This window comes from Passer domesticus, chromosome 1 (assembly GCF_036417665.1).
Source record: "Passer domesticus isolate bPasDom1 chromosome 1, bPasDom1.hap1, whole genome shotgun sequence".
NCBI lineage: Eukaryota > Metazoa > Chordata > Aves > Passeriformes > Passeridae > Passer > Passer domesticus.
In genome coordinates this window covers 136440208-136502943 of record NC_087474.1, presented here as the reverse complement: position 1 = coordinate 136502943, position 62736 = coordinate 136440208, and the positions used below count along the sequence as shown (strand labels likewise).

The 62736-nt window shown below is 39.0% G+C and overlaps 2 protein-coding genes across 5 annotated transcripts; both read left to right on the top strand.

Moving 5' to 3' along the window:
- The first annotated feature begins 3308 nt into the window (after positions 1 to 3308).
- PIP4P2 (phosphatidylinositol-4,5-bisphosphate 4-phosphatase 2) lies at positions 3309 to 39623 on the top strand. 3 transcript variants are annotated; one of them, XM_064391256.1, is made up of 7 exons: positions 3309 to 3453; positions 22390 to 22538; positions 24431 to 24537; positions 26240 to 26363; positions 30916 to 30968; positions 36823 to 36913; positions 38024 to 39623. In XM_064391256.1, the coding sequence occupies exons 1-7, from the start codon at positions 3429 to 3431 to the stop codon at positions 38165 to 38167; spliced, it is 693 nt and encodes a 230-aa protein (XP_064247326.1). In that variant the 5' UTR covers positions 3309 to 3428; the 3' UTR covers positions 38168 to 39623. The 3 variants fall into 3 exon arrangements, with proteins under 3 accessions (XP_064247326.1, XP_064247317.1, XP_064247308.1); XM_064391247.1 differs by lacking the exon at positions 3309 to 3453 and adding an exon at positions 16479 to 16698 and having other exon boundaries at positions 22393 to 22538; XM_064391238.1 differs by lacking the exon at positions 3309 to 3453 and adding an exon at positions 16481 to 16698.
- A 12063-nt stretch (positions 39624 to 51686) lies between these two features.
- On the top strand, positions 51687 to 61798 carry C1H8orf88 (chromosome 1 C8orf88 homolog). 2 transcript variants are annotated; one of them, XM_064391266.1, is made up of 6 exons: positions 51687 to 51794; positions 53871 to 53976; positions 54797 to 54873; positions 56238 to 56322; positions 59739 to 59845; positions 61519 to 61798. In XM_064391266.1, the coding sequence occupies exons 2-6, from the start codon at positions 53889 to 53891 to the stop codon at positions 61555 to 61557; spliced, it is 396 nt and encodes a 131-aa protein (XP_064247336.1). In that variant the 5' UTR covers positions 51687 to 51794; positions 53871 to 53888; the 3' UTR covers positions 61558 to 61798. The 2 variants fall into 2 exon arrangements, with proteins under 2 accessions (XP_064247336.1, XP_064247345.1); XM_064391275.1 differs by lacking the exon at positions 51687 to 51794 and adding an exon at positions 51905 to 51924.
- The last annotated feature ends 938 nt before the right edge of the window (positions 61799 to 62736 follow it).

Here is a 62736-nt window from a genome sequence, read left to right as displayed (position 1 = left end):
CAAGCTTGGGGGACATGCAGGTGTGCTTGAAAGAACTGCTCTGGCCAGGTGAAAGGGAAAAAGTAATTAATAGCAAAGCAGAACTGGCGCTGCAGACAAGGAAACAGGAACCCCTGGCCAGTGAATGGCCCGAATTGGAGTGACAATACCACAGAGGACAGGCCTGCATGTCAGACAGGAGTTCAAAACCTCGTTGAAGCAATATGATCACGGGAATGAAAGGTTTACTGGACTAAAATAATGGAATGCAGACAGAGAATGGACAACAGTCCTAGAGATTTTTGGGGCTGCCTCCAACAGGTTTTGCTAGAATATGGGGCAATGGCTTCATAAAACTTCAATGGTACACTTGCAATTAGTGTCTTTGTCGGTCAGGCAGCACCAGACAGCCAAAAGTAATTTAAGGAGCGTATGCCAGAGTGGCAGGGAGTAATACTACAGAAAATTCATGTGTTGCAGTATTCATGTGTGATGGGAGAAAGAAAAAACAGAGGGCAAAGCAAGTAGAGGAGAAAACGGAAATTGGAGAAAGTGGAAAATCTGATGGCTGTTGCCATGACAGGAAATCTCCAGGGCAGAAAATGGAAGAGAGGAAGACCAAATACAATTAGTGGACCTAACGCAGAAAGAGACAGAAAAGGAATGTGGAAATGGAGTGTTACTATTGTGGAAGTTTAGGACATAGGCAAAGAGAATGGCCTTTCCAACTAAGTGGGGGAGTAATTATGCAAGGATAGATTGTCATGATGACTACAGACCAGCAATTCTGCTGAATTTGAGGGAGCCATACAATTAGAAATATACAATTTGTGGAGAACACCCAGATCAACAGGGACACATGGTATGTGGGATTGGGTGTCGTTGTTGAATTTCTGGTAGACACAGGAGTCGCATAATCCCTCTTAAACTTTGCCCCAAGAGAGTCAATAACAGACAAAGTATGTATACATGGAAACACTGGGCAGGGAAAAATTTAAGTAAACCTGTATTAGCAATGATAGGACATAAGGGTGTGCTGGGAAGATTTGTATTTGAAGAAGATTCCTCAGTATGCTTGTTAGGGAGAGACCTTCTACAGGCTTTAGATGCAGAATTGCATGTGTCACCAAGAGGAATGGATTCAATAATGGCACTGGGTGTGATTACTGAGAGCTTCAAAAATGAGCAGCAGATACTAGAAATATTGACAGCTGTATTATCAGAGTTCTGGGTAAACCAGAATAGGTTAGATGGAGACCCTGAGTATTTGTGCAGGATTTGTGGGTGATTAATCAAGATGCAGTGACCCCTCACCCAGTGGTGCCAGGCCCCTTGATTATACTTTCACAAATACCACTTAAAGATGGCTATTTTATCATAAATAATTTAACAGCTGGCTTTTTCAGCATCCCAGTAGATGAAGGAAGTCAACCTTTGTTTGCCCTCAAACTGTACTGTTGACACAGGACATTCAGCACGTGCCATCTGAAATACAGGTATATGATATATAGCTTGGAGATTAAGTTTTAATTAAGGCAGTCTCTAGAAAATCTAAGCACCAAAATGAGAAGGCCATATACTTTCCTACTCTCCTTATTTTGCTGTTTCAAGTTTTGCTGTTTCAAGTTTTGCTGTTTAAGTTTTAGGTAGGGAAAACTGGATACACAGTTCTTACATCAAACAAAGAGTGGGCGATCAATCAGTTGATAAGTAAAAGACTTCTGAGAATCCTTGGTGATTTTGTATTTGTAATCATTTGAGTATTTGTACACAAGAATCTATGAGTTTGTATTCTGCCCTATGATAATCTTGGTAACCTTAATTTTGTTGTGTTTGTTACTTGCAATAATCCTGTATGTAAAGGCAGTGGTTAAATGCCTCGAGGATTTTTTTCTTTTTCCTTTCAGTACCTTAGCAGGAGGACTGTTCATACACCCAGTTCAGATTGCTTGGTGTGTGATGTGCTCAGTGTGCCCTGGATGGCCGGAACCACAAGCAAGGAGCCATGAAGGAGCACTGGCCTTTTGCCTGACAAAGGGCACGTGGACCTGCAGCACCAGCCAGACAGGGATGGTCAGTCACACAGAGACTTTGCAGGACCCAGTGAACAACAAGAAGACCCCAGACTAAAATTGGATCAAGAGGTGCTTGAAGCTCAGATGCACAGACTGTGAGGGTATAAAAACCCAGTGATCTTTTTACTGGGGATTCTTCCCCAGAGGCTCCCGGAGCCCCCAGAGACTCTCTAAGTTGCTGCATCACATTTAAATTACTTAAAAGGTACAGGACATCTGGGACTCGGCTATGGGGAACCTGGGGTCAAACTGATGAAGGGAACTTAGGTCTGAGTGTGGGGTGTGTAGGGAATCAAACCCGTTACATCACTGGATTTACTTGCTGCAAAGGGGCTTCTGTCCCAGCATTAAAATTTGGAGTGGTGCAAGTGGGACTCCCAGATTGCCATCAGAATGGTCAGATGGGAGAGTTTCTTTAACATATAACCTTCTACATTTCTAGAGGTTGTTTTTCAGAATGTTAGAAATTACAGCAAAGTAAAAATAAAAAAAATTACTCATTTTACTATACAATACACTATAATTAGATGTTCAGACATATGACACACTCTGTCTGTTGTTCAAGCAGGCTGAGCTCTCCTGTGTTTTAGGACACTACAGCCTGAAATCTTTCAGAAGAAAAAGGTAGCTGAGGTTCCTTCCCTGCAGCAGAACTATCCCCAGTCAAAGGTTAGTCACTACAGGGATCCAGTGAAGTTTCTGCAGTGAGCACTGGTTTTAGTCCAGGCTTCTCCCATATCTTTAGGAGTAACCCAAAAGAATATAGAATAAATACCAACCAAATAAATACCTCAAGTCACCAAATGGATAGTCCTGAGTTGATTAAAGCTAGCCTCATTTGAGCAACATTTAATATAACTGAACTCAAATTGACACAAGAGTGGAGATTTTAGTGCACACTAAGTATGAGGGAGTATATGTTTGACACCAGCAGCACCATAAATGCTGGGCAGGTCACGCTGCACAGCCAGCTGATGGTGAGTTTCCTCTGCTGCCATGAAATAAATGGAATAAATGAAAGCTATTAAGAACAGCGCTTCCATCATTAGCAGCAGGCCACAGGCTCAATGCCCCAGTTCTGGCCTGCTGTGCTTGTTATCAGCCCATGGTGACAGTCTGTCCTGGGAATTGAAGCTTTGTGCCAAGACAGCTGTTATGAACTGGAGTTTAATGTGGGATAACAGCAAAGACCTTGAAAATACTGAAAACAGAGGACCCAGCATAATAAACTAACTGATACCAAATTACTGCTTGAAGAAAACCATATCACAAGTCATGGAGACGACTGCTTTGAGCCTATCAAAGGGAAGCAGCAGCTGAGCTAGAGAGGATCAACCAAGCAGCAGCAGGAGGCATTTGCTGAGACCCAAGAAAATGACACTCTCTGGTATCGCCAAGTGTGAGTATAGCCTAGGGGGTGGAGACCAAAGGCAGCTGGCTGATCAGAAATCCTCTTATGAAAGGAAAAAGCACCTGAATTTGGGTGCCATTATGGGACCTGCAGTCACGATGTCTCTGTGGGACTGTCAGGGCAGCATGTGTGCCACCTTCTCTCCCTGCCTGTGCCTGCTGGGACTCCAGGGGCCTTCCCTGTTCCTGCCTTCTCCTTGCCTGCTTTCACCAGCATCCCTCATTCCTCAGGGGCCTCTTGATCTGCCAGCTCATCAGCATTTTCCCTTCCATATATTCTGGTTTTCCTCTCTGATAGTCTTACAGCACCTAGCTTGAGCCTTCCTGCATGGAAGCTCAGCTTATCTGGTTCCTGAGTAGAAAGGGTGGTTTAACAGATAAAGTCATAATGAAACATAATGGTTACAAGTTGAAAGGAGGAAGAAAAAAAAACAACTGGAATCTGAGGTAACCAACTGTGAAGCACTTTATCTAGGATCTGATAGGTTTGCTGTCACACAGGTCTTTAAATCAAGACTGAAGTATTTCCTATGGATATGTGTTAACTCAGATCTAAGTTACAGACTTCATGCAAGCAGCATTTACTGACTTTCTGAATTCAAAGCAGTCTGAGTGGATGGCCATAATGGCCCCTTTTGATATTAAAATGTATAACTTCATTAATCCATTCTGTAGGAATTTGAGCCTCCCATTGAAATCAATGATAGTTTAAGAGGCTCTGTACTAAGTACAGTCTGTCTTGCACACTGACAAAATTGAAACTTTCAGAATTAAGAGGTTATTTTGCAATGTGACTGAATATTGCCAAGTTAGTCACTGAAGTCAATAGCTTCATACCTGTGACATCAGTTGATTTGGATAGTGAATTAATGAACTGCTGTGTTCGCTTTCTTTCATATTTGTTTTCTGGGGAGGAAAGTACACATGGATATTTAAAGTACTGCACTTTGACATCCTTTCTAGTATCATTCTCCCAGTGGTGTCACAGTATTTAGTAACATCTGAACTTCAGGAAGCTTGGTTGTTCATTCATAAGTAAGCTGGGGTAAGTGCTTCTGTTACTCTCCAAAATTCTTGATTTTATTTCTTCAACTGCAAAGCCAATAAGCTGTTTAGCAGACAGTTTTCATGACAGCAATAAAGACTGCCCAGATCTTACTCAGCTAAATTATATAAAACATTGGTCAAGCAAAGAAGCTGTCTTACTGCTTTTACATCAGTGTGTATCTCTTTCTCCCCTATTATCTACAAGGTGTTTCTTGCAGAGTGTTAAAATGAATTATAGGCTGGTTGCAGCTATACATGAAACTGTTGAAATGGCTCTGTTGTTTTGCTAAGGTTTTGTTGAGAGTTTTCTGATTTATGTGCTATATAATCAGTGAATCTGGTCACCTGAGCCCAGATACTGAAGGAAAAGTAGTTAAACTCTCCTTTTCTTTATGCCCTAAAATTGGCTGGCAGTAAGGTTTGCAATTAGTGTACATAAATGAAGGACTATACATGACCTTGCAATGAAGCCTCCATAGAACATAAAGCTCAATATGGCAAGTGCTGTTAGGTTCCTAAAATCCCCCAGCATGGTATATGTAGTACAGACTTCCTGAAAGTTCACTTAATCAGTAAATGAACTAGCTGAGATTTGCTTATTGTTTGTTTATGTTTGCTGGAAACAGTGCTATCAGAGTTTTGCAGCAGGACATCTTCAGCTGAGATCCTTCATCTTTTAAACCTTTCTAATGATTTTTCAACACGAATCTGATAAGAGTCAGGACTTAATGTATATAAAATCACTTAAAATGTGTAATGAGTCATTTATCAGTTAAACAAAATAGTGGGGCTTATTTCCGGATTTGTTAATTTTGAGCTTACAAAGACCAATGTATTTATCTTTTCTATTTGTAAAATCAGAAGTTGTAAAAAAATCTTAGGTTTCTGTTAATGCAAATAGATTCAGGGCCCCTCAGTCACAGTTGTCTTACTAATGCTGGGAAAAATCGTGGCTGTTTTCTGGAGATGTCCTTGGTTTCTGTGAAGATTGCTTTTGAGAAATGTGTCTGTTAGTGCTAGCACCTTTTTGCCAACCTCAGCAGATGTATCGTGAAATTTGAAGTGTTTTGCTTTTTTAAATTTTAGCAAGGTAGAATGGTGACATTTCATAAAAACCCATGAGTCTAGATTTTTGAGCAGTTTTCTTGGCTGTATGACTGAGACGTGATCTTTGCTTGACAAGAGGTGACTTAAATGCATTCTAGATGCCCAGAAACAATAAGCAAAGAGAAAAAGCTCAGCCACAGCTCTTCACACTGCTTTTCAGGAGGAAAAAATATTTGAAATTGGACATTTGGGATTTTCAGTATGTAAGTACAGTTCCTTAATGCATTCAGCAGACACTGTCAGTTGAGTTTCACAGGGTTAGCACTGGATGTCATCACATTTTGCTGGTGTAGTCCTGGAAAGAATCTTGGCCATTAATCCAGGCTCTGCTAAACCCCTTGAAGCTGCTGTCATTTTCACTATGCTCTTATTTTCACCATGCTCTTTACTTACTTTCTACACTGTGGAATTGCCAACTATAGCTCATCTTGTTGTAAAACAAGGAAAGAGAGTGTCACATGTTAAGCAGACTTTTTTTGCCAGATAATCTTCCCATATCTCATGATAATGAAAGAAAAGACAAGAAGAACCCTAGGTACTCCTTAAACTGCTAAAATGAGTAATGGGTCAGTTACTGTGATCTCTGAGACTCTCAAAGTAGCATTCAATAGTAAGCATTCCAGCTAAAATTTCATTTTACTTGTCCATAGACTTCAACACAAATGTATGACTAAGCATTTGCACTGTGATTTGTGCACTATAAATTCTTATATCAATAAAATACAGTTATACCTTTGTATAATTTTTCAGCATACAGAAGTATCTCCATAATTTCTAGCATACATAATCACTGTCACAGCTCAACCACAAGTATTTGTCTGTGTCAGATAACCTTCTGGCCAGGGATGAAGTACCAGCCTAGGCCTATCCTCTAATCCCAACCCTGGACTGTCAGTACTCTCCATAGGGCTGGGTAGTGAAGCCTACCTCCAGTGCTCCCATCTCTGGGTACCCTGGGGCAGGGGAAGAAAGGAATCTGCCTGAGTGCCCTAAGGATGAGGAAAAGACAAGCAGAAGATTCAAAAAAGGAGTCTGGTGACCTGGCACAGGGAAAGGAAAAAGAAAACCGACTGAGAGTTCTGAAAGGAACTGTAGAGGTGATTGTTGGTGAGAGACATCATGGCTTGGACAAGAGGAAGGAATGTCTGGACCCAACAGAGAAAATTGTAGAGGTAATTGGAGCAAGCATGTTTGACAAAGGGTGAGAAATTTGAGGGTGGCAAAATACTGAAACAAGTTGCCCAGAGAGGTGGTAGATGGCCCATCCTTGGGAACATTCAAGGTCAGGTTGGACAAGGCCATGAGTAACCTGTTCTAGTGGACTGTGTCCCTGCTTATTGCAGGGGGCTGGACTACATGACCCTTAAGGGTCCTTTCCAACCCAAACTATTCTATGATCCTATGATTCTAAAACTGGAGGATGAACAATGGAACTAGTAGTCAGAGGAGGAGGCAAAGAATCATTGATCCCTATCATAGATAGGTGGAGTTAGGAGATATCTCTGGCAAGAAGCAAGGCTGCAAGATAAAACTGGGGTAAGCTGAGTGAGAAACCAGAGAGGAGGACAAAGCAAGAGGTAAACCAGGGTAAGGACCTGGAGTTGTAAATTTGAGTACCAGGGCAATGAAATGGTTAAAAGTGATTTACAAAACAGGTGGACAAACTTCAAAATTCTTCTGTGCAATCCCAAAGTGAGTGGGCCCCACAAATATTCTGATTGATAGAAACATTGCTGCATACACTCCAAAGAAATTTATCACACTAGCTCCAACTTATACAAACAAAGAGTAGATTAAGTAGTTGAGTTTGACAACAGACTTTCCTCCCATGGAGTGATTTACAAATTAATTATGAAGAAGGATGAGATGGAGTATGACAACAATGGATTTGAAATGAAAAAACTGAATTATTTGAAAAGGTGCAGAACGTGTAACAGATACAGCCCTTGGTAAATGAAGAAAGAATTAGCTGATTATTGTACAGCTAATACACATTAATATACATTATACATATTAACTACAGGGCTGTATGTACAAAAGCACTACTTCTAACATTTCAAACCAGCGTTGGTACTTAACATCAGCCATCATTCCATCCCTCTCTCAAAGTGCTTCATGCCTTTTTATCTCCAGATTGATAGAATCTATTAATAAGCAACCAGCCAGGGTTTTCTATATCTTTGCAGTGTATCATCTAGAAGAAAAGAGAAAATCCAACAGTTTCTTCAAATCCAAAGCAACAAAACCCCAAAGCTGATGTGTATTTCCCTTCACCTTATTAAGCAGTTCACAAAAATAATTTTCCATACTGACCAGCAAGTAATGCTTACAGAAACAAATGGTGTTATTCCTTCTGAGTAAAGGGGTTGTTTGGTTTTGCTTTTTTTTTTTTTTTTTTTTTTTTGAGGAGGAAAGAAAGCTGCTTTTAGAGCTTGACTATGTGGAAGAACTGAATTTTCCATTTCCTTGGAAATCCTAAACCAGTGCTTTTGTGCTCCCAACTATTCAATTTCCAGTATATATTCCTCAAAAATATGTTGGACAATTATATTAATTCTTGCTTTGTCATTTGTTACAGTAATGTGCCCAGAGATTTAGATTGCTGTTAAATGACAAGGGCATATCAAAGAACATAGATTTGATACATTTATTACAGAAGAGCTATTGGGGTTTTTTGGGATCTATTATGGGGACCATCCTAGGGATCACTTTTTGTGATCGTACTAGGGACCTCAAATGGCGCAGCAGGTCATCTGGGAGGGGTTGTGGAAGGAAGGCAGAGCTGGAATTGTAACAGCTGCCTGCAGGAAATAAGGGAAGTGGAATCTATCCAAATGTGCTATGTGCACATTGAATTATGAGCACGGTGAAAGGTCTTCCAGCTCTACAAGGAGAGAGCAAAATATTATAACCTAAGTGAGTAACCTGATAGCAAGATCAGAAAAAAATAATTTGTCATTGGCTCACAAAGCTGGTGCACATCAAAATAGAATTTGCAGAGATACAGTGGTGCAACTAAGTCTCATTTCTTTTCCCCAGATAAAAAGATCACAGGAATAATATTTCAAGCATTATGTGCAAACAGTGTGCAGAACCCATATCTATTTGCTCTTCATTAGGAGATCTACTTATAAAGATACTGCAATGGCACAAAATATACTAATTTCCTTGCACATTTTTCAACTCCATGGGTCTTGAAACTTGTTTGTAGTACTGGTAAAGGCATTTTTTCTATTAATTTGCTACATTAATTTCACTATTTTGCACTATTTCTCCTCGTTACAGGACCTGCATGTTTTCCTGACAGTCTTAAGACTGATCAGTTGATAAAGATAAGAAAATCGTGGCTCTGTTTTAACCTTTCCCAGAAGGATATTGGGCTTTGTATCAAAAAGCTGCACTACTCTTCTGATGAAGCTCACAATAACTACTGGTATGATTCCCACATCTTTTCCATCAGCGGGAGAATAATATTTGTTTCTGCTTTTCCTTTTACAATCTATGTACTAATAAAATCTAGTTAAAGGCAAGATACGGGCAAAAAAAAAAAAAAGTTCTGTTATTTCTATTCTTATAGCAGAAAATTCAGCTTTCCAGTAGGTGAATACCCTCCAGGCCTCTAATTTGTCTGGTTTCTCATTGCTACAATGTTTTGTGGTTAATTACAAATTCTTCATTATTGGTGGCTGTGATTAAACTAGCTGTTGCCACCCTCACATTCCATGCTGAGAGGCACACAATAACACTCCATACCTGTAAAACTAAATTATTTCTTTATGAAAAGCATCTGCAGGTACAGTCAATATTTAGATGCAAACATGCAAACAGTTTAATTTCTGGGTATTTAGAGTAAACTCATTGTGCCTCAAACTCTTTTCTTTCCCATCTGGTTATGTGGAGCTTTTCTAACTCACAGCAGCCTTGCAGAAGCCCAAGCCATAGTGGAGATGAGCTCAAGGAACTTTAAGAATTTCATTCAGACTTCTGACATCTGCACATTCTTTCTAAAGCAACATATTTCTTGGCAGCTCCCAGTCGAAAAGCTTACCTTGGAGACAGGCCATCACCAGCATTTTCACTGCTCTGGTCTGATCTCAAATGTTTACTTCCAAAGTGCTGGTGATTCAAAGATCATCAGTTCAGGATGGCTGCTCTTGATCACATTTAATACAATAATAGAATCTCAGGATATGCTGAGTTAGAAGAGACCCACAAGAACCACTCTTGAAGTCCAGCTCCTGGGCCTGAACAGGACAACATCAAGAGTCACACCATGTGCTTGAGAGCAGTGTCTGAATGCTCCTTGAACTCCATCAGGCTTGGTGCTATAGCCTCTTCCATGGGGAGCCTGTTCCAGTGACCAACCACCCTCTGGGTGAAGAACTTTTTCCTAATACGTAACCTAAATGTTCCATGAGACATGTTGATGCTGTTCCCTTGGGTCCTGGTCACCAGAGAGAAGAGATCAGTGTCTGCCCTCCTCCTCCCCTCACAAGGAAGGTGCAGACTGCAATGAGCTCTCCCCTCAGTCTCCTCTTCTCCAGGATGAACAGACCTAGGGACCTGAGCAGCTCCTCATGCAGCTTCCCCTCTTGGCCCCTCACCATCTTTGTGTCCCTCCTCCAAACACTCTATGTACCATGTTAACAAATGCAGCTATGTTTAAAAAGGAGCACTGTGCCACTTATCCACACCATCCATATCTGTGTGGAACAGTCTTTGCATTTACAGCATTTACAGTGTTGTCATAAATCTACTAAGCATTATCATCAAGGATGCTACTTAGCTGAAATAGAGATTGGTGCTTGCATAAAATAACTAGAGTGACAGGCCTTGTTATTCTTTCTTATTGTCCTGGAAAAATCATGAACTGTGTGTTTATAACTTCATCCATTCCTGAAATGGAGCAACACCTTAATGAACGTGTTGCATGAAATGAGTTCCAGTTGAAACTGAAGAAGGCTGCTCATTGAGACTGGAATGGCAAAGGGAATTCAAGTCAGATGCTTAATTATCCTAACTGGAGTTTGACCAAGATTCTGCTGTTCTTGTGATATGTGTCATGGGATAGCTCGTGATCAAAAGCTGCTGTAACCTTCACTTGAATTTGGAGCTTCCTTCTTTATACTTAGTGTCCACCAGGTGCCAGGAGGGTACAGCAGCTCTGTTCTTCCTCAAAGCAAAAGGTGCTGTCTAGTGAAGCATCACAAGTTACTTCAGATCTTTACCTGCTTTTCTTCAATGTATCTTATCCAGGTATGGATATTATCTGGATTATCTGAGCCAGATATTGCTTGGTTTCATGACCAAGACTCAGAAGTGTTTCTGGCTAAAAAGTAACTCCACTGGAAACTGGAAGAAAAAAAAAAAGAGCTCAAATAATATTTTCCTTTTTCTCTTCAAACTGCCCCTCAGAACTAAAAATCAGAGATCAAATTAAAAATGTATATGATGCCAACATTTAGAATTGGCTAACAAACTTAAAACTACCCAATTATCTTGGTAATATTAATCCATTCAATAATACAAAATAAAGTAAAAAAAAGAGAATTAAAAGTTTCTTCAAATACCATTTGACTGACATTAGTAAACAAATGGAATGATTTTACAGAAGAAAGAGATCTACATATTTAGATATGATACAGATATTCAATAATAGTTACTGGGTAGCAATCTCTGACAAATAACAAAGGCAAGAATTTTGCATATATGTAATGTGATTAAGAGGAGATTAATATATTAAATAAAGATTTTTGAAAGCAGCTGTGTCTTCAAGATGACCAAGAAAGTGCTTAACGGCTGTGGTAACACATAGAGATGGCGCTGGAATGTAAAGGAATTTAAAACCCATAAACAATTTTCCTGCCAATAAGGATTATATTTTCCAGTGTGAACTGCTTCTTAATTGAGATTGAAATTTCCTTCATTATTCTAAAAATAAGGTTAACTGGAAATAGCACCAGTACTGTAAAAGAAATGACAGATGTGCAATCAGGAAAAGATGATAACATGAATAAGCTTTACAAGAACTGCAATTCCAGTTACAAATAACAGAAGACGCCTCCCTTTGTGTAAATGAAGACTTCTTTACCATTATAATTTCTGTCTGTCATAATCTACTGTGGTAAAATTAATGCAGACCAGGAAATTGCAGCTTTGTAACAGCAGCAGCCCTACATACATTTGCATGAGTACCCTGTAGTGACAGGAATAGAATATATGGCACAAAAAGTTACTAAAAATAGACTTGTCTAGTCACTGGCCAAATGCTCCCCATTGCTTTTGGGAACAGAGGGTGTCGACAGGAGAGGCTGTCAGTGCAGGCAGCATGACCCTTCCCACAGCTCTGGTGTGCTGGTCTCCTGTCCCCGTAGCCCTGCAGTGGGAAGGAGTGGGCTGGAGGAACAACCACTTTCTGCAACATTAGGTGCTGTCAGCCTCCTAAGCCATCACTGAATAACATAATGTTCCTTGTCTGCGTTTCACCAGTGGGAGGGTGACTTATCACACAGCTGCAACGGGATGAGCAATGTTGATGGGACTAAAGGTAAAATTCTTCTGCAGATACGAGGTGCATATTTAATTCCTGTGCTCTGTAGACCTACTGTCTAATTTCTGCAGAGAAAAAAGCCCTTTCCCAAGTAAAAATATATATGGAATTGTATGATATTCCCATTTCATGGTGCTTGTACACTCTTGCATGTGAATAAATTACAGACACATAAAAGAAAAAAAAAAAAGAAAATAAAGTTAAACTGTTCCAGGGAGTATCACATGGTTGTGCATATCAATGCCATGTCCTGATCCTATCTGGAGCTGGAAGCCTTTGCTAAGTTGTGGCATGGTACAAAGAACTGAGAAGTATTTTGAAAAGCCTTGCCTATCTTTCAAAATATGCTCTGAAATAATATTCTGGAAGCTGTATCGTAGTTATTATATTAGTTTACGTTGCATTACCTTACCTGAAACCACATATTCAAATCTATAGTTACTTTTTTTATAATTGGGACAGGATTATTATATCCTGCATCTCATGTTATACACAGAAATGTAATTACATTTCTCAGACTATCCATAGTATGAAATTTTATCTTGTCATAGACTTGATCCTGCAGCACAGGATAGCTTTGCAAATGAAAGTCTTGAAACAACTTTGTGTGCATTGTATATGCTGCTCCTCTGCACCTCTCTGTATTACATTTTATAAAATAGTATTACGGGTTTTTTTTAATTGTGATATTATTGTATTTAAATAATAATTAAATACAATAATATTACAGTTTAAAAAAATAAAAATAAGCCAGGTCTTGTGTTAGCTTACTGTGCCTCTCCCAATGTAATAAATCTGGGAAAATGTAAAAATAAGCTCTTTTCATGCTATTTTTATTCCATATACTTGCCATGAGGAAGAAACGTGGTTTAGCAAACAGTCCCTTGACCATACTGCAATTCTTACACTGTGAGTGAAAAGTTATGGGAATTTGCATAACCTGTTTGATTTCTGAATTTTTATTTTTATCTTTTTTTTTCTTTTAAGCAATCAGTGTATTTCTCTGTCTTTGAACAGCTCCTATCACAGTGGGTTTAGTTTTGCAGACTCTAAGCTTTATTATGAAACTAAAAATAACAGACAGATAAAAAATTATTATTGGAGGTTATTTGTTCTTAAATATAACACATAAAATTACAATGGTACCTGAAAAAGTCTGCACAATACAAACAGACTCCATGAGATATATTTTCATAATTACTACTTAGTAAAGAGGCAAGATTAACAGAGTTTTAGTTGTTTATAATATTGATACACAAATACTTTTGCACTTGAAAATGAGCTTTGACATTTTCACTGGTTGGTCTCATGCAAAAGTTAAGATTCTTTTATCTAGGGAAAATTTTTAAAAAATCAATTAGAATAATAATTTTAGAATTAAGAAAAATGAAACTTGAGCATTACCAAGCTTCTCAAAATGTCTCTCTAAGCAGGGGACATTAATAAGAACAGAGGAAGAAAATATGTTGTACCCTTTTAATTTTATCTTTCTGCTAAATGTGAGCCTTGTCAGTATCCAGTGGGCTGCCTTGCTCAGCCCTCATTTATTGGGTGCAGAAGTTTATATGAAACAACAGGACTGGGGCAGGACAAAGAGGTACATGTGTGATTCCGTTCTGTGACACCTTGAGGAACCTTCTGTAGGGCTGTTTTCAGAGGTACAGTTGGTTCATTTGGTCATTTGGTTCACAGCTGGTCATGTGCAAAGCTGCATAGTGGCGTGTTTGCAGTAGGAGGCATTTCCCATGGACGCACGTGCTTGGATATGTAGCCTTCAATGCTGGGAGCCCACAAGATGCCTTGGCAGCACTACCAGGTACCACAGTGAGGGCTGAGGCATGTGCAGGCTGTGCTGTGACTCGCCAGTCGAAGAAGCTCAGGGGCAAGTAGTGCAGAAAAGCACCTGTGCTTGTGCCACGACACTGAACTCGAGCCATTATGTATCTTCTGGGTAGCTCAGGCACAAGCAGGGCTGCTCAGAGCAGAGCATCCCACCCACCAGAGAAGGCAGGATTTTCATAGAAGGAAAACTGCACAGCATTTAATTAAACATGTCTCATATGGCAGTTGTGTCCAGTGGAAGAACAGCAGGAAGAAAACAGCAAGTTCTGATGCTTGAATTCTGATGCTTGAATTTTTCCTTTAGAGCCTGACTAGCATCCAAGGAAGGCTTGTTACCAGCTAAGTGCATCCCCTAGTTTCCTGGTACACATTTAGGTACCATCTAGCTTCCCATGGATACAGCAGAAAATGCTAGCAGGTCTACACATCAGGCTGCAACATTTGTGTTGGAAAGTCCTGTAAACCTTTGACTATCTTTAAACACATGGACATGAAATAGTGAACAGCAGAGGCAGGTGATGGAACTATTACCTAATTCCTGCTATTAAGACTATAGCAGCTCAGGTGACTAGGGTTTAAAGAACTCTGAAGAGTCAAGTCAAGGAGCTGTAGGAATGCTTATTTTTTTTTCTCCCAGATGGGTTCTTATTTAGACGACAGTCATATTTCCAAGAATAGGTCAGCATGCTGGGATGCTTAATAACAATAAATCTCAGCTGCATGTGCAGGCTTGAGCAGTCCAACTGAGTTGTGACATAGCTTTCCCTGCAGGTCCCTGGGAGGGAATTTGAAGTTTACAAGTCAGAAAAGCAGTTCAGAGGAGGAGGTCCCACACAGACAATTTGCTGTAATTGCTGCAGGACGGACCAGACACTGGTGGAACTCAGTGCAGCCTAATTAGCAGCTTTAACAGTGTATGACATCTTTTCTGTCTTCTCCCATACAAGAAAAATAGTAAAGAAATCTGGTTGCAACTGCCAGTTCCTGCAATAGGGCTCCAAAAGAAAGCCTTTGGCTCTGTTCTGTTGAAAACTGGAGATACAATCTTACTGGTGATTTTTATGACCTACATTTGACTTGCCAAGGTTGGTCTCATGCTACCTGATCAAGAAAGGTACAAAACACCTTGAGCCTTAGAAATCCCCCTCCCTATCCCCGACCTCCCCAAAAAAAAAACCCCAAAAAAACCCCAAACAAAAAAACCCTGTTAAGTATTGATTTGATCATGAGAGTTATTTTGAAGCTGACTGACCATTGACAGCTCAATCTAATTTATACTAGAAAATGCATCTCACAGGTTAGTTTCCACATTTTTTGACAGAAAAGCAGTTTACTATAGCATTACTGCATTTCATGCTTGATGAAGACAGCTGGAATAACACAACCAGCTGCTTTGCACCACATTATCCCTTACATCAGAGCTCAGTTATATTCAGAGTTTATCTCTGCAGGATAATAATGTTCAAAACCACAATTTTGCACCAAATGATTATTTAATTAATCCCATACTACAGTTATTAAAGTAATGATTGAAATATTTGAAAAATAAACCATATCAGCCCTCATTTAATTTAATGTTTTATTTCTCATAGACTCTCATATACATTAATCTGTTTTTGTACAACAGTTTGATTTTCTAGATTCAATTATGAAAAAAAGCTCCTGCATAAAATTTTCTACATGACACAAGAAATCCTGTTTTATTTTATAAACTGTATTATTAGAGAAGGAATATGGCCAGCTTGTGAACTCTCAGGCCATGATCTCACCTTTACTCAAACACATCGGTTTCGGGGAGTGCTTTGGTTCTGGTTGATCGCATCGCTCGGGTGCCGGCGCCGCCTGGCAGCCGTGGCAATCTGACCGATGGACACGACACAAGGGGACAAACATCAGTTTTATCTCAGTACGGCCTGAAAAATTAATCAGGGAAAGCTATTTTCCCTCTTTGCCAGAGACTTCCAGATGGTGCCCGAGTGGCAGAAGGAAATTTAGTCCTTCCGTCCTGAGAGCGCAGTGGCACCAGGGGACAGACTTCCCCGCTGGGCAGCAGATTTGATAACACGTTTTATCGACTTATCTCCTCACGTTTAGAGCCCCCTTGAAGGTTCCCACCGCTGTCACCTCGGAGAGTGCCGCCTCAGCCCGCCCGCATCCCCAGAGCCCCGCAAAAGGCGACTGGGTCCAGCTATAAATCGACTACAGCGCTTCCCTGGTACTGATGTCAACATCCAAACACAGAGCTTAAAACAACCTTAACAAAACAATAAACAAAACCAGAAAAAAACCCACACATCTCAACAAATGCACTCTTTTTTCGGGAAAAATTTATTTGCGACAGCAGGTTGTTCGGTTTCTCCTCCAGACACCGCCCCCGGCCTCCCCGCGCATTACCCCGTGCCGGGGGCCGGCCGGCCCAGCGCCCGCCCCGCCGTCCCTCCTCCCCGCCCCGCCGTCCCTCCTCCCCGCCCCGCTCTCATTCATTCCCAGCCCCTTCCTCTGCGCTCCTTCCCCGGCGCCGCCGGCCCGGCCGCCTCCCCGCCCCGCGCCCGGCAGCGGGCAGGGCCCTCCGCGCCGCAGCCATGGCCGCCGAGGGGGTGGACGAGCGCTCCCCGCTGCTCTCCGCGCCCGGCTCCGGCAATGTCACCCCGACCGCGCCGCCCTATCTGCCGGACAGCAGTCCCCGAGGTAAGGCGCTGTGCCGGGCGGGGGGCGGCCCTGGCGCTGTGGCTGTGGCAGGCGGGGGACGCGGCGCTGCGGCGGTGCGGGGCTCCCCCCGCCCTGGCCGGGGCGGCGGGGCCGGGCCGGGGGCCGCAGGCGGGGGAGCCCCCGCCCCGCCCTGGCCGGTGGGGAACAACAGGTAACGCCGCTCCGTGCCCGGCACAGGCCGTGCTCCCCGCCGCGCTCCGGCCTGAGCGGCTCAGGAGGAAAAATAAAAGAAATTAAAATAATTGTTTGCAGGGGCAGAACAAGCCCGAACCGGTCTGCTTATTATAACTCGCTCGCATGCCGCAGCTTGCGTGGTAATTGTTGGACTTGGGTTTCCCCATTAATTAGGAGCAGGATTAAGTGGAAGATCCGGAGCTGAGAGCGGCTGGGCTGGCGGCGGGAGGGGCGCAGCGCGGCCGGGCGCGCAGGTCGCCATGGCCGGGCCCCACGGCGGCCTCAGCCCGGCGCGCCCAGGTGCGGCCCGGCCGCCGCATCCCCGTGCCGGAGGGACTCGGTGCAGTGTGGTGCTTGGGGCCCAGAACCACCGGGGTGCCCTTGCAAACACGTTTCAAGGCCATAGCTGGTCATGGCTTTATTTTTAAAGCAAGTCCGATACTGCGGTTACAAATCTGTAGTCGTGGCATAATTATATGGTATTATCTCTCTTGCACAGACTTGGGAAAAATCGTCTTGTTGATCAATACTGACTAATTAGTAGGTGGAAAAAATTACTTAGAAAATATAAATCCGGATGTTATCAAAGTACATTAGTAGGTTGTTTTTTCCTTTTTTTTTTTTTTTCAGTTAAACGTTTTAGAGCAGAAATTGAGGTGTGGAGAAAGCTGAAGGAATGAAGGATAAATAAGATTAGGGTAGCTTTGCTAGCAGTACCCTTTAAAATGTAAGACTATAATTCTAACCTCAGTAGGTCCAGTGTGTTGGCCCTTTCTTAACGATTTCTATTAACTGTATAGATTCATGACATGCATGCAACTAGAATGAGTGAGCATCTGTCTGTTTTGAATTATATTTAATCTCGTGGAAAGCTAGTCCTCTTGTCTTGATAGGAAAATCTATTTCAGGGCTGTAGCTGGTGATGGCTGTTTACTTTGATTTGAACTGGACAAAGGCATATTGGCTTAAAAAACAGCAGAGGTTGGATGCTTTGGCTTTTTATTTGGGGTTTATTTGCCATCAATTTTTTAATATTGGCATTATCCCCAAGTAAAAAAAAAATAAATCCAAGTATCTACCTTCGTTTATATTCTTGGGTTTGATATTTTTATTCTTAGTGATCCTTATCCTGTACTCATGACTTTTGTATACATTTCAGTCTGGTTTTTGGTTTTTTTTAAGTCTTTATAAATTTAAAAAGTAGTGAAAATGCATTAGATTAGTGAATCTTGTTTGACCCCAGGGTAGAACTCATGGCCTGGAAATGAGCTGGATTCTAAATGCTCATTTCAGTTGAGCCTGTGCCTTCAGTGGATGTCTGTTACTTGAGATATCTGCTCGGGCACCTGTGGTGGGATGTGGTGCTTGAGATAAGTGGTTTCTTCCCAAAAGTGAGGAGGAACCAACATAGAGCTTTCTTGAACGTCGAATGTCTCTTGTTTGATCAGTCCATAGCAAACATAGGAGGTAGCACTTGAGAGCTGCTCTGCAGAACTCTCGGACAGCTGTGGAACAGAATCGTGCGGAGCTGTGGCACAGGCCCGTAGCTCCACTTCCCTTCTCTGTCGGCTTTCCTTAGTGAAAGGATCCATGCAAGCTAAACTGCCTTTCCAGCTCACTGCCAGACTTCATCTCTCTCTGTGACACAAGGCTAGACTTAGAGGGAAGAATCATTCCTGTGGAAACATTGGCTTTGCTTCCAAAGCAGCTCCTTCTGCAGAGCGTCCTTGATTAACATCACTGGGATAGTGTGGAGTGGCAGAGGAGGGAGGAAGCCCTTTGTGTCAGAACTACCACCTGAATGTACATCAATAGGTTTATCTCTGTGATTATCTACTGTGCCAAATATATCATCCTGAACTTTAAATTAGACAGACCGTGTTTTCTCTTCCCTTGCTGAGATCCAGCTGATCCTTCCCTGTGCAAACTTGTGGATGGCTGAATCCTGGTAATGGCTCAGTTCTTAATGATGCAAGCAAGAAAAATCTTTTCAGTGTGGATACAGGCCACAGTATTTGAGAAACTTTTCACAACATTGACAAAGGGTGAAACTGTCAGTTCTGTTCCCTGTAGTAGGATGGTTAGTCAGTGCTTTTTTGTTTGTTTCTTTTAGGGTTTTTGGGCCTTTTCCAGGATTTCTAAGTTTTTAATAACGTATCTCTGACATCAATCATTAAACCTTTTCCCTTACCCACCCCCTCATAGGTCATAATAAAGAACTATTTCTTTTTTTTAAAATTCAAATAAAACTAATTTTTGTTTGACCCTGGTAGGCTTCAAGTGTTGTTTCCACCCTTCAGCTACCAGGGGAGGAAAGTGCACAAGCACCACAAGGAATTTCTCAGGTTGCAAAATGGGATATCTTCCATTGCATTGCTGTTCTGTAGGGGTGAAGAGGGAGTCAGAGGTACTGCATGGTAGGACACTTTGCTAGTCTTGCTGAACTAATTACTGTTGTGGAATTTTTTTTTTGTGTGGGGGGGTTGTTTGGGTATTTTTTATGTGAGTGTGGTTTTTTGTTTGGGTGGTTTTTTTTTTTGTTTTGTTTTTTTTTTTTTAAAGAAAAATTATAATGTAGCTGTAAAGTGGAATGTCAGCAGCAGGGAATTCACTTTCTAATTACATGTCTCCTGGTGTGTATGTGAAGCTTGCCTACCACCCCATCACATCCAGCATGACAGACTGACAGACCTTTATGCACTGGTTTTAGATATTATAGTTAGCCTGAAATTCAAGATGTCAAGGAAAAAACAAAAAAAGGTCATACCGAAGTATGCTAATGTGCTTTGAAACCTTTTTATTAAGGGATAATGAGCAGCTAACTCTGAGACAATGTCTTTCTTTTCCTGTTCACCATCCCCCACCTACTTACCCTCCCCCAATGTACTTTTCTTTAGATTTAATTTTGGTGGCTTCTGCTGGTTTGTTTTTTGGACCTCTTCAAAATGCACGTTTTCTTTGAGCATGAAGGTTGCAGTGCCAAGATAGCTCATGCTTTCTGCTCCATAGCAAATGTTATTTGCTGCAGCACGGCTCTGAAAAGCAGCCATTACTCGCTTGCTGTCTGATATTTGCTGAGCCAGCAGGACAGGAACAGCGAGGCTGCTTACCTGGGAGCCAGGCAGCTCCAGTGTGAGGCTGAAGAAGTGGCTGGCACGGTGTCTAGGGGCTCACACGCCTCAGTTTACCAGCTTCACAAGAGTTATCACTTGGAAATGGGTATAGAAAATGATAAATGTCTAGAAGATATGGTTGTCAATTTTTAAAGTATGCCAGGATAGTGGAAAGCTGAAATGTTGGTGGCTGCATGTCTCTTCACTTTCTGGTACCCTTAAAGATATTGCTTGCCTTAGTACAGTCACTCTATTCCCAGCTCACACTTTAAATGCAGAGGACAAAGTCAAGAACTTTTGTAAAACAATTGTTGCTTTTCAGAAAAGCAACCTTAAAGCTGGGAGTGAACTCTAGAGGTGTCTTGACAGAGAGTCTGGTATAGTGTTTGGAACATGCCTTTTGTTTTCTGGCTGCCTGTTCCCCTAGCCAGAAAGTGTCAGCTGCTCACTGCAGGAGCAGTTAAGCAGCCTGCTGACTGCCAAAACCCACTGGAGCAGCCTTGACTTTGCCACAGTGGTTACTCTAACCTGATTTCTGGAGTGCTCTGATAGGCTTGAGCTTGTTTCTACTTGCCAAAGTGTGTGGGTTGGGGTTTTGTCTTGTGTGTGTTTGTTTTTTAATGTCTTGTAATGTCTCATGTCCTGTGTGTGGCAGCCTTACTTAAAATAGGGTATTGCAGTACTGCAAAGTACTGATATTTAATATTTTTTTTCTGGATGCTGCATTTTTTCAGAAAGTATTTCCTCACAAACAAAAGAAATAGCAGTACTGCTACCTGATATTTCTTAAGAATGTTGTTTTCTGTAGCCAGTGTATCAAAGCTGAAGGTGTGAAGTTCACTTCCTCAAGAAATAGAGCATCAGTTAGTGTCATGAATTCAGAATTGTATTGCTGCATGTAAGTTAATTTTGTTTCTCATCTGAAATAATTCACATGTATTAGATGTGATTGTGAGACTCTCAAGATATCTATCATTTTCCTGCTGCCTCTATGAGTCAAAATCAAGCACAGGTCTGGGTCATATATAGACCAAGTAGCAGAGAGATAGCAGCATGGCTGTTCTGTGTGCACTTCAAAGGTGTGTGGTGACTTTTGGATTTGAAGGGCAGACAGGGTTTCTCTATGACATTCACTTCAACTCAGTGAAGGAGTGATGAATGCTTTCTTACAGGCTTAAATTTAATACTCAGGCTTGTCAGCTTTGATAGCCGCCTGTGATTTCCCTCACCACCCTCCAGCAGATACTGCTCTGTTCAGTGCTGTTGGTAAATGGGAGGTAGCCTGATCTCTTGTTGCTTCCCTGAGATTTTATTAGCTGCTTGGATGTAATTTTTGAAAACTTATTGAAGCCCAAGGCTGCAGAACATTTCAGACTACTAGTATTTCAAAAAGCTAAGTATGAACTACTGAATATGCCCATTCTGAGTTTGCTTACCTGAAAAGCTCTGAACTTCTTGATGAAATAAAAGTCAGTGCTATTATATGCCAAAGAATTGTGGTGATAAGCTTGTGAGAGATTGCTGTGTTGAATTATTTTCATTCCATGGATTCTTAAGCCTCAGATACTCTTCAGTGTTTCCTCCCTGTTTTGTTGTGGGCTCAAGACTGACAAAGCTGGAGTTTAAAGCCTGCTCTTCCCTGGAGGCCTGAGGCCATTAAAGTCTTCCTAGTGTCAGCCTGTCCAGAGTGACTGAAGACCTTCTTGTGCATTGGTACTTTGGCTCCTGGACAAGAAAAATATCTGGAACCCTTAAAAGCAGAAACTCTGAGACTTTGGGTTTTTTTTTTTCAAGACAGCATACATTTGCTATTATACTCAAAAAAGAAGCATTTCATGCTGCTTCCTATCCTAAGACCTGTTTTCTTAACAGGACTTTTTTGTGGTTTTACCTGTTAGTATCTTCTACTATTTGATAAACACTTGTCTGTATTTCAGTCTTTTTAGATATTTGTGAATGCTGTTTATGACTCTTCCTGCCTATGTCTTGTTTTATTTACTGGGTCTTTTTCTTCAGAAGCCAGTCTCTACTAACCTGTAGTAGGTTTGGAGTTTTTCAGTCTTTTTTTTCCTCCATGCATTTTCTATGGACTGCAAAAAGGTGGTTTGAAATAAAGTTCCACAGAGGAGTTCTGTTGGATCCAGATTTACTGTATGTTTGTGTTGCTGGTTTGCTTTACCTACAACTATGGATGGTGTTTGTGTACACAGAACTTGTGGAGAAGGGGAAAACAAACTTAGTTTTGTTTTATGTTTATACTAAACACTGACTTTGAGGTGTGGAGTTTTTTTTCTTTTTTGATCCTGTGACTGCTGGAAGTGATGCTTGCTGGAAGTGTTTTAGGATCCTCTTGTTTTTTCAGCTATTTCCTTGTCTCTTGCAGCAGAGCTCCCCCCTCCATACACTGCCATTGCAAGTCCAGATGCCAGCGGTGTTCCTGTGATAAACTGCCGTGTGTGCCAGTCACTCATCAATTTGGATGGCAAGCTACACCAACATGTGGTTAAATGCACAGTCTGCAATGAAGCTACGGTAAAATGGATTTTTGGTGTTTTGTGGGGGGCACTGGGGGTAGCACTCATGTCCTCACCTGGACAGATGGGTCCCTTCCTGCCACCCCTGAGGAAAAGGACGAGCCAGCCCAGCTGGCTGCCAGTGTGGCAGGCTGGAGGCGTGCTGGCACGAGGGTGGTCATGAGCAGTTAGAAAAAATCTTCATGTGGTCGAGCTGGCTGTGCAGGATGTCTCCTCCTGAGGAGGACACAAAGCAAAGATGTCATTTAAGTAATTACTCTTCTGTAAATAAGGATAAATTTGGTTTTGATGAGATGAAGAACAGTGTAGAATCGAGTTATTTTCAGAATGAGAGTACTGGGTTTTTTTGGGTTTGGATTGAAGGTACTTGAGATGATAGTTTATTAATTCTTACCAATAAAACAGTGTCACAACTATGAGCTTGGCAGCTTTTATTAGAAGGCACAAAATGGCTAAAATCTCTTGTTTCAAGGTCTTTTAAGCCTAAACTATCCAATTAAAACTGATACCTAGATTATTTTCCCTTTTAACCCAATAACTGATCCCAAAGAGCCCACAATGTGGACTTTTCTGCCCGGTTCCAAAATGCCACCCAAACCCATGAAGAAGAAACTCAGGATGACACCCTCTGCCCTCCATCTTGCTTCCATCCACAACATACTAAAATCCCAAAGCCTAAATTTCTCACCAAGTGATACACCTACACTACTCCCTATAATCTGTTTCACACTTTTGTGAATTCTAGACTATCTTGAAGTCTAGAAAACTTTCTCCATGAATAAGGGTCAAAGTTAGTGCTCCCCTGGGGGTCAGGATACCCCAGAGCAGACAGAGAAATGTTGCAGCTGCCCTGGATTTCCACAGTGGAGAAAGAAAGTATTGAACCCACGCCTCTCCCTAGATAAATGCCTTTCTCCTGAAATACTGTTCAATCACTTGGTTAGCTTGTAAAAGACCACAATAAAACAACTTGAAAGTGTTTAAGTCCTAGGTTCTTTTCCAGTGATCACAGTCCTATTTGTTTCTTCTCCTCTTAATTCAAGTCTTCACTATTTGGTCTCTTGCTTTTATTTTTTTCTTCCTGCCAGTTTTAGTTTTGGGATGTGATACTGCATTGCTTCACAGCTTTTGCAAGTATGAAAAACACTGGATTAAATTTATTATATGGATTTATTATATATTTATTATATATTGTATATTACATATGGAAAGAACTTTAAATTATGTAGTGAAAACAGAAAGCCTTAAAAATGCTGGAAATGTTTTTTCCACTTAGAGAGAGTAGAGAACCTGCTGCTGATAGTCACTTTCCTGTCCAATGTATAATGTTTCAAGCCAAAGTATTGTGCATCTTTTGATTTGCTGCATGAAAGGGACATTGAAACTTGACTCCCAGGTTGGAGAAAGATAATTTCAGTACAGTTCCATGGTGCCTTCATAGTCTCTCAGTGACCAAGAAACAGACTGTGATCCTTTCACTGTTGAATAAAGCCATTGTACCAGGCAAGAAGGGTCGTTTGATATTTTGACTGGTTTTGTGTGGTTGTTTTTTGATGGTTTTTTTTGAAATACATCACTATTTAAACTCACATAAAAAAATAATAACTGAACTGAAGCCTTGAATTGTCATTGCTAAAGTATTAATGTTTTTTCCATGAGTTTGCAGAATTTATTTGTTCTAATAAGGAAATTTTCACTTCTTAAAGAAAAAAAATTCTAATTTTGTGTTGAGTCTGAAGTTTCCTCTGTAAGAGGAAGTGTATTTCTGTTAACAAGAACTTTTCTCTGAAGTTGTTCTGCTTTGTCTTCCTGTTATGTGGAAAAAAGTGAATTGCTATGACTTCTGATGTGTGTTCTCTGGTGGATGTGGTTCTTTTTTTTTGTTTTTAGCCAATCAAAAACCCTCCTTCAGGGAAGAAGTATGTTAGATGTCAATGTAACTGTCTCCTTATCTGTAAGGATACATCTCGGAAAATAGGCTGTCCAAGACCAAACTGGTAAGAATAAAACACTTCCAGTACCTTGAGCTGGTTTTCTTTAAAGCAGCTGTTGTCTTTCTTTGAGTATTTAAAACTAAAAGAGGTTCACAGCCTTGGTCACAGTCTTGGTCTCTTTACATGGACACTGGCAGAGCATTACTGAATTGCTGCAGACACTGGTAGTGCTTAATGTCCATTTTGAATATATTTTTTAAAAAATTAAAGAAGAAAAAAGTTTCTTCCTTTTATTTAAGTTTCAGATATGTGTGTCCCATTACATAACTACTTTGTAAGTCAAAATAATGTAAAGAACAATAGAAGAAAATCCACTCCTCATTTCTGGGATTTAACATTCATAATTTCTTGCAGACTTGGTTATTGTAACCACACAGTATACTCACTTTGCTAAGTTCAGTGTAGGTATTTGGAGTGGAGATTGACTTCAGTTTCCTTAGTTATGCTGAGTTTTCATTCTCCTCTCAGCTCTCAAGTTTAATGTACACACTTGTTATAAAAGAAGCAATTGTGATTGCCATAGTGATTGTTCTTACCATTGGGCTTAAGGTGTTAAAGATTCCAGTGAGGTAGGAGGAGTTTGATTGGAAGTGATGCAGCTCTGACAGGAGAAAGGGAGAGGAAAGCTGAGTCTGCAGATATGTGGAGAGGAGTTATACCCCACCAAGTGCCCTAGTTAGTCACCAGTCTATTGGCTGTTCTGGTTTTGAAACATAGTTTGAGACGTGTGGGAATTACTCATTTTTACTAACACTTGGTTGGGTAGGCCTTCAAATCATTCCAAACATTTTCTCAGAGTGTGAAAATGTTCATGGGATAGTCAGTTGTAATATATCACATTGTTGGTAACTAAACTAAATTAGAAATTCCTTAATTTTATTTTAATAATCTCAAAAGCATACATGTAAGCAGTAAGATAGCCTATGTATTTGTCTTGCTAGAAACTGAGCAAAATTGGCGTACTTTACTTTAAAGGAGAGAGTTGGGAGTGTGACCTAAATGGCAGACTCCAGGTTGAAGGAAAGCCATTCAGAATACAATTTTGATTGTAGATGGAAGAGATGCATTGCAAATTAAATATTGCTTTAATTTTCCCTTCATTTTTTTCACTCGAAGAAGTCTCATCCTCATTTTGAGTTGGTTCATTTGGGTACTGTCATTTTGGACTGACAAATTGTCTGAACTGGAAGCACGTTGAACATAAAAGTAAATACTTTAAAGTAAATAGATTTCATTTAGTCAACCTAGGGTGGTTTTCCTGTTTAGTTTACTCAATTTGAATGGAATTTTTACTGTGCAAATATGGATATGCTTCTTATATTGACATGGTTGTCAGTAGTGTGGGAAGGAGAACTAGGTTATGGAAGATCCTTACTCTTTCTGCGTGTTTCACATGGGTACGTACATTTCAATTCTAAGGCTTGCTCAGCCTGGGTATTAAGTTTTCATTTTTCTGAGGAGTGTGTCTGCTTGCAAGTCTGATACAGGGTTTAGGCTTGTATGGCTAATCTTACAGGGAAAGAGAATATTTTTAAAACTGAAAATACTTTGGAGAGTGACCAAAACTGGGTGCATCAGCTGTTTAACAAGTAGATTATAGTTTAAACATGTAAAAATATTTGGTAGTGACTGAGTTAATTGTTGAGCGCATCATCCTTCTCTTTTGCTGGCTAAATTACCTGTGTATCTCATGTTCTTACCACAGTAGGCGCATCATTACTCTTGGTCCAGTAATGCTGATTCCAGAGGAGCAGCCAGCTCAACCTGCCTTGCCAGTTCAACCAGATGGAACTAGAGTGGTGTGTGGGCACTGTGGAAATACATTCCTTGTAAGTAAAGTTTCAGATTCTCCTTCTTGCCTCACCATGCTATCCCTCAAGCTGTTTGTTGTAAGCAGTTTCTAGAGTGTATTGCCTCACTCTCTGGCATCACTGAGGAACTAAAACTTCTTTACTCATTAATATGAGTGTATGGTCTGTATTTGGTTATTTTTAACAGTCTTTCTGTACGTGGATAGATAAAGCCTATGTCTTACTGTTTCTTGATGTGAGAATGTGCAGTGCTGGAAGTTGGTTTTCCAGGTTCTGTTTTAGGGTTGCAGTGGTGGCTGTGTTCTGCAGTGGCCAAGGGAGCAGTTCTGTCATTGCTGTAGGAGCCCTGGAAAGCTGCTGGTTATGGTACTTGCCGCTGGCATATCTGTAGGCTGTTGGAGAACTGGATGTTTTGGTTTATATGTGAGAGTGCCAGCTGATCCCATTTTTGAAGTTGAAGGATGCACAAATGCTCTTCTGCTGTTGAACTCTGTGTAGCCTTCTAAATGGACAAGGTGCTGCCACACTTGAATTTTGATTGCCATGCACAAACAAGCTAGCTTTGGCTTCATCATCCAGCAGTGACTGAATGTCTTTCACATCTGTGAGTTGTAGGGAATGAGTAGGTAGGGGGTACAGTTAAAGAAAACAGTCACGAGAGGTGGCACATTCCTGAAACAAAGGATTGTAACATACATAAAGATCACAGAATACTCAAGTGCATATTGTGCAAGGAACAAGGAAGCTTAGAGGATGCCACTCCATGTCAGCTTGTACCAGCAGAGAGAGAAGGGCTGGCTTGTGGTAGGCTTTATAATGGCTTGTGCCTTCAAGTCTTCACTTCAGGTTTATGGATCAGCCCCCCTGCCCTGGTGGGGAGGAGAACTGTGAAAAACTGCCAGGATAAGACCAACTTGTCACTCCATGATATGTTGAAAAGAAACTCTCTGAACCATTAGAAATTGGGAGCTTGCTATTTTTTTATGCTGAGTTATTAAGAAAGCTCATGTTAGACAGCTTTCCCATCAGTCTTTTGCTTCCACTTTTTTCTGTAATTAAGTCTGAGATTCTGAAAATGAAATTTTTAGTTAAGAAAAATCAGGAAATTGCTTGGATTTGAGAATAAGCAGAGAAGCAACAAAAAAGTGTTTTAGCCAGCCTGGAAGCTCAGTTTCTGAGTTAGTATTTCTGCATTTTGATATCTCAATGTTGTGAAGAAAATATGTAGTGCTAGATGCATCTCTCAGCAGCTCACTAGGGTATCCCTTTTATTTTACTTAGCAGTTAAAAAATATAAAATAGACAATCAAAGCTAGAATCCCTGGGATGGAAAAGTCAAATTGTTGTGTCCTGTGTTTTTTTTTTTAAAGTATCAGCTGGTTTACCACCTTTCCAAGATTTTTTTTTCCATTTGAAAACCTGACTGTTTTTCTTGCCTCTGCATATGGAGGGTTGTTTTAACACAAATTATAAAAACCACACTCCTTGCTATGGAGTGCCTTAAACTTTCTCTGTCTTAGCTGGAAGAATGGCTTAGTACTGAAGTGAAATCGTAGCCAAACTATCAATACTTCACATCTTTTTAATCAGATTTTTTTTCCCCTTGGTAACCTGATCGAAGTTCTTTCTGTGTTAAGGTTTCTACTGTTTCTGGCAGGTTTGGACTTGACAAGTGGAAAAAGGAATAGAACAGAAAAGGAGGGCAGGATGAGGGTTTAAGTGTGTTGCTGAATATCAGTTTGATCTGGTTTGGGCTGTTTTGAGAGTTTTTGGACTTGGGCTGTGCAGTTACTGTTTGTGCCAGCAGTCATTCCCTGCTACTCCTCTCTGAGGGACCTCTGCCTGCAGTGGTCTGTGGCTGTGAATGGCTGAGTTGCCTGTGGAAATGGAGGACAAGGGAGGGCTGTCCCTGTGTCCTCCCCTCTCTGACATTTTCCTGTTACTGTCCTGTTTTTGGAGGGTCCTCAGGGACAAGAAGCCAGGAGCAAGCTTTGGAAGCCACAGGCTGCAGGCTAAGCACTATGCTTTGTCAGCTGTGCTTTGGCAATTTGGGGTTTTTTTAAGTAATCAAATATGAAAATTACTTCTTTTGGAGTAATTGAATAGGAAACCCATTAAGCTTCTCAGTAAAATAAGATATATTTTAGTTTGTGAAAGTATTTTGCTTTCCCAAAGAACAAGAGGGGGATGGAGCAGAAGCTGTTTTTGCAGCAGCAGCTGTATGTAGGATTGTGTATATATTTCTCTACATATGTCTTTTTGTTTACTTTTTTTGTTTTTGTTTTACTGTCTTGTGTTGAATGCACTGAGAACTGTTGTAGGCTTAGAAGGAAAATGTTTGACTGTTCTTCTAGTAATTCCTTTGATGGATGTCTGGTTTTGTCCACTGCTGACATATTGACGAGTTCTGTATTCCTCATCTCTTCATCTGTGTTTCAGTACATCTGACCAGGGATCTGGGCTGTATATTGTATTGCTCCAATTAAAAAAATCATTGTATTCTCAGCAGAGAGCTAAATTTCATGTAACTGTAACTTCTAAACAACATGAATCAATATTAGGTACTTTAAAGCACTCTGGAGTATGGGTAAAAAATGCCAGCTTAAGCATGATTTAGAATGTACATGAACATAACGTTTCCCCACTGTGCTAATGTGACTTGAGTTCTTGTACTTTGAAAGTCTTGCCACAATTTTGCTCTTTTTCTACAAATACTTTTTGGTTTGTGTAAAAGGCATCATAACAGCTGCTGCTTCTGTTATTTCCAGGTAACTCTCAATGAAAACAGATTATTGCTGACTCCTTTTTCCATCAGTAATTGAAGCCCAAATGCATTTGAGTTTGTAGCCATTAATAATTTGGGCTAATAATTAGAAATCTTAAAACTCTGGAAAGATTATTAATGAGTAACTAAGGAAATGGAGTTGCCTACACTGTGATATAGAATTGAAACTGCTGTATAGAAGTGAAGCTGAATTACAATTAGGTAAAATATAGATCCTGGAATTTGACTTCCTTTTATTTCTGGAATTGCAGTTTAAAAAGCTGAAATAACTGCTCTGGTGAGGCCTCTCTCCATCCCCAGTACTGACAATTGCATTTTATCCCACTTTCACTGTGTAGAATTAAGGAAAATTGAGTAGGTTTTTGAAAGCGATGCAGAAAAATAATTAACTTGGTCCTCTGCCAGGAATGTGGAAGTAGAATGAATGCTCTTAAAAAGCTTTGCTTGGGTGGGGAGCATTACAGGTGTTTTATTAAGGAATAAAATAAAACTCTGCTAAATCAGTTTGGTCAAGTTTTGTAAAGAAATTATACCAGTTACATAGTTGTCCTGTAAATGGGTACTTCGGAACAAGAAAATAAAGGATGGATTTCTTTTTAGTGGAGATTTATCCCCAAGTAAAAAAAAAAAAACTGAGGGAGATATTCAAGAGGTAGGAAAATGCTTAATAAATACCACTGTTTGAAAATTTGCTCACAGTAAAATCTCTTCATACTGACAAGCCATGAGAAGACACATCTTTCTTTGCTCATAAAAATCATAAATTTCTTCTCAGCTTTTAAATGGTGCTGTTGTCCATAGGAGGATGGGCTCTGGTTTTGATTTGTGGCTGTAGCAGTTATAACACTTTCACTTCAGTAGGACAGCTTCAGATTTCTCATGGAGATAAGGCAGGGCCTCATGGAGGCACTGGGGATCTGCACTGTGGCTTCTTCTGCTTTTAACTTGCAGTGTGATTTTTTTTGCATCACCCAGAAAACTTCCAACTATCCTCCACTTGAGAAAGGCAGGGGAGAGAGGTGCAGTTACAAAATAACTGCTTACAGGAAGAAGAAAAAGCCTTATTCCCTTGATCAAGGCAAACATGTTTAAAATGCTTTCTTAATACTGTTATCACAGAATGAAATTGAACAGAACCTGCTGTTTATCACTGTGTATCCCTTGGTTGAGTTAGTTCTAGGCATTGCTTTCACTAAGACTGTTTACCACATAGGTTTTAGTCTGAGCATAGAACGTGGTGATCTCACCATGTACAGTTTTTACATATTGTCTTTTTAACAGTCATGTAAAGTAACCAGGAGTGTTCTCTATTTCATTGATGTAAAACCTGATATCTGCTTTCTTAAATATTCTTTACCACATCTTTCTGTATACCCATAACTTAGTTTTCATAAATGGTGCAAGTGTTGGGAAAAGATTGGAAAATCCTTCTGTCTGTAATTGTGCCAAAGAAAACACACATATTTTGATTCAGGGTATATTCATAGTCTTTAAGTAAGAGAATAAAACCTATTAAAATTATAATGTTGCCCATACTACGCCTGTGGATGGCAACCACATTACGTCAAGCAAATTTTGTAATACTGAAGCAAGTCATGGGAAATGTTCACATGGAAATCCCAATCCAATTTTGCCTCTGACAAAAGGGCATCCCATTTATAGAAGAAAACAAACAAGTCAAAGAGTCTGAGAAGCAAAATGTTTTCTTAGTGACATTTAACATTAAGTGCAACAACCATTTTCTCAGGTCTGCTTTTCAACCGTTTCATTTTTTTCTTTTTACAGTGGATGGAACTGAGGTTTAACACACTAGCAAAATGCCCACACTGCAAAAAAATGTAAGTTTTCTGAAAGCAAGGTTATGTAAATTATTGTGAAGTAGCCAGTGTTTCTTCTGTAAGTCTTTGGAGTAAAATGTCTTGGCTGTGCTGATTATTTTGCTGTGCTCACCTGAACTTCAAGGCTAAAGCAGATATTGTGTGCATGTGAATTCTCCATTCTTTATGCAGAAATCAGTAGCTTTTACATATCCACCTGCATTTATGAAAATGTCCTGATTGAATTGATAGAGGCAAAAATAAGCTCCTAACAAGAGACAGGAATAGGTTGCTAAAATTAACATTTTATGGCCTTGAAATTTTACCTCTTCATACAGTAACAATCAGATATCATCTTTAAAGGTAGAACTTGAATTCCTTCATTGTAAAGAGAGGAAAAATAATCTTGTCTTAATTTGAAAGAAGGTTTACTGATACTATAAACACAACACCCAACTTGTGTTAAGCATCTTAATGTGTTATCTTGTTTAATGTTTATGAATGACTGTGGAATAACTTGGGTACTCATTTGCTATTACTTCAGGAAGGACAAGAAAAATTAGAATACAAGAGCTGTAAGCTTTTTGGGTTTTTTGGGCCTCTCTGTTTGAGTATTTGTTTGTCCTTTCTTATCTGAGTGCAGGAAGTCTTAATTTGAATTGTTGCACTGGTAACATACTTTAAATTTGTATGGAATCTCAGCCACATGGTGTGAAATAAGACATAAATATGACTTCAGAGACCTTCATGTCCTGCTGATTTATTTAAATATTTGTCTTCCTTTGACAGGCAAGTGTGACTTCCAGTTAAAGGAACAACTGTGTTTTCCACTGGGACTGGAGAACCTCAGCTGTGTTGCATGTTGTAGGAAAACTAGCAGGTCCCTTAGGAAGGAGAAAGTTTAGGATAAATATACTGTAGGTGTGGGCATAGCCTGGCCTTCAATACTGACTGAAGTCTTTTTATTGGAGTATTTGCTAGAGAAGTCAGTCTAGTGCTGTGTTTAACCTCAGGGATGTAACCAACCCAGTGTGGAGCTGTGGATATGTTCTAATTTGCTTGGGTTAAATTAACTCAGTCTTGATGAGATGCTGTTTTGCAGGGTGTGTACTGGCACATTAAGTCTGTTCAGTCCTTGAAAAGGGGTTGGAGTTATGCTGTTTGGTTTGTTTTAAAACTAATTGCAATTATGTTTTATATTTTATGTCACCCTTGTTAGCTGACCTTGGCTTTTCTCTTGACTCTCCTTAGGTCAGTGTTATTTGTTTTTTAATCTTAAAGACCAAAACCAACTGAACAAAAACCCCAACCCTAACAAGAACAGCAACAAAATAAACTATGCTCCAAGCAACAGTCAAAAGTCACAGCATGTGATCTTTTGGTCTGTCCTCTGTTGATTAATGTTGCTTCTGTTTTAAATTCTGACTGAACTCAAAGTTTTTTGCAGTGTTCTCCTCCATAAAGTGCAAAGCATGCTATCCATATGTAGGAAAGTGGGAGCCTCTCTGCAGTGCAATTTGTGATAATTACAGCTTTCATGGCAACTGTATTGCAGAATGCAAAACAAATTTTAACAAGTGGGCACGTCTGTCCTTGGGCTGAGGATGCAAACTGTGCAATATTGTAATTTAGCTTTGAATGAGTTGCTCAGTGTTTTCCCGCATTTGGGATGTGATGGTTGGGAGTTCTGCACTTCCAGCAGCATAAACATTTCTGATACATGGATTTAGGGCACAGCATAGGTGAGACACAGCTTTGAGTCACGATGATGGAATAAATAACTGCGGTGACCTGCTTTCTCTCAGGTCTTTGTCAGAGGTCAGCGTAGCCATGCAGTTAGAAGGGAATGTAGGGCTTCATCTTATAAATACAAAACTTCTTTCATTAGTAGCTGAGTAGTCAGATGTAGAACTGTTCATTCCTTCTGTTGATTAAGTTGATAGTTGTCACTGAAAAAAGGATTGTGTAGACTAAGGCAAAAGGCACTTTGAATCACTGCAGCAACAAGTTTTTCAAGGAGACATCAGCTGACACGTTCAGATTCATAATTTTGTTTCAAATGTTTTTAAAAGTGCAGTGAATCTTTGCAAGTAGTTTGTTTGTGACCTTCCATTTGCTTGATGGATATTAGGTCTTTATATTACGAATGTCTTCTAAAACTGCAGGGCAAATCAGAAGTTATTACATGAAAAAGTTAATAATGAAAAGTTCATTATTGAAAAAGTTAATGAAAGTTCATATATTCATTATTATTAAACTTCAGGGAGAAATAAAGCCATCATGCCTCATAATACCTAAACAAAGGAACCTCTCATATCTGAATGTAGGGGCAAATAGGATCTTCTTGTCTGTTTTTAATCCCATCTATGTGCTACCATTGTGATACAACTTTATTTTGTGACACACTTGTTTTATCTTGCAAAATAACTTGGGAAATGTAGGAAATTAATTGTGCTGTAGAGAATAAAATTTTATTGGGTAAATGACAAAATGACTTTGGAAGTGCACTATAAACCTGTCATGTTAGTATAGGTAAGGTGTTTGCAGAAGCCTGCTGATGGATAGTGGCTCTGCCTGACACTTGCATTGGGAAAATAAATGTAGCTAATGAGGAAATTGTTGTGATACAGTTGTATTTTATAGTGACACCTGGGTTTTTTGCTGATTTAGTGTCCTTCTGTATTTTTAAATACCAGATGTTTATCAGCTTGTTTTCCGAGAGTGAGAGATTCAGGAAAGGCTTCTCGTATTTTTCTTATTTAATGATGAAGAAGCAGGAGCTGTTTTTTGTTTGCTGTTCTCTTTGGCAAGATATATATTAAATCATCTAGAAATTTCAGTTCATTAATTCAGTTACTAGAAAGGGAATTGAATAGTACAGGTTATTATTAAAAATGTAAAATCTATTTTTTTTCCTGTAGAATCTGTCTCTTTTACTTTCTAAGGTCTGCCAAAACTATGAACCTTAATGAATTTAGAACACCTTTGCCCTGTAAAGGACTTCTAAGAAAGACTGAGATGTTGGAACCTCATCACTACTGTGGAGGCTTATTTCAGCAGTGCTATTCACCTTCAAAATACTGGCATTTTAATTTTCCTCTTAAAAGCATGTTTAATCGTCATAATTCCTATTACTTGGAGCACAAGAGACTCAGCATTCCTTCCTGTGGTACTTCTTTTATAACCTTTGTCCCATGTGTCAGTTTTCCCCTCTTCCATTTACTCCTTGATGCAGTGTTGGATTTGGCATCTTTCATATCTGCTGCTGCTGCCCAGAGTTCTGGCAGGTGCCTTTGCTTCCTCAGCAGCAGAAAGAAGGAACTGCTGCTTTCTAGAGAGTTCCCTCATATTCCCATAATGGAACTAATTGCTTGCTTCTGTGATACGAAGAAAGTTCTTTTGATCCCATTTTTAATATTGCCAAATGTGCTTTGTCAGAGTTTTCACAGTTGGTAGGTTTTTGGGATAGAGTTTCAACTTTCTTTATTTTAAGTTAATTTGGGGGTTTTATGTGTAATTTGGGGTGTGTAGAGGAAGCCTCACTATCTAGACGAGGCCAGTGGCTAACATCACCGTTGGGAGGTGAAAGATGAATAATGATTTATTTGGACTCCTAGGTCTGTTACATGACTGTAAAAATTTTAATATCTTTATTTAATCATTGCTTAATGTGGAAAGAGAAAAACAGACAAATTGGGACATTCCTTACATTTCTGTTTTGTGGTATTTGAGTTGATGGTTTCTCCCCCAGCCTTTCTTACTGAATAAGAAGAGGCACATGAGAAATATAGATGGAAAATAAACACACAACACCTGTAATATTATGATTACAAAAATAAGACTGTAAGTCACCTCTGACAGTGAAAGTGTCTTTCCCAGAATGAACTTTGACTCTGCGTGCAATACACGGTACAATAAATATCATGTATGTATTAGGTGTATTGAACATGACATTTTTACCAGCTTATCTCATGGTATCCAGCTCTGTAATAGAATTAAGTCTGAGTACATAGCCACAAAATCCTGCAAAGGAAGGAACCTAAGGTCAGGTTGGCAAACTCAGTCTCTTCCCTTGTTCCCTTTTATAAAACTACACTTTGGTTTTATTATTTTTTACTCGTATAACTTGGAATTGAACAACATAACCCTTTTCTGGAATGGCTGTAGAGTGGCTTTTGGGGGAATAAGTGGAGATGTGTGTGAGAGGCTCAGATACCATTATTTGGCCCAACTGGGAATTCTCTTACCCTAATCCTAGCCCAGGCACCCTCCAGTGTCCCATTTCACTATGTATTGTGAGGTTTTACTAAGGAAGTAATTTCCTCATGGAAGCTAATGAGTCCCCAAAAACTGTTTGGGGACTTTTCCAGCTCCTCTGAAAACGGCTTGTGAGTAGTCACTCTATTCAACTCTTGCTTTGAAAGATGAAGCTCATTGTGTTAGCTTGAGGACTGCGGTTGTGTTTGTTTGTTTGTTTTCTCTTGGAGCATTTCAGAAATTCCTTGTAAAGAAATAACATTGAAGTAAAGCTGCTTAAAGCAATCTATTTGAAGGCTTTCTAAGACAAATGCTTAAAAAAATTTAATCACATGCTAAGCATATGAGGCCTTGCTATGTGGTTAATTAACTGGAACCAAAAATTTGGTCAGTCATATGATGCGTGTACTGCTTCAAATGTTCAGCAGTGCTTTTTTTCTGTTATGCATTTATCTTGAATAGGTTGAACTATCATGAGATGAGTAAAAGCATTACACTATTTCCAAAGGTGTGTTGATCTCCCAGGAGGGGATGAAGTATTTAACTAATGCTTCAGGATTCTTCAAAACACCTCTAAGAAAGATAATGCATATTTTATAAAAGCACTTCTGCCTCTCCAGTCTTTTCAACTGTGTTTCAGTGGACTTAAATCATATTCCTATTTTCCTTATTACTAAGGTGTATGTGATTGCAAATGTGTGACTCAAGATGTATTTGCTAAATAATGCTGAGCTTCTATAATAATTTTTCTAACCTACAGTAGATAATGTTATGTTTTATTTGCATTTATAGTCTGTTAGAGTGAAGCACTGTCTTGATGCAGCAGGTAGAGACAGAGCTGTCTGTCCTCTAGATGATGAGTGACAGAACTTCCAGGGGATTTATTTACCTTGGTTGTCAGAAGTTATTTTTGCAGCTCATATAAATTGTGGTAGAACTCAGAAAGAAATTGCAAAGTAAGAAGAACTTGTCATTTTCTTCAAGTTGACTTAATAGCCTAAAGAATTTCAGTATTTGGAGATGTTGAACATGGAAAAAAATTACATGTCTGTGACTAAAATGATTTGTATTTATCTTCAGAGCAGTTTAGTCACTGAAGAGTATTGAGTATCCAAGAAATGGATAGTGAAGGTTGTTATTAATGACATGTAGGGGTGGTAGAAACTTTCAATTACTTAGATGCAGTGAAGTACTGAAGCCATATGCTGATGTACTAAAAGTCTGAAGGATGTCTTGCAACCAGCATGGAAGCTGAAAAGCAAACTTGAGTTTTGCCATCCAAAGGCTGTCCAAGACAATTACTGGGGTGCACTGTGGGTACAGAAGGTAGACACACACAGACTGTGGGTGTGGCACCATTCTCTTTCTTCAAGCACATAACTTTTTAGATACTAGACAATCACCAACAGTTATTTAAAATAAAAGTGAGGACTCTGTCCTGTACTTTGTATTACAACTGTAGACTTTGCTTACAACTCTATAAACTGAAGATGGTGTATTGAGACTGAACAGTTACTGTTGATGGTAGGAGTGGTTATTGTGGTGGTTGTTATTTGCTTGGTTTGGTTTGGGGTTTTTTGTTTGCTTTTCATTTACAATACCATTTATTTTCTAACAGTTCTTCTGTTGGAAGTGCTCTGCCACGGAGGCGCTGCTGTGCATATATCACAATTGGAATGATATGCATCTTCATTGGTGTTGGATTAACTGTGAGTGATGTCCCATGATAAATTTGCAGCTGTGTGCAGAGCTGTGTGTGTTGAAAGGAGTTCTCTTAGTTGACTAGCTCTTCTTTTCCCAGCATTTGAGTAAAAACTTCCTAAACTGGTGTGGTTTTTGTTATCTCTATTAAAACTGTGGACTTAATCATCTGAGTAGGCCAAAAAAAATTTTTTTTAAAAGGTATTCTGGCACTTCTTTGATAATCTCTTTTTTTTCTGATGCTAAATTTGACTCTTTCTCTAAAAACTTCAGTTTTATGAAAAATGGTTCACTTCACTGTAGAAATATTGGAACGTCTTGCTAGAGCTCTCAAAACTTCCATGTTTCCCAAAATACATGTCACTGTATAGCCAGAAATGTAAGTTCCACTGCAGTAGAGGTGAATGGGATTCCAAGCACTAGAAATATGTATGAGTCTTTGTAATTTGTAAAACTGTAAAGGGTAAAACCAGCTCATAAGCTATTTACAAATGAGAAGGCTCAGTTGTTAGGTGGAAGCAGTGGTATCTGGCTTACCAGTATCTCATACTGGTTACTAGAACAAACTTTCTACCTGGGAATCCCAGAAAAGTTCATGTGAGGAAATACCTCCAGTGAATTCATATGTGTAATTCTCATTATGCCTCTGACTTGCGTTTTAACTTGAATAATTATTTATGTGTGATCTTAAATGAGTTATGAAGGATTTTCCAGGTTCCCTAATAGAAACAAAGCCAGAAACAAAAACAAAGAAAAATTTCTATTCCTTTTCCTTTTTTTATGAATTGGAAAAGTATGTGAAAACATTTTTCCATGAGGTTTGTCCAGAGGCTTGTGTAGCCTCCATCCTTGGAGTTATTTGGGACCTAGCTGTGTTAAAAACCATGAACAATTTGGTCTGACCTTGGGGTTGACTCTACTTTGATTGGGGAGTTGGCACTCAAGGTCTCCTGATCTCCCTTTCAAGCTCAATTTTCCTATGGTTATGTAGAATTAAGCTAATAAAATACCATTACCAGAGTTGAAAAGGTGCTGACATGCTTCTCCTTAATATAACTTGCTCTTCCCTGAAGAACAGATAGTGCTGTACATTTGACACTACTGTTTTCTCTTTTTAGGTTGGCACACAAGATTTCGCCAGGCGATTTCACGCAACATATGTTTCTTGGGCTGTTGCTTATCTCTTAGGTTTAATCTGCCTCATTCGAGCCTGCTACTGGGGGGCCATTAAAGTCAGCTATCCAGAGCACAGTTTTGCATAGAGAAATTGTTAGGTTATAGATGAACATCTAGTAGTTCTGGATATTACATCTTGGACACTTTTAAAACCTTTCCTGTAAGGATTCCATTCTGTTCAAAGTAGTTTAAAGACTGGGGGTCTCTTAAGAACAAATGTTCATTGCACTACATAATATGCAAATAGTTTGTTTTGCTGCTAGATTCCCTAGCTCTGAATACTAAAGCTGTGTTTACATGTTCATAACTCTGTCTTTATAGGCGTTGAATTTTATTTCAACAGACAGTATTAAGTTTTACATTTCCTTTGTTATGTTGAAATCCGTCTGCCATTTTTCTAGATTATCAGTAAGAATTCAAAAGCAAGAGTGTTTATAAGTGTTTCTACAGTAGCTTCACATTTGTACTTAACATTTTAACTAAAATTGTATTCAAGTGGCTTGCTTTAAAACCTAAGCAATAAGCATTTTGCTTGAACTGCTTTACTGCATCTTTTGCCTAAGATCATAGTGACCTTATTCAGGAAATGAAAGTTGTGAGTGTTTAAAAGACTGACACTGTTGCTAGAGAGACATTTGTAAACACTGTATGCTTGGAGATTTTTCAGGTAGAGAGATGCTATTTTGGTAGTCCAATTAAATTTCCATTTATCCAGGGTTGGATTTCAGTTAGGATAAATGCTTTTTCCTCAAGGATTCTGGGGCTGAGGTTTTGGTTTTGGTTTGTTCTGGTTGTTTTGTTTTGTTTTTCTTTTAACTGGCAAATCCTAAAAGCCATGCTCGGATTATGGAACTTAACTCTGGTTATTCGTACAAGTTCCTTTACAGGGTCTAAGGGAAGCATTTCACGTGACTTGGTTTGTAATACTTCAGTGTCATGTAGATGACAATAAGATGGTGATGGGTTGCCTCTTACTTTCCTCTGATCACATCAGATTTTCCCTGCTTGGGAGAGTTATGACACTGGTCACTGCAAAGGGAGACACTGTAAATTCTCATTAACTGCTGTAATAAGGAAATTAGTAAACTATTACTTGGACCATTCCATCAAAGTACATCTAATCAATTTAGCACTGACTTGCCAAGAGAATACGGAAGCAGAAAGTTCTTTCTAATGATGTATTCACAAAGGATTGAGGGACCAGTTCTTGCACTGCCCATCTTTATAATTTTAAACAAGTTTTTGCTAAATTCAGAAGGAATGTCCTGAGTGATTTAGACAACTAGTAATTTAGCTAATGGGGTCAGATGGGTAAATTAATATGGATGTTTCAGGGATACATGTAATTTAAATTATCTATGTTCCTGCTAAGTCAAAATGATATTCGGATAAGGATTTTGGAGCACAATAAATGTAAATGATCGAACTGTAAATGATCTGTCTTTGTATGACGCTAAATGTATAAAAGCAGTAGCTCAGGATTACAATGTACCTTTTACAAATAAACTAATAAAGAAATAAAGATTATTATTCAAACTTAAATGTATTTTGTTATTTATATGTATATAAAAATGTGTAAGTGGACAAATTTGCTAATATGATACAGGAACCACAAAGGTATTGCACATCAAAGGTGAGCTCTGCATTTTTGCCACATGGTAGCCTCAGGAATATAAGATGGCAATAATACATTGCAATTATCTTGATGTTTTAGGAAGAGTGAGGACATAAATAAGGGATGAAACCACTGTTGGTATTCTTATTTCTTGAGTCAATGCCTTATTGATGGACTAATATACTCCCTTCTTTTCCTAGTGCTTTTTTATATCTCTTTACTGTTGAGATTTCCTGTATCCACTTGCCTTTGAATCTATGAATACTCTTCCCTGGTACTTGGTGTTTCAAAATACTGCCTGCACTCCACACTGTGAAATAAAGTAGGTTAGGGCTGTACAAAAAATCATCCACTGCTTTTGTAACTTCAGTGAGGGTGGCAGTGGGAATGGTAGGGGGCTGGGTATGATGTTATTTTAATGAATCAAAGGGATTTGTACTTTTCTCCCCTGTGTTAAGCTGTACTTTATTTCCTGTCTTGTGTTCTTTTTCTTCTCAACCTTTTTCATCAGAAGGGATGGACAAAGTAACTTACTTTTGTCTGGATCAGGGTACTAGCACAGTGTTTGCTGCTACTTCCTTTTGCAAAGTAAAACACGGTAGTTGTTCCTATAAAATGTCATTACATTTCAACCACTGCTGGTACATAGAATTGTGATACTCTTACCAGCAAAGAAATGTAATGGTACAATCTGATGGGACTTTGAGGGACTCCAGTGGATGTGGCCGTTTGTGACGTGGACTTGTTTGTAGACAGTCGTGATGTTCTGTGCTGAGCTACATATCAACCCAATAAACTTCTCTGAACTTAAAATTTAAAAAAAATATAAATTTCTGTCCTGTGCATTCAGACCACTAGAACAACTTTGAGGTTTTATAATCACTCATTGGTTTTGTTCATTTTCAATAGTCTTTTCCTCAAGATATTATCTTTGTGTTAGGTATGGGAAGGACTTATTCAAATTCATGATTAAGGACTTCTGTACTCTGAGGTTTTAGTTCCCCTCTTCCCTCTTCTCCTTCCACTCCTTTCCACCAGAGCTTTTATACAAATTGTTGTTTTTGACTATGAAACACTTCAGATCTTAAACTGTTATTTTTTTTTTAATTACCAACCTACTGATTAATAAGTCTTTTGCTGATTTTATTTATACCCAACATACATGTTGTTATACGAGGCCAAGAGGGTAATGTTTCTGAAAAACGGGTTATTAGGAGATCTTTGTCACAAGGAGCATGTTAAAAGAAGCTAAATCTTTCAGACCAGTCTGATAAGAAATTCAGAATGAAGTGCTTGGACAAGATGCTGGAGCAGCTGTGGAGTCATTAGTGGTTATTGTTGAGAAATGGATATTGTCTTTCAGTGTATGGGATTGCCAGGGCAGCAGCTTCATATGAAGTTCTAGAAAATCTTTGTAACTAACTTTAAGGCCTTTAATTATAAATAGGTGAGTAGCAACAAGATGATTTGTCATGTTAGATCTCTCTCACTGCCCTTTCCAGCAGCAAAAATCCCACCCTGAATGAAGTATGCAGTCTAAAAATACCTTGGAAATGTTCTTGAGAAACCCATCAGTAAAATTATTCAAATACAGTGATTATCAAACTGCAAAGATGTGGCAAGCCATGCACACCAGCTTTTTGGAAATACTTAATACTTTGTCAAGTTTGTGTGCTGTTTATCTATTATAATTCCAGCTGTTAGAAACTGAGAGGAAGTTGAGTGGCTGCATTATATTAATTCATCCTGTTTTCCTACTTAATTCCCTGTGTGATTTGGATTAACAGTGCCAGGGACTGAACTTTCCCTGGCAAAAAATCTATTGTGGAAAAAAGAGCAGTGTTGGAGAAATGAGGATCACTTCATTACTTGAAATGGAAAATTCTAACCATAATATTTCATATAATGTATAATATTTGAAATATCCACTTTCAGTGTATTAAATCCCTCTTCATACATAAAATTAGTCTCTTTACAGGGGGGTGTACAATGTTTGTCTCAGTAGCCAGATTAAATTGTCCCCATTCCTCAGCCTTCCAACTGTGCCTGTCTCAATCCCAGGACTCAGCAGCAGAGTTGTACTGGAGGAGTATGAGCAACTGCACTGTACACACATTGCTGTAGCACAATGCCCTGCTTGAAATAACTTTGAAAGTGCCTCCTTAATTCAGATTTCTTGCTGTGTTTTCACTGATGCTGTGGATCTGCAGCACATTGCATGAAGGTGAAGGAGCAGAAGGCTGGATGGAGGTCTTGAAGGAGCAGGGAGAGAGGAATTTAATCTGATTAAAGTTATTTGCAAGATTTTTGTTATGGATATTTGAGCCAACAAGAAAAGAATATCTAGGCTCAGTTTCCTACAGCTTTAGCCACAAAAGGGTTTTTATTTTAGAACAATAAAGCTACTTGTTAGCTTGATTAGCTAGCAACTTGTCATGTTACACTTCAGTGGAATCTGGGGGCGTCTGCCAGGGAGGTACCCCTGTATCACCTCAGCTTTAATATTAATTTGTAGGTGTTTATGTTGGCTGCTTTTGGGGGTGAAAGAAGAAAAAGAACATGACATTAACAGACTTTGGGTCTGGACCTGTGTAGTGTGTTTTATGGTTCTTTTTAACAGTTCATTTGAAAGTAGTGTGTTCAGCTAAATCTTGTGAGCAAAAGCAACAGGTATGACTATGGATTGAAAATTAATCCAGATAACAAGGTGTATGTCATTGCAGTGACTTAATAAAATGATTATCAAGTGGGTCAGGGAACACTTACAAGCAGTGGCTAAAAGATAAAGCTGGATGAGATGCATAGGGTCATAAAGACAGTTGCATATTAGTTTTATGATATTTTATCCAGTAACAGCATATTGTGTAATGGAGAAACAACCTTTTATTTCAAAGTAAATTTAATAAGAGCTCTTTTGCATGAATTTATATAAATTTGTAATGAGATGGTTATAGTTCCAGCTTACATAGATTTACATGCATTGCTTAATGTCTAAAACCACCCCAAACAATTGGAGAAGGGAATTAGAGACTGAGGTTAGAAAACACCTCTATTATTTTGATGGACAGGTCAATGAACTAGGAAGTGTGCTTTAAAACCTGAGCTATAGTTGTCTCTTATTTTGCTTTGATGTTTATAATGTCAGATATTAATCTTTTAGATCAAAAAATTTCCATCCCAAAAGTTTCATGTATATTTTCTGTGCAGTTTCAGTTCAAATAGTACTGTTTTGCCAGGAATGAGAACAGGGAAGAAATGTTTATGCTTGAATAAAACCACATAGCTCTATACAATTCCAGCTATGCCTACACCCTGCTTTGGAGCAGTTCAGTAGGATCAGTTGGTGATTTTAACTCTCCTGCAAAGTGACTTGAAATAAGGCTAGGTTCTAACACTCAGGAAGAATTTCACCTGTGTGTAAGAATAAAGCTTTTTTCTTCATCTTTGTTTTAAAGTAGAAAGCAGAAAACAAAATCTGTTAAATGTAGTGATTTTAAGCTAATGTAATTAATACAGAACAACACCACTCTGCAGCCCTTCTGTTTCAACTGAGTTTAAAACAAAAAAAAAAATAGTGCAGTTGGATTGAAAAAAAAGTTTGTTTATTTATTTGCTTGTTTGTTTTTGGAACTCCCCAAGTGAAAGTTTGAAAACTATTGACTTTTCCCATGCTTTAGCATAAGAAAACAGAGCAGGTCAGGAGTGTGGAGAGCTCACTCTGATGCATGGCTGCACGTGGGGACAGCAATTTTTGTCACACACAGGCACTGCTGGGGTGAAACCCTGCCCTTCTCTACTGCAGAGAAGCAGCCTGGCTGTCACAGCAGCCAGCCCTTGCTACAGTGACAGGAGCAGGACAGTGCTACCATCACACAGTGCAGAATCTTCTCATGCCCACAGCAGCTCATGTATTTCAATACAGCATTAAGTGTTGCTAATACTGATCTGATTCCTGACAGTAGGCAGAGAAAGAAGATAATGATCATTTTTTTTTACAATTCTAATGTTTGTATTTGTGAAATTTCACATAATTGACAGAATGACTAGGTTGGAAGAGACCTTAAAGATCCTTGAGTCCAACCCATGCCCTAACACCTCAGCTAAACCATGGCACTGAGTGCCACATCCAGTCTTTTTTTAAACACATCCAGGGATGGTGACTCCACCACCTCCCCAGGCAGACCATTCCAGAACTTTATCACCCTTTCTGTGAAAAACTTTTTGCTAATATCCAACCTGTATTTCCCTTGATGCAGCTTGAGACTGTGTCCTCTGGTTCTGTCAGTTGCTGCCTGGTGAAAGAGACCAACCTTCATTTACTTCCCTACTAGGATTAGCTGATTTTGGTCTCACACTTGTAAGCACACAGGCTGGCTGAGCTGGAAAACTTGAATGGAATTTTCAAGTAACAGTAGATCCTAATCTTGGCTTGAAGGAAAGCCTTGGCGTGAGTTGATTTAATGAGATATTTATGTGAAGTGACTGAACCTTAAGTTTCCTATTCCATTATTATTTACGGAATCTCTGTCTTTAAGTCTACAATATTTTCTGAATTGATGAGGAATATATGCTTCATTGAATATGACCATTTCTTTTTCTGACACTGACTAGAGTGATAGAACATTTTCTGTTTAATACAACTATAGAATGTAGTTTCAACAATGCTAACTGCTTGGATTCAGGACTGCAAGTTTGATTACTTCTGCAAAATACAGTATGCCTGAAAGAGAGACTGATACCAGAGTGGAGTCCCTGAAGTCACTTTCCAGAGGTGAGGTAAGATTGAACAAATTCCTGATCCAGGGCAGCACACACCTAATGTTCAGTGAGATTCTGACAGCCCAGTTGAACTTTCCTGGGTGGAGGAGGTGGGACAGGTGGAGAGGGTCACAGCAGCTCACATGATGATTCCTCATGGAAACTGATATATCCTAGTGATAGACCTCTCTGAAGAATGGTTGAGAAGACTACCTCAAAATCTCAACTTCCTAAATGCTCTTATGCTTAATTAAAACCTTGTATTAAAAACTAAATAAATCTCAAAATGTGTTAAATTTGTTGATTAAATTGCACATAAAATGTTACTTGAAAGATTACTTCATAAAATTACAGTTTTTTTCATAAAGGCTGGGTTTGATTGGTGGTGGCAGTTAAAAGCACGAAAAGTGAAATATTTGTCTAAAAATAGATTTTTGTATTTACAAACTTGGAGGGAAAATGTATTTTTATTTACACAGTTTATATAAACAGATAATTTTTTTGCACATTTCTTTCACTACACTTATATGATAAACACCAAATCCAGATTAAAGCTCCATAAAAATATATTTTTAAAAAGTTCTAGTATAAGCTGTGGTAGAATAATAAAAAATAGATAGATATGATGTACTGGTATGAATTTGTTCCAGACCAAGACATATTATTAAGGTAATACTTCTAAAGCCCTAGAAAGTAAGACTTATTAATTAAAACAAAGGAACACCTGTAACTGCCTTATGGGGCCAAATATCTCTGCAAGCTTATGCTCACAGACTAATCAACAAACAGTATTTCCTACACAAAAATGAGAACTTGATCTGATTTTTTTTTTGCCATTTCTTTTTTGTATTCAATAAAATGAAATTAAAATCCTTTAGGTTTTAGCCTATTAGGGGGCTATGATGTGTGTTTATTCTCACAAACATCAGACTTCAACTGTTCATTTTACAACCAGTGAATGACTTCCAGTTCTTATACAGAAAATAAGCTTTTTCATATTCAGAAAATCAAATTTAATTTGTGGGCTAGTTACAGGGCTACAGGGCTACAGTTCCATTTTTAGGTAGTAATTTTGCTTTTTTGTGTGTGTTTTTGTTTGTGTGCTTAGGTTTTTCTAATTATTTCTGTGTTTGGTTAATGACAGCAACAGTTCTTTTTGTTTCTGACTTGATGCTGTTCCTTCTTCTCATTTGCTTTTTGGTGACCTTTGCTTTTTCCCTGCCTTTATTGAGACACACAGTAAACAATCAAGAGCATTTCTTGGCCAGAACACCCTGCTGTCCTGAGATATCAAACAGCCAAAATTTGATGGGTCCACTGCCACAATGAAGTGGCAAGCTTAGATAGCTGAGAGTAAGTACAGTTTGGGTGCATTGGAGCATAAAGTGTGCAGTTTCTGGCTTCTTTTAGCAGGATGATCTGCAGCAGGCAATGCCAAGGCAAGGCACACAATGCACTCATTTTCCCTTAATGCACCCCAAAGCAAGTGCTCTCTTGCCAGAGCTCTCCTGCTTCTGGCAATTAGTTTCTATCACAAGGAGTCCCTGCTCAGGCAGGAGTTGCTTCCCTGAGTCTATGAAACTGCTATTTCTGGCAGACAAAAAGCAGCTGCTAAGCAGACAGACAAAACTTGCTAGACTTAGTTCTGCACTCCTCTGAACTGCTAGTTCTCAGATTGCTTCTATGCACTGTCTTGGTTCTCTCATGCTAGTTCACATGGCAAGAGATCACAGTTCCACACAGTGAAGCACAACATTTTGTTCTTTCTTACATTCTCACTGTCTCCGACAGCACACACAGCAGCCAGATTATCTCTGTGCAGGGGGTAGGTGTATGCTCCAAACTCTGTTTTAGAACAAGACTAGCCTCTTCTGAAATGGAGACAATGTATTTCACAATGCAGAAAGATCAAATATGCACTGAAGTTACACTGGCTACTGTCTTGTTAGTTCATCTTTGCAGGCTACTAGATATTCACTGCATAGAAGAACAGTGAACTGATGTAAGGCAGGTAGTAACTTATAAGCTACAGAAATATACAGAAATTTCTCATGTAAATAAATAAATAGTGATATAAGTAAGGAATTTTATTCTGATTCCTTGTAAATCAGCCATACCTCACATCTAGCAAAAGCTAAATGAGGTTCCAATAGTCAGCAATATGCATTTAACACGGTAAAGGTGAAAAAGCAAATCTTATCTCTCAGGGTGTATAAAAGTGGATTAATTTACAAAGGATTCATTTTCAATTAGGTCATTCTTAATCTCATGTATATACAGACATCTGAACACACAACAGTTGTATTAACGTGAAATTATATTTCCTATTTGGCATGTAAACTAAAATTGTCAACCATTTTGATGACCATGTCACAGCTATGATACAAACAATTATCTCAATCCAAAGAAGCATGAATGCATAGTTTTAATGTGTGTATTTTTTACAATCACTACTCTTTTGCACAATTAATACATTACTTTATGTCACATTCCAAACTTTGGTAGTTTTTTTTTTTTTTCCCTGTTATGCTCTTGGTCCTAACTGTTCTGTCCACATTCTACTGCATCTTTATTTATCAGTACAGGTTTTGATGCCATTTGCTGAATCATGCTAAGTCTGAATCTACAGGTTGCAATGTCTTAGTAATAAGACTCTATATATACTCGTGATATTAGAAGCTATGACAGCAATCTCAATCAGCCTAAAAGCTAAACCAAACTCCCATGACTGAAATACTGGAAAGCAGAATTCTTCATTGCATTGAAGCATGAGCTGATTTCTCTTGATTTTTTTCAGATTCAGAGACTAACTCCAACATATATAAAGGTTTTGTAATTCAGCTATGATAAATGCATCAGGTGTAAGAATTCAGAGTAAAGGAATCTATACAAATAACAGGTGAAATTCTAGCCCAGGAAAAAGGTGCAAAACTGTCACTAAATTTATTGAACTGTGATTTCAGAATTTCAGTTCTCCCAAAGAAAAATGAACTCTGATAGGAATATTATTAGTTATTAAATGTGTGAGTCTCCCTGTGACTATCTAAAACACAAGAGAACTGTATGTTGGGGGTGTTTGTCTTTTGTTTTATTCGTTTCATCTATCTACTACTAAGCATATGTAGTAGATTGTTAGCATAATGTTAGCATGTGTTGTAAACTTACAGACATAGATGGTAAAACTTTGTCATAAATGATAGATTAATTTTTATTGATTGATCCTAAGCAGAACCACAAATCTTTCCTAGCTTCTTTACCTTATTCTTTTGTTAATGCAAAAAAAAAAAAAAAAAAAGGCAAACAGCAGATACCTTGATACTTGCTAATACCCTCTTTTATATACAGAGTAAGTTTGTCAAGCTGTTAGCTGCAGTCTGTTTTCCTTCTCTAGGCATCAGCTGTCCCATGGCATCTTTTTCCAATGCAATCACATAGCAAACTCAAGCTCTGCTGCTCTCCACAGGCTAATTCTTCAACAGAGACACTGTTTTGTGTGTCAAAGCAAAAGGGCAGCTCTGATAAAGGTGCAGTGCCAGCGCTGGTCCAGGCAGTAAGCACACACCCTGCTGCCCAGCTCCTCTGTGACACAGCAGAGCCAACAGGTTTTGTGGCTTTTCTGCCTTTTAATCCTCCTGCCTGTGGTTTCTGGGATCCCTTTCAAGAAGCAGGACATGCAGCTGGTGTTTCAGAGCCTACAAAATACGGTCAGTTGAAATGCTGATGTTGAGTGTCTGCAGTTACTGAGAATATTCAGTGCATCCTGAATGCACCTTCAGTTCAGGTGCAGGAATTTACCTCTGCAATTCAGTACTGCCATCCTCAGAGATGAACAAGGCAGATCTCCCCCAAAACAATGAATGTTTAATTTTGATATATATTTTATTTTTAAAATAATTTTATCTGTCATAGATACTTTGGTACTTACACAGTGCTTTTGACCCATGTTGTTGAATTGGTTTTTTTTCTCCACATTTAAAGAAATCAGAAGTTTAAAGAAAAATATTGAGAATTTGTTACAATTAATGTTACCAGAAAATTAATTTAAAGGAAGACACAGAATACTAATTTGAGAAATGTGACACTTGACAGACTTGAGAGAAATTTTGTTTGTGAAGAAAATATATTTGATATTTTATATAGTACTATATGCTGATCATAAACACTCCTCTAGTTACACATAGTAAGCAGTAAATACAGCTATAGCTTCCCACTTTTAAGTCAACAGTTTCTGTAGTCAAAAAGAACAAGATGAATACTCGTGATTAATATTCTGAATTCTCAACTCTATTGAAAGATGAACCTCGATATATTGAGTAGCTCGATTTCAGGAACAGTCAGGGGGTAGAAGAGTTTTTGTGTTCTTTCCCTGGGCTGCCCCCACAGGGCAAATCATTAGTTTAGCTGAAAGCAGCCACTTCAAGAAAGTGCAACCACAATATTCTGTGTGTGCATATATAGATTTACGTATACATTTTTGTCTCTTGGTGTTTGTTCTGTTGACTGACTTAATAAAGCATACAGTGTTGGAAATAATGGTTTCAGGGGACGGTTGCTTTTGTTTTGGGTCTTTTGTTTTGTTTTTTTGCTTTGTGATGAAATTATTTTGAAAGTGGCGTTAAGAAAAAAAACAAACTCTCCCAAAAAAGTACTGCTAAATAAATCGCAATTACATATGCAAATAGACTGATTACATTTGGCTGCAGAACTGAGTATCAAATTACACTGAAAATGGCTTTTTAAACTTGCAGCTACAAGTGTGCCCTCAGGCTGACCCAAGAGTCCTTTCATTTCAGCACAAAGCCATTACTTTGCTGTTAAGTGCCATCCATTTCAAACCTAAGATCACATGCAATTACAATTACACGCTCATTTAGATGTGCAATTGCTCATTTTTACACGTGCAATATTGATACTGTCTTTAATAAATGTTTTCTGCTTTCCTGAACCGAATCTAGTACAGGGAGCAAGAGTGACTGTGTCATGTTCTGCAATCTACAGCCTTGGGGAGCACAATCAGTATGTTAAAAAAAAAAATTTCCCCGATTAGTTCACGGAATAGAAAAACCAGTTGGTTTTGGCGTGTTTTATTTTTCCCCCTACATATGAGCATTCACACAGCTAAAATAATAATAATAATATTATAATATATAAAAAAATATATAATTGTATTATATAATAATATTTATATTTTGCAACATATAGTAAGTCTCTCTTGGCTAGACCTGTCCCTTCAAATCAATTACCGTACATAACAGGTATTTAAGAGAACACCAGGTTATCATCATTTAAGTACCTAAACAATACCAACCAAACGAAATAGAAATTTTCAGTGCTGTAATTGCCAGCACCAAACAAACTGGGAGACAACTGATAAGCTAACGTCGTGTTCCACTTTCCTTGGTCGGGGGCACGGTTCTGTCTGGGCGCTGCTGAGCGGAGCCGGTGCCGGATCCAGCCGGCGGCCGCCGTCCCGCTGCCAGCTCCCGCTGTGACAACTGCTCCTGCTGCCCCGCCACACAGCCAGCACCAGCCCGGGTATTCCATCTCCCCACCACGTCCAGAAGCAACCGGCTTCCAAAATACCTGGCACGCTCCTTTTTCCACACCCCCGTATTTTTGTTCCTGCCCCTTCTCCTTGCCTTACAACCCAGAAGCGACCTAGTTTATAGCCCCTATGAAAAACACATCTGAGTTTTTTTACTGTTTAGTTCATCCTTAGCATATTTAAATATGCAAAACTACTGGAAGAATACGTACTGCTACATCTCTAGGTGATACCATTTCAATATGTCAAGAAGGGTAGTGTAGATCTTGTGACAATGTGGCTTGCAGCACCAGACACACTTCTTTCAAAAAGAACAACAACCCCATGAAAAACCATACATTTATTTTACTTGCCCCATTGACTTTCCCATCAGTAACAGCTCTGGAGTAACAGCCAGTGACATTTAATATTTATGGGCACTTACATATTAATAATTTATAATTAGTTTTTATGGAGCTAAGGGAATGGTTGATAAGAATAGGAGTTTACATGACAGTCTTGTGAGAATGGATGGTGGGTCAGAAGAAACAGGACATGTCTGAGTATAAACTAATTCACTTGGGAGAAATTACTTTAAATCAGACCTTAAACAGCAGCAAATGGGTTCGTGAGTATGCAGATTGCTGCACCAGTGTCTGCAAAGAGAAGGATATCAGCACATCATGCATGAACAGCTCAGGAAACCAACTGGAAGGGGATGTGTTAGGAGAGAAGACTGTAGGAGCATGACATCTGTATATAATTGCCACTATTTCAAGGACAGCCTCATCTCTGAATACCTAAGTAAATTAAATTCAGACACTGCAGTAAAGCAGAACCAATATGCTTGATGAAAACAATAAAACAATTTTTATAAACTAGCCAGGACTATAAACCTTAACATTGGATATTAATAATTAATTACTTGTTATTTAGGTGATTATGTATTTGGTGTTACCTTCCTGTTCTGAACTTCTGGAGTTTTTAGTAGGTGATATGAAATACATATGTTAGGAAAAAAATCAGCAAAAACTTAAGGACTTTTAATAAACATTACAAAATTAAGTAAGGTGAAGTCCAGCAAACTAACATCACAGAACTTTAGTTTGCTTCTCAGAGAGTTAGCAGGGTGTGTTCATTGCTACTGTTGAGTACATGTTGTGAGCAAAAAAATGAGAAAACCTCTGAATTTCCAAACCACACAGGATGCCATCACTTCTCTAACTGAGAAGCCAGAGGCCGTTCTCCCGTCCCTCCTGCCCCATGCTATGAGGGCACCTTTCCAATTCACTGAGGGCTTTCCAAGGCCTGCAAACTGCCCTTTTCTTTCTCCATGTGCTTAGCTGTAGAGGCCTCCCAGTTGTGTTCAAAAGTCACTTGTTTCTCCCAGTTTCCACTGTAAGGCCCTGACGGAACATAACTCTGTGGACAGAGGTGGAGACACTTTCATCAGTCTGCAGTCCCTCTCAGGTCTAACCCCAGAGGGCAGAGAGCAGCAGCACCTCCGCTCGCCTCTCCTGCTCCTTGGCAGGGCCTCGCGGGTCAGCTCTCAGGTGTGCCCCGCTGCTCTGAATCCCGGGAGGGAGCGGGAAGCGGCGGGCAGGGGTGGGAAGCGGCGGGAAGCGGCGCCGCAGCCCCGCGGAGCCCCGGCCGTGCCCGGCCCGCGGCGCGGCGTTGAACGGCCCCGCCCGGCACGCGGCCGCGGCCGAGCCGCCGCGCGAAGGCCGCCCCGCCCGGCCGCGCTGAGGGACGGACCGGGCTCAGCGGGAGCACGGCCAGCGGCATCGCGGGGCAGGGGCGCTGCCGGCGGCTGGAGGTGGGCTCGGCATCTCCCGGCCCACAGGAGGGCTCGGGGGCTGGGCAGGGGGCGAGGGGCCGGGCGGCGGAGGGAGGTTTTGTTTCTCTGTGGGGCTCCCAGTGCGGTGCCGTTTCGGCTGAGGGGGACGGTCAGTTTCCGGTTACTCGTGGGGATTTTTCACGAAAATAGCGTCAAATGCCCTTCACGCATTTAGGCAGGAACCTTCCGAACACTTGAGATGGACTCTTGGAAGATGGCTGCTGTCCATGTCCAGCTTATTAAGATACTAAAAAAACAAATCCTGAGTTCTACAGACCTGCTTCTAGGCCTTCCTTAGGTGCCACAAGGCATGCCTTGTGCTGGGCAGGTGTCCCATGGGAATGACCCTGGAGAAGCAGTGTGGCCTTTGGAAGGGGCAATTCTTGGGATGTTGCCTCTACTGCTGTGGTCTCTCGTGGAAGCAGTTTATTTCTCAGCTATTAAAACTACTCCTTCTCCACTTCCCTTGACTGGTCAGAAAGAACACTCGATTAATTGAGGGGGATGGGCTAGATAACTTGATGAGGTCTTTTCTAGAGTCTTCCTGTGGGCGGGTGAGGGAACAGCGGCAAAATGTGTTTTGCTGTCACCACACAACTTGTTTTTATTGTCAGGACACTATGAAAAAATAGAAGTGTGCTGCATTCTAGAAGCTAGCCAGCCTCTTAAACAGGTTTTCCTGTTTTTAAAAAGCGTGCATATCATTTGTCAGGGCATGAAGGAAAACTTGCCTGTTTGTTGGGTTTTTTTCACTCTCCTGATGCAAATGTGTATTACTACTGCATTGCTTTCTGTGGAAATTCACTACCTAGGAAAAATGTGATTTATACAAGCATTCGTAATCTGGGTAAAATGAAATATGTCATCCATATCTGTAGTCTTAGTTAATTCAGCTGCAAGAATTTTCATTGCTGCTTTTGACTACAGCTTTGAAGTCTTCCTTTTTTAAGATGAGCGGGTAGGGGAATCAGAGAATCAAACCAGATTTTTTTCCCTGGCTTTAGTTAAGTTGTTCTAATTCAGACAGTAACCATGAAACAGTTGGTTTCTAGACCTGGGTGAGCTCCAACTTCATGTGCTGGTAAATTGTTATTTGACTATGTTAGAAGAGTTCAAAAAATTATAATGTAATAAATTCTCAGATGACTTTTAGTTTTCTTCCTATAACACAAAGACCAACTAAAGTTGTGTATGACAGGTCCAATAGCCTGGCTTCTCTTTTCCTGTTTTGTACTGAAAATAGATAATGTAGTTGTAACTCTTGCAGTCGTGATTGTTTCTTGATTTTTTTTGTTATAACAATTATTCCCTTGTCTTGTAAACTTTCTTAGAGAAAAAAAAAATCAGTACCATTTATATTGTGACAGTAGTTCTTTCTGGTATTCTTTTTTTTCTAAAAAGAGCTGAAATACCTTCAAATCATAAAATCTCCCAGTTAACAAAAGAGATGGGAATGAGAGGGAGATACATTAAGATACAGATACTACAAATTAACATTTTCCAACTGACTGCATACTTGAAGTGTGACATTTTTCAGCCCAGCACCACCTCACCAGTTTTTGATGCTTCTATGGTAGCTAAACTGATTGGGAAGATACAGAACTGTATTAATTTAACTAAAGTAGCTATTAAAAAGCAGTCCTGTAAATTTATATAGATAAGCAAGGAACTCCGAGTGTGCAGACAACAGATTGATAAGGGGTATGCTGATGCTAATTAATTAATAACCCATTGAACTGAAATGTTAGATATTATTTCCATCATGTTCCCATCTCCTTTCTCCAAACATGTACATAGACATACGGGGAAAGAATCTTCTTAAGAAGAAGCTAGGGTAGCACATTTGGAAGGAAAAATGAGAGAAGTGTCTAATTCTGTTTTCATGCAAATTTTATCCAGCCTGTTCAATCAGCTAAAAAAAATTTATGCATCAGACCTTTCTGCTTTTCCCTGCCCAGATATAATATTGCCTTGTCAAATGCAACTAACAAGGAGTAGGTAGATTGCTCTTCCTGTTTAACATCCATATGTGAAACTGAATGCTAATGATTTCAGCTGCTTTTTTGAAGTGCGATGTTTCAAAATGTTACAGAAGCAAAAAAGTTTATTGGTAAATCCCTTCAGCCAGCACGACCTGTGCATCAACTGTCTTCTAAACAAGGTGAGTAGCATGGCTAAGGTGCAGTTCACTTTGCCAAAGTTTGGGTTGTGTTTCGGGAAGTAACAAGGATGTGTAAGGTGTGTTGTTTTGTTTTGTTTATAAATTACTTTTGTAATTTATAAGTGAGTAAATACCTTGCTGTGTGTTGATCTGAGCACATCATCTCTGTGATAAAATTTGAATATAAATTGTGTTAGATTTATGCAGAGCTCTTTGGTACTGCTCTTCTAGCTTGGCATCTGAAATGTAGCTTCAGAAAGCTGCATCAGGCGTCTCTGTTAAATTTGGATTTCTTGGGGTGGCTGATCCTACTCTTAAAAACATAAAATACAGATAATTTAACAGATTATTTAGGTTTTATTACAAGTACTGCTGCCTCAGGTACAGTACACTGCACTGCATTGTTCTTATCTAGCTTTCATACAAATTCAAAACAAAAAACAAAAAAAAAAAACTTTAAGAAAAAAATCATACAGTATTTATGCCAGGTGTGAATATTTTGGTTTAAATTTTAAATTTCTATAGACTAAAGCCTAGATACTGCAGTATTACAGTTGTTATTGTTAAGTTAGAAATTTTTGGCAGCCAGAAAATCATCAGCTGTGCTGCAGCTGGACTGAAGCTAAGTGGCATCATAAATTTTTACTTTGTATAAAATTTATGGAAGAAACAGAAAAGGGTGGTGACGTGGAGCTTCTAAGTTGTGAATAAATGCCCGTATAATCTCTGTGCAGCAAGTAATGTTTTTGGGGCAAGTATCACAAAATAATACTGTGGTGTCTATTGAAATTATTTTTTCTTAATGTTTTATGCTCACCAGCATCACCCATTGCGTTAAACATTCGGACTGAATTACCCAGCAGCACTGAAGTATGTTTGCAGAGTAAGGTTAACTGGGTGAGTATTGAGGAAATATATAATTATTTATAAATTGGAGGTCAGCTGATCTGTTATGTAACCAAATGAAAACTATTTCCAGCTTGGAGTGTCCTTGACTCTGAATGTTTTAAACCAGCAGTGTCAGAACTGTTGAAAAGAATTATGAGTGTCAGGAATGCCTTTCCCTGGTATTTGCATGCACTAATAGCTGAAAAATGCAGCTTAGGAATTTAAGATTCTTACGAAAATCTGTGTGGCATTCCTTTATTCTTCATTGAATTTAAGTCAGCTCTTTTAAAATTAGAGTATATGTATTCTGTTTTCACTTATTATGTGTAAATAATAAAATTAGAAATTTTTTTGTTGTTAGCACATGAACAAATTCATTTGAGACAGCAAACATCATAAAACTTTTTGCTTTATTGCTAGAAGTGCTTGACTTTGGACATGGTATGAATATGTTTTTCAGACTTGAATTTGGTTGTAGCTGTTTGCTGGGAAATGAAGTTTGGAGTCTTCCAAATGGAATGCTTCATGTTTCATGGCCTGAATTTGAGCTTTTGTTGATTCTGATTTGAATGTTTTTTCAGAGTGCTGATAGATGAGGGTTTTTGTTAGAACAAATGCCTGTTCCTTGGTTTTTACTTTTTAAAAATTATTTTAGAAGAGTTTTAGCAATCCAATAGGCCTTCTTTATTGTATTAAGCTTCTGCAAGCTGTCTTTGACTTTAAAAAAATTTAAAAAAATAAAAGTCAGGGTCTCAGGAGCCTATCTTGGATCCGACGTAGGGAAATTAACCCTTACACTTGTCTCTTGAGCAGTAATTACTGAGGAGAGAAAACTACTCCCTTTTAAATAAGCCTATGGTCATCAGTGGTGTAATACTCAGTTTCATCAGTATTTAGCTACATGCAGCTGCACTTTGCCTTTGTTTGATATAGGTACAGCTGTATTTTTTTTTTTTTACTTTTTCTTTAATGTAGCATATGGAAAAGACTTTTCAATAATACTTTTGACCATCTCCTTTTTGCTAAATGAGAGAATCCAAGCCCATCCTTTGGTCTTAAGGAAAGTCCTTCCTACTTTTATTATTCCCAAATGTAGCAGCTTGTGGCTGCATTCTAGGTGGGGTAATAGAAAAGGAAGGGTAATTGTGTTCTTTTTAAAGACTACCAATAACACTGTAAAATTCTGTGTAAAAAAAATCTCTCAAATATGTTCACCTGTATTGTCTCATTCCTTTATTGTATGTAATCAAGAGTAACATTCTACAGGTTCAAATTAAACTGTACTACAACTGTTGCTTTTAACTAAGAAACATGTATCCTTGTTTTAATATGCTTCAAGGAAATAAGCTTCATAACTTTCCTTCCTATCTTAGTCATCTGAAATGACTGAAGTGAAGATCTTAACTCAAACTATGATGCTCTGTCAACCAAAACAACATGAATCAGGAGAAAAAAAAGGTAAAATACTGCATGTGGAGCTGTGTCAGGATTGTATTTTCTGGATGTTTTTGAAGTGATGTGGGCTGCACTTTATTTTTTCTGATCAGCCAGTGCATTGATAATTTGGAGAGCAGTATGAAATATTTCTGCTTTTCACATAACACTCTAGAGAAGGTGTAAAAGTTCACCATAAGTGAGATGGAAAACTTCCACTGGTAGAGCTGTTGCATATAGGGTTATAATTATTAAAAAAACCCAAACAAACCCAACAAAACAAATAAACAAAAAAACACAGCCAAGCCACTGAAAAAACAGACCCCAAACACACACACACACACAAAAAAAAATTTCTTCACACTAAATCCTGGGTTTGTATAGATCGCTTGTGCGTGTAGAATGCTGAATTTAAGCAAGTTAAAAACAAGCTGGACAAAACAGCATTTTGGCTTCCTTGTCCTGCTTCTACTGCAGTGGTTCTGAAATAATAGCATTTGGGTGGTTAGATATGAATTAATTTTTTGAATGATTAATCCTGGCCTATTTGTTTCTGTGTCAGTACTGTCCTTAAGGTTTGCTCCTTATGCTTTTCTCTCTGTACTGCCTACCACTGTACTCATAGAGAAATGGTAGCTTAGCCAAGTCAACATTTTGCTCCTTTTTTTCCTTTAACGGATAACCTCAGGTTTCAAATGCATTCTCACAGTACTTCCCTGCCCTGCTTCCTACCTAATTCTTGGTTCTTAAACATGTCACAAAAACTGCATCAGTGACCCAGGTTAGGTCACCTGTTTATTGAGACAATTTCATTTGTCTGTGTCTGCCTGTAATCAGGCATCCATCTGAAATTTCCAATCCTTAAGTAATCTCTGAAGATGTAGTTTGTTCTTTTGCTTATTTGTACTCAAAATTTGAAAGAATTCTATTAGGTTTTAATGAGAGCTTTTGTATTTTTGTCAGTCTGAGGTTACCATCTCTGAGGTTTTTGAACATTGGTTTGGTTCTGTTGTGTGTTACTGACTTGAAAATAAGTCTTCCATGTATCTTCTTTAAAGCTCAGGTTCATTTCTTCTATTTTTGATCTTGATAAATAGAAGAGAGTTCTGGTTTTTGGATCTAGTTAGATGACAGACTTGTCAAGTTCCGTCTCTTTAGTGGTTTCTTTCTGATCCTTTGTCATCGATTCTGCTTGTGATGGGTAGAGATTGTTTTGTTCTGCAAGATCTTAAACATCTTCTCATCAGATCCTGGTCTCTTGTATAATCCGACACTTTGGATCGTTTTCAGTGGTTAATTGCTCTGTGATGCCTCTCTGAGTCTACTCCACAATTCTCCACACTGTCAGACTTTTTCTCACACTCGTTTTCAAAGGGCTTTTGTTTATTTGCTGATAGTTGTAATCTTTTCCTTCCGAGTTACACAACTTTAGTCGTCCTACTATTCAGCTACTGCTTACAAATAAGTCTTTTGTTTTCTTCTTTTTTTTTCCTTGTGCAGTAAAATTTCTTCTAGCACTCTGTTTATGTTCAGCTGTACTTTGAGTCCCAGATAATAATTTCCATTTGATATCTGTTCAGCAGTACCGTGCTTTCAATTATCTGTCTCAGCAGTTCTTAAGTGCAGCATGGACCCACTTCTTGAGCTTTTCCAGGTCTCTCTGGATGGTGTCCTGTCTCTCAGGTGTGTCAGCTGCACCACTCAGCTTGGTGTTACCTGCACATTTGCTGAGGGTGCCGTTGATCCCACTGTCTGTCATTGATGAAGATACTCAATAGTATTGATCCAAATATGAAACCCTGAGGGATACCATTCATCACTCATGGATCTGCATCCAGACATGACCACTTCTCTTTGGATCATAGGATGGTTTGGGTTGTAGGGGACTAAAAAATCATCAAGTTCTAACCCCCTGCTATGAGCAGGGACACCTGCCACTAGACTGTATTACTCAAAGCCCCACCCAGCATGATGTTGAACACTCCTGGGGATGGGGCATCCATAACTTCTCTGTGCAGCCTTTTCCAGTGCCTCACCATCCTCACAGTAAAGAATTTTGTTCTCCTATCTAACCAAAACCTACTGTCCCTCAGCTTAAGGCTATTCCCCCTTTTCCTATCATGCCTCTGTAAAGTCCCACTGTGGCCTTCTTGTAGGCCCCTATTAGGTACTAGAAGGCTGTCCCAAAGTATCCCAGAGACTTCTCCATGCTGAACATCCCCAGCTACCTAAACCTGTCTTCACAGGAGAGGTGTTCCAACCCTGTGATCAGGGACACTCCTCTGCACTTGTTCCAACATGAGATCAGATGAAATTGTCCAACCAGTTCCTCATCCAGTGAACAGTCTCCCAATCTAATCCACATCTCTCCAGTTTAGAGAGAAGGATGTTGTGGGGGATTGTGTTAAAGGCCGTACAGAGTTCATCATCTTCTAGGTTTTTAATCAAAGGGAGGTAAAAACAAGGCATAAGTTTTCAAGTATTCTTGTGTTCTTTAAACTGTTTTTTTTTTTTTTAAGTTACCCACATGCCCTCCCTTAGGTTCACCAGTTACTGCATCATTTTTGTTCAAAGGCAGGAAAAAAATTGTGTCATCATTGATACCAGCTTCTCTCTTTTCAACATCCTACAGTCTGAGAAGCAAAAACTTTTGTCAAACAGGTGACAATGTAACAATCTTGCAGTAAGCACATAATTTCTAAAGGAATGTGCTTCTTTGTCATCAAGGACCAGAGATAAGGTTTGTTCCTTGTTTGCCTAATTCCTTTCCTCTTGTTTCTGCTCTTGTTTGAGAATATCAGCTTAAATGCAGACATTGCTAGATATACTGTATCCAAAGCTATGGCATAGTAGACATAGTGCAGTAAACTCGACTGAGAAACCTACATGTTCTGAGCAAAGGCTCTGACACTTGTTGATCCAACATAATCCCTCAAAAGTGTTTCACTGATATTAATCTGTTTTCCATTTTACATGCAGCAGATCTTGTCATTACTTTTAGGTGTTGAAAGACATTTAACTTATTAGCTCCATGGAAAGAAACTCCCTGTTTTTGTTACCTGTCACTTGAAATAGGTGCCACTTTGGGGTGAGCTATAAACAGATTTTCTTAGGGGTTTCAAGACCTGTTTGTGGTGTTTCTGCTAATTAGAACAAGATACAGGGAGTCTGTCTATTATAAGGTTGGATTCACCTTTTTTTCTTCTTTTGTGTTGATTTACTGTGTCAGTTTGATACAGTTAAAGTGAAATGCTCTGTAATTTATTTCAGAATTTCCTGATGCAAGATAAGACCTAAATTACTTCTGTTTTTAAAACTGATTTTTATATTCCATGTATAGCATTTCTACTATTCTATAAGTTACCAAATAATTTTTCTGAATTTCCAATCTTAATCCCTTAAACAAGAATGTTGAACGTAGTGATTTTGTATATTCACAGAAAGGATCCAATACAGCAGAGATTTCCTTCTGAAGCTTTCAAATGTTTCTCTCTCTCAGAAGAAACCAGAGTTTCTTCCTGATCACCCAATTGTACTTGAAAAGCCAGTAAGTGCATTCTTTTGTGGTAAATGAAGTTACAAAGTCATTCATGGGAGTTTTGATAAACCATTTGACAGGAAACATTTTCCTTCAAAATGACCTGCCAAATTGTTAAAACCTTCAAAGGACAGGTTGAGCAATTCAACACAACTTTTGTATGTAACTTCTCCAGTTGATATTTGCCATCTTACCCAGGGTATTACCATATAAAGAGAAAGGGTTTTTAATTTGTGTTCAGGAAAGAGATTAGTATGTTTCCATGTTTTCAAAGTAGAAGAGAACAATCTTGATAAATTTTGCAGATTGGTAAAAATCTTAATCCAGTGTTTGAGTTGTTCATGCATCAGTGTCCACCACAAAACCATTAATGAGCTCAATGCAGTTTGTATTATCATTATCTTTGATCTTTGGTTTTGGGGAGAAATTAATAGAAATGAATGATGAATGTGAAGGATATCCATATGTGCTACCTTCATGTTTGTGATGAAATAATCCTTAAAAACTTCATATGCTGGGAGAAAACATCTACTGGATCACATTCTGGACCCCAAGTGTGGGAAAATCTTCTGTGTAAACATCATATCAAATTAGGCTACATACTAGGTTGCCTTTGAGACCACTGGGATGTAGTTCTGCTAGAAATAGAATTCCTGTTATGGAAAAGTATGTCCACATGATTACTGTGTTGGCCACATTTGGAGGCATTTTTAAACTTTAAAAATTTCTGTCCTTTGAAAAAAACAAAAATTAACTAATGTATGACCATAATCACCTTTCCCTGATCTTACTTTTTATATCTTTCTCTTTACCCTCAAGATGAAAGCTTTGTTTGTTTGAAAAGCTGCTTTCCGATTCAGAAGTCTCAGCTCTTTAATTTCCTAACTTCCCCCCCTCTCCCACCGCCTGTGGCTCTAAGAGTGGCAAATTTTGGTAATCTATACTTTCAGATGTTTACATTCCTAAGAAAAAGGAGGGTCCCTATACAGAAATCAGTGAGATCACCTAGTTCAGCCAAAATTCCAGCCAATTGATTGATCATAGCATCTGTTTTTCTGCACAGAAACCAGAGGGATTAACGAGATGCATGTGTAAATCAAATGGATGATGCTTAAAAGTGGCAGAAGGTGGCCTGCAAATAAATTTCTAATGACAAACAGACAATCCTACTGTGTCAGTGAGCTTGTATTTTGGAGCAGGTGGTTTTCAACAGTTTGCTGCTGAACTGAGTATTCAGACAGTTCATGCCTATCTAAGACTTTCCTAGTTCTAAATTTCTGAAGCCACTGCTGAAGTATGTGCCCATTTATGAGTAAAAGTTGTATTATCAGAGGAAGAAAACTTCCTAGAATGACTTGTAGAAGGGAGATGCAGTTGTTACAGTTGGTGGACTGTGGACTGCATTTGTCCCAAAGGACACTGGGGTTTTTTTGAGATGTGGGGATCAGGGCTACCAATACATAGCTCAGCATTTGAACAGATGTTACTACTGTGTTGACACACAACAGGAAAATTTTATATGAAGTCGCTATGATTAATGAAAATAGAACTGTTTTCTATAATAAAAATAATTTCCAAATTGTGACATGTATGTGGAGTAGAAAAGAATTACAAGCAGACTGAAATGAAAACTTTAAGTGATCTGTTATAATGGAAGTAATTTGGGTTGGTTTGTCTTACAGGTAAAGAACAAACCTTTCATTGACATCTGCAAGAAGTGACATGTTGTTTGGAAGATCTAAAGTCTGTCACTGAGGGAGCTACATTTGATGTACGTCTTCAAGATTTTTGAAGGTACTTGGGTGTCTGCAGATGGAAGTACGACCCTGTGAAACCTATGAAAATGCCTGTTTCTTCCTGTAATTGCCTGAATGCTTTGAGACAAACCTTTAATTTGTAATGCCTGAAATGGCAATAAGATTAAAGTGAAAATAAATAATTTTACATATTGGTGTGGCAGAATTTTGTCATTGAATTGTTTGTGTTATGTAGCCAGATATTTTGCCTGACCATAAATTCTAAATAAATACTTGACTTGGACTTTTTGATTGCTCCCAACTCCCTCGGAATAAAGATGGAACAAGTACTGGCTGTGTCAAATCTCAGATGTCTTAGGGTACTCCTCTAGTAGTAGAGACGGTTTTTTGGTTTTTTTTTTAATGAAACTTGAGTTGCTTCTTGTTAATTTGAAATCTTCATCTTGACACAAGATATTCTTTAATATCTTGTTGATACATCTACCTGGTTTCAAAGTATGAAGTCTCATATTAGTAATAATTTCACTAACAAGAGAAATTTTCTCTCATCCTGCATCAGAACAGGAGACCTGCCTATGCATTGCATTCCTTAAAGTTCTTTGTAAATAATTGTCCAGTGTTCTTGACTTTGAAAAGTGAAAGTAAGAGAAAAAACTGAGGAACAAGACAGAGTTTAATCCTGTCTCATATGGGTTAATGGGTGTACCAGCGCAGACTTGATTCTGTGTTTTTCCTTAAAGGAGTATGGTATCCAATTCTGAAGTGGAAAGCAGTAGTTCAAGTACTTCCTGAAAGCATCTATCAGTTGACAGGCATCAATAATAAATATCTTGTATGAATAGAATTAACTTCTAAATGTATATTTAGACCTATAAGAATATCATTTGGGTACTGCAGGCAATTTTTTACCCTCTGTCACAAATGATAACGAAAGCTGAATGAGGATCTGTTAAATGGCAATTGCAGTAATACAAAAACCTGTCAAGTTGTGTTGAATCGGCACTAGATTTCTTTTCCTGAATGATGCAAATAAATATTTTTATTGGTTAGTTTTTAATCACTGGGAGTTTCTTAGAGTGAGTCATAAGGATCTTTTTGCCAATATGTGTCGAAGACAGTTTCTGTGTGTAGCTGTCAAAACTC

What these genes read in the sequence shown, in the direction of transcription:
- PIP4P2 (XM_064391238.1), top strand. Translation starts at nt 16,593, where the DNA reads ATGGCCGCCGAGGGGGTGGACGAGCGCTCCCCGCTGCTCTCCGCGCCC. An exon ending in GCCGGACAGCAGTCCCCGAG is followed by an intron (nt 16,699 to 22,389) that starts GTAAGGCGCTGT and finishes TGTCTCTTGCAG; the next exon opens with CAGAGCTCCCCCCTCCATAC. An exon ending in CAGTCTGCAATGAAGCTACG is followed by an intron (nt 22,539 to 24,430) that starts GTAAAATGGATT and finishes TTTTGTTTTTAG; the next exon opens with CCAATCAAAAACCCTCCTTC.
- C1H8orf88 (XM_064391266.1), top strand. Translation starts at nt 53,889, where the DNA reads ATGTTTCAAAATGTTACAGAAGCAAAAAAGTTTATTGGTAAATCCCTT. An exon ending in TCAACTGTCTTCTAAACAAG is followed by an intron (nt 53,977 to 54,796) that starts GTGAGTAGCATG and finishes TATGCTCACCAG; the next exon opens with CATCACCCATTGCGTTAAAC. An exon ending in TGAATCAGGAGAAAAAAAAG is followed by an intron (nt 56,323 to 59,738) that starts GTAAAATACTGC and finishes GTATATTCACAG; the next exon opens with AAAGGATCCAATACAGCAGA.